The sequence below is a fragment of the Bufo bufo genome, chromosome 1 (assembly GCF_905171765.1).
Source record: "Bufo bufo chromosome 1, aBufBuf1.1, whole genome shotgun sequence".
Lineage (NCBI taxonomy): Eukaryota > Metazoa > Chordata > Amphibia > Anura > Bufonidae > Bufo > Bufo bufo.
The window spans coordinates 756,824,496-756,896,584 of record NC_053389.1 but is presented as its reverse complement, the minus strand read 5'-3'; the positions used below and the strand labels follow the sequence as shown (position 1 = coordinate 756,896,584).

General features: G+C 45.4%; 1 protein-coding gene across 1 annotated transcript; it reads left to right on the top strand.

The window, feature by feature from the left end:
• The first annotated feature begins 33,717 nt into the window (after positions 1 to 33,717).
• Positions 33,718 to 59,645, top strand: LOC120986164 (STAM binding protein). The gene is made up of 10 exons (XM_040414553.1): positions 33,718 to 33,869; positions 37,864 to 38,086; positions 39,106 to 39,181; positions 39,264 to 39,359; positions 39,438 to 39,771; positions 40,490 to 40,614; positions 40,784 to 40,921; positions 45,584 to 45,696; positions 45,977 to 46,076; positions 58,953 to 59,645. Exons 2-10 carry the CDS (start codon positions 37,884 to 37,886, stop codon positions 59,007 to 59,009), a joined length of 1,242 nt encoding a protein of 413 aa, XP_040270487.1. The 5' UTR covers positions 33,718 to 33,869; positions 37,864 to 37,883; the 3' UTR covers positions 59,010 to 59,645.
• Positions 59,646 to 72,089: the final 12,444 nt, after the last annotated feature.

Here is a 72,089-nt window from a genome sequence, read left to right as displayed (position 1 = left end):
CCCAGAGCTAAATTTCAAAGTCTGAATACTTACGGTATGTCCATTCGAAATTTTAGTTTTGACTTTTTAATAAATTAGCAAACATTTCTGAAATTCTGTTTTCATTTGTCAGTATCATCTCGCAGTGTTATTGTTTGGTAATGACCACACCTCTTGTCAGGTGCAGCTTGTGGTCATTACTGAGGCTCTATTTAGTTCTGACTCACACTTCTTACCAAGCGGTTGATATTTCCTGCTGGAGTTGGTTTGAGCTGGTGTGTTGTTCCTTTGGATCTCCTGCTCCTCCATTCTTTTTTAAGCTAAGTGCGTTTTGTTTTGCATTTTGTTGTTCACTTGTGTGTGTTGTTGTCTAGGCCTCAGGGAGAAGCTGGTGCCTTCATCTGGGGAGGAACCAGTGGTCTCATTCCCTGCCACCACTCCTAGGGCCTTCCGGGGTCTCCAGGACTAAGGTTCCGGTGTATGAGTGTTTCCACCTTCAGGGTCTACTCATACTGGTAGGAGTCAGGGAGAGGTCTAGGGATTCCTAGGAGGTCACCATCCCTCTCCCTTAGCTTTGAGGCCTAGACTCCGGTCTATTCCTTCTGTGTGTTATCTGGTGTTATCCCCTCCCCATTACCCATGACAAATGGTAACCTAAAGCAACAGTTACTGTATAGGATACAATTCTCTTTGTAAGAGGTACAATATTGATTTCCAACCCTCTTACCCTTGCCTCCTTCTCAATGCATACTGTCCACGCCATGTGCTGTGGTCATGTCTGCCATGGTGGAACTTGGATTCTCTCTGGAATTCTGTTTGCACAATCAGCTTGGGCCTCTCCTCATGTGCAGGGATTGGGTGTGTTTTAAGCACAGTAGTTAGCAGGGGCGTACATAGAAATCACTGGGCCCCATAGCAAGAATCTGACTTGGGCCCCCTAACCCCGCCCACTGTCCTGGCTCCTCCCCCTGCCACACCCCCATTTGCCAATAAAGAAATGTATACTTGACCTACTGAAACCGTTATGGCACAATCAGGGGTACAGGGTGTAGGCATAGCATAATCAGGGGTACATTGTGCAAGCATGGCACGATCAGGGGTACAGGGTGCAGGAATGGCACGATCAGGGGTACAGGGTGCAGGAATGGCACGATTAGGTGTACAGGGTGCAGAAATAGCACAATCAGGGGTACAGGGTGTAGGCTTGATGTAGATCAGGAGGGTACAGGCATGACAGAACAAGGGGTAGAGAGAAATCCATAGAGAACTATCGATACAAGGGAAGGAGTAAAGCAGCAGGTAGGTGGAATTGTAGAAGACAACATGTAGTAGAGATGGGGGAGATGCTGCTGCTGCTGCTGATGGTCTCCACTGATGGCAGATGCTCCATTGGCTCAGTACTACAGATGTGAAGAGGGTCAAAACAGGGTTAGGGTGAATGGGGGTAATTAGGGCAGATGTCAGGGAGCAGAAGCATCACCTCCTCCCCCTCTGCGGAATAACACAGCTCTGACATGGCACAGATCACAGCAGCTACAACCCAGAGCAGCCCTAGATGCATCCTTCATACATAATCACTCAGCCCCGGGCACAGGGAACAGGGCAGTGGCAGGAGGCAGCTTCGCCCTAGTGGCAGTGGACATGAGCCCGGCTCCTTTGTGTGTCTGAGCCTGTGCAGGCACTGGCAGACAGACGCAGTGACACGGCAGGACAGGACAAACGAACGGTACTTGTTCTGAGTCTGACACTGACTTACTTCAGTTCAGGCCAGCCAGGGACACAGCCGGTGCTTCAGTTCAGAATCTTCTTCTTCGTCTCCACTCCTCAGCTCAGGCACTACTCTGGCGACGGCCGACGGCAAAGTTTGAGCCGATTCTCCCGCCCCCTTGAGCCACTGGCCAATCAGCAGCTGCCTCAACAGAGTTGCCTTGTGCTGATTGGCCAGCGGCTAGAGCGCTACATGCAGGGCTGGTTTAATCCTGATTCCGTGTAAGCAGACTGTCAGGATCAGGTCAGGAGGAGGTCAGGTCAGGATCAGGTCAAGGGGGGGGGGGGGCCACTTCGGCTTGGCTGCGATTGCGGAAGATGAGTTGGGGCTGGAGAAAAGCAGCCGCATAGCCGGCTGCATGTCATGAGTGGGCGGGGCCAAATAGTGTGGGCGGGGCCTTCTCTGCGCTACGGGCCCCCCAGTGCCGCGGGCCCCATAGCGGTGGCGTGGTCTGCCTCTATGGGCGGTACGCCACTGGTAGTTAGGTACAGGCAGCCTGTATCAAGATTTATTCAAATAGGGAAAGAGTAGGAAGCAAGATAGCATATAGCCAGTGAAGGTGCTCAACTAACTGGCTACAGTGTTTCTTATCTAATAAGCTGCTAGTGTGAAACAAATAGCAGCTGTGTTAACCTTCCAGTTATTGGTTGAAATATGGGGCAAAAGTCTCCCAACTGCTGAGATTTTTAAATAGTCTCACTTAGGGTGTTGAGTTAGTTTTAAAAGCAAAATAAAATTTATGTCTTAGTTACTAGGGCACGTGTAATTAGACGCTTTATAGTCAAAAGACTTAGTAAAACTAAACTAACAATGTTATAAACGTCAAACATGGTGCCTATTGGTCCTTTAGTTTGTAACTAAGGGATTGGGTGTAGTTTCTTTGCTTCCTCTAGGGTAGTCTACTGCACTTCGGGAATGTGGTATCGGCTCCTCCAAGACATTTATGCCAATCACTACAAGGACCCCTGACAAAACCCCATCTGGCTCAGCACAGCACACTTTTGGAGGGAACAGTTCGTCCATAGAGCTCAAGGTCCATATCTGAGACCACTGGCACAGGAACATTTTTGTGGCAGCCTTTATTCACCCCAGATCAAGGTCGCCGTGCTGGCCCACTCAGCTGGAACTGACCATCCCAGTACAGTCCCTCAACCATGTTTATTACTAGGAATTAGTGAATCGACTTTGGATGAAACATCCAAAGTCGATTCGCATAAAACTTTAGTCCAATACTGTACGGAGCGAGCGCTCAGTACAGTATTAGAATGTATTGGCTCCGATGAGTCGAAGTTATTACTTTGCGAAGTCTTGCGTGACTTCGCGTAATAACTTCATAGATTAATTTTTACTGTAAAAAAAACATTTCCTGAACTCGGGTTTGGTTCCAAGGTACCACTTGGAACCGAACCGGAGTCCCGGAAATGCATTTTTTACAGTAAAAATGTATTTATGAAGTTATTACGCGAAGTCACGCAAGACTTCGCAAAGTAATAACTTCAACTCATCTGAGCCAATACATTCTCAAACTGTACGGAGCGCTCACTCCGTACAGTATTGGATCGAGGTTTTATGCGTATCAACTTCGGATGTTTAATCTGAAGTTGATTCGCTCATCCCTAATTATTACCTCTGAACCGGTATCAAGGAAACAAGTGACTCAGTGTCCATTCATCAGCACTGATGTTGTCAGACGTTTCCCGATCAACTTGTGGTTGGGTGGAGGAGGTTTTGGCAGGCCTTTAGTTGGTCTCACTTCTGGAGCCTGGCCTATTGCCAGGGCCCTTTTCAGTTTAAAGGCGGCAGTTTTTAATTGTTTGCCCTGGGGCACCAGACATGCTTTCATAAAGTGATTTAGATCTCCACACCTCCAACAGCAATGTGTAAATAGGTTGAAAATCCGCCTTGTACCTCTAACAAATAAGACTGTATCCTTTACAGTAAGGCCTTGTTCATATCTCCATTTGTAAATTCACGTGCAGTCAATGGGGATCCAGCCAATTTTGGGCATAAATGGCAGGTTTCAGCTGACTATGGGTTACTGTTTAACTCTGTTGCAGTGCAATCTGCTTTAACTATTGAACTGTAATGTGACTATTGCTAAAACATGCCAGTACTGCAAATAGGTTATATGTATGTATACTCTATATATATCTCCCAGCACTGATATGCCATTTTATATTGATATGTGATTTACCATGTAATGTACCTTTGGACTGCAGTGAGACGTCAGCGAGGGAATGGTAAGTGTATACTAAGCACCTTGTAAGTGCTCAGACCATGACAGGAATGTACTGTATAGTGATGATGTCATGGGCAGACTGTGGCTTACCTCCCAAGTGTCCCTCTTTTGGAGGGACAGTTCCTATTTTTTGACCCACATCCCTCTGTCCCTCTTTACTCCTTAAATGTCCCTCTTTTTGATCTGAGGTATAGATTCGCACTATTACATTGATAATATTGATCCAGTCCGGTTCCTCTCTGTATATTAGACCTGCCTTCTATATTATTTCATTATTTGATACAATTTGGATCGTAGAAATTTCTATATTCAGATAATTTTTGCGCTATTATGTGCTAAGACTAAAGTATTAAAGTGTATAGATAATCAGGAAAAATGGATCTTTCAAACAATGAACCATAAGTGTCCCTCTTTGACCGTCCAAAAAGTTGGAAGATATGCTGTGGCAGCCTATTGACACTGTAGGAGTCATGGTCCTTGGGCAGGATGTCCTGGTCATTGCACGGATCACACTAGAACTGAAAGCACTGAGGTTTGCTGCCACCTATTGAGCAGTTGTATCATAGTTTGATAATACAAGGGCTGGTGAGATACCTTCTGATCACCTGATAGCAAAGGTCTTTTGTTGTAGTTAGATCTGGATTTGCTTATTCCTGGAAGGTCCTTAACGAGGTTGTCTCACTTCAGCAAATGGCATGTATTATGTAGGGAAACAAGGCACTTACTAATGTATTGTGATTGTCCATATTGCCTCCTTTGCTGGCTTGATTCATTTTTCCGTTTAATGGCACATTCCGGTTGTTTGAAGTTATCCCCGAGCCACATCCTACTGCTGGGACCTCCACCGATCACAAGAACAGGAGCTCCGTATGTGGCAGGCGCAGCACTATGAAGTGCTTTTTGCGCTGTGGCATTAGAAGAATTTTGATATCTCTGACTTTTAGGGTCCATTCACACGTCTGCAATTTCATTCCGCATTTTGCGGAACGGAATTGCGGACCCATTTATTCCTATGGGGCAGCATCATGTGCTGCCCGGACACGGACTTGCGGGTCCGCACTTCCGTTCCGCAAAAAAAATAGAACATGTCCGCAAAATGCGGAACGCACATTGCCGCTTTCCGTGTTTTGCGGATCTGCGGCTCCGTGGATCCGCAAAACACGCGGATGTGTGAATGGAGCCTTAGTCTAACCAGACTGTCTATTACTCTGTAATTCCTCTAGCGCCGTTCTATGGAAACAGTAGGTTTAAAGAGCACACCAAATGCTTGAAATAACTTCTCTATTAACTTCAACTTTTCTTCATATATAACACTGCCGCCTTCACAGCAGATAGTCCATGTACATAACACGTGTTAATTAAAGTATCACAAAATGGCGGTATGCATAAGATGGTGGTTCAACTGTTCACCCTTGTCATTCAACATAAAATGGTGGATATATTTCTCTCTTGGGTATCTGTACTCCCACTTTAAGTTATTTAAGCACTTTATGATCTCTCTGAGAGGTACAGTATATCTGAGGTCTAACTTATAGTTCACTTGCTGAATTTGGTCACAATTTGCAGTATGCAGTTAGCAGTAACTATTTGCAGATTGGTTGAGTATGATCTGGTATGGTTGTATGCAATTTGGATTGCAATATGGAATTTGAATTTGGATTGTTAACTTTGTAGTTTGCAATTGGTGGAACTGTAAGTAAACACACATATAACTGGTTCAGTATACAGTTCTAATCACTATAGTAACAGTAGGAACATTATATAACTGTTTTAAATACCTATTTTGGCCTCTCTGCTTCCATAAAACACAGCTCTTAGTGGAGTGAATGTCTGTTCAGCTTCTCTCCTCTGGTGTAATTATTTTAGCAGCTACTGCTAGGGGAATTTCCCACACAGGCTGTGTGTGAGGATGGCTGTCATTGGTCAAAACTCCTGCTGTGTGTGAGGCTGGCTGTGATTGGTCAAGACTCCTGCCCAGCAACAACAGTTTAACTCTATGCTTTCTGTTGTTTCTGCTGTGTCATTGAGCTTACCTTACAATATATGATGAATCTTAAAGGCACACTATCTTTTCTGCTTCTGTGAACACAATATATCTAACAGTTATATGACATCCAAACATGAAGTCACTGTAAATAACTCTGCTTTTGTCTTTAACACACAAACATAGGAACTGTATTAAAGTTATTGGCAGGTTTAGCTGTATAAACATATAAGCTATATTAGCAACCTAGGACAGGTTTTAGCTGGCCAGCTACACTGTACCTCCTGCAGCTCCATCTCGAGTGGCCGCTCCATTCTTTTCTAAGGGAGTTCTGGAGATAGCCGGCACTGGGCTATCTCCAGATTTACCAAAGAAATGAATGGAGTGGCCGCACGCATGCCCGACCAGCCTTTCTGTTCATTTCAGGGGGCTGCAGGGGGTATGGGGCCCCCATACTCCTACCATGGGGACCCCCACTGATCAAATAGTTATACCCTATTCTGTGGTTAAAGAGGACCTTTCATCAGCATCAAGTATGTAAACTGAATATACATACATGGAGAGCGGCGCCCAGGGATCCCCCTGCACTTACTATTATCCCCGGGCGCCGCTCCGTTCTCCGGTTATAGGCTCCGGTAAAGTCATAGTTAGGCTCCACCCATTTGAGCCTGCCGCGGTCTCCTTCTCCTATGCTGTAGCGCTGGCCAATCGCAGCGCTCAGCTCTTAGCCATGCTATGAGCTGAGCGCTGCGATTGGCCAGCGCTACAACATAGGAGAAAGAGACACCGGCAGGCTCAAATGGGTGGAGCCTAACTATGACTTTACCGGAGCCTATAACCGGAGAACGGAGCGGCGCCCGGGGATAATAGTAAGTGCAGGGGGATCCCTGGGCGCCGCTCTCCATGTATGTATATTCAGTTTACATACTTGATGCTGATGAAAGGTCCTCTTTAACTTCAAACAACCGTAATACCCCTTTAAGGCTACTTTCACACTAGCGTTTTCGTTTTACGGTATTGAGATCCGTCATAGCGCTCAATACCGGGAAAAAAAAACGCTTCAGTTTTGTCCCCATTCATTGTCAATGGGGACAAAACTGAACTGAACAGAACGGAGTGCTCCAAAATGCATTCCGTTCCGTTTAGTTGCGTTCCCATACTGGAGAACAAACATCAACATGTAATTTGCTTTCCGTCCTGGGATGCGGATCAAGACCGATCCGGCATGACCCCCAACGCAAGTCAATGGGGACAGATCCTTTTTCTCTGACACTTCATGACTAGAGTTGAGCGAACACCTGGATGTTCGGGTTCGAGAAGTTCGGCCGAACTTCCCGGAAATGTTCGGGTTCGGGATCCGAACCCGACCCGAACTTCGTCCCGAACCCCATTGAAGTCAATGGGGACCCGAACTTTTCGGCACTAAAAAGGCTGTAAAACAGCCCAGGAAAGGGCTAGAGGGCTGCAAAAGGCAGCAAAATGTAGTTAAATCCCCTGCAAACAAATGTGGATAGGGAAATGAATTAACCAATATCAATTGGAGAGAGGTCCCATAGCAGAGAATCAGGCTTTATGTCAGCAGAGAATCAGTCTTCATGTCATAGCAGAGAATCAGGCTTCACGTCAGGCAAAACTGGAACAGTCCATTGTCATATTTTTAGGCCCCGGCACCCAGACAGAGCAGAGGAGAGAGGTCCCATAGCAGAGAATCTGGCTTCATGTCAGCAGAGAATCAGTCTTCATGTCATAGCAGAGAATCAGGCTTCATGTCACCCACCAATGGAACAGGCCACTGTCAGATATTTTTAGGCCCCGGCACCCAGACAGAGGAGAGGTTCATTCAACTTTGGGTTGAATGAACCTCTCCTCAATATAATGGTAAAATGAAAATAAAAATAGGATTGAATGAGGACGTTCCCTGGAGTACAATAATATATGGTTAAGGGGAGGTAGTTAATGTCTAATCTGCACAAGGGATGGACAGGTCCTGTGGGATCCATGCCTGGTTCATTTTTATGAACGTCAGCTTGTCCACATTGGCTGTAGACAGGCGGCTGCGTTTGTCTGTAATGACGCCCCCTGCCGTGCTGAATACACGTTCAGACAAAACGCTGGCCGCCGGGCAGGCCAGCACCTCCAAGGCATAAAACGCTAGCTCTGGCCACGTGGACAATTTGGAGACCCAGAAGTTGAATGGGGCCGAACCATCAGTCAGTACGTGGAGGGGTGTGCACACGTACTGTTCCACCATTTAGTGAAATGTTGCCTCCTGCTAACACGTTCCATATCAGGTGGTGGTGCAGTTAGCTGTGGCGTGTTGACAAAACTTTTCCACATCTCTGCCATGCTAACCCTGCCCTCAGAGGAGCTGGCCGTGACACCACTGCGTTAGCGACCTCTTGCTCCTCCTCTGCCTTCGCCTTGGGCTTCCACTTGTTCCCCTGTGACATTTGGGAATGCTCTCAGTAGCGCGTCTACCAACGTGCGCTTGTACTCGCGCATCTTCCTATCACGCTCCAGTGCAGGAAGTAAGGTGGGCACATTGTCTTTGTACCGGGGATCCAGCAGGGTGGCAACCCAGTAGTCCGCACACGTTAAAATGTGGGCAACTCTGCTGTCGTTGCGCAGGCACTGCAGCATGTAGTTGCTCATGTGTGCCAGGCTGCCCAGAGGTAAGGACAAGCTGTCCTCTGTGGGAGGCGCATCGTCATCGTCCTGCGTTTCCCCCCAGACATGCACCAGTGATGGGCCCGAGCTGCGTTGGGTGCCACCCCGCTGTGAACATGCTTCATCCTCATCCTCCTCCACCTACTCCTCATCCTCATCCTCGTCCTCCTCGTCCTCCAGTAGTGGGCCCTGTCTGGCCACATTTGTACCTGGCCTCTGCTGTTGCAAAAAACCTCCCTCTGAGTCACTTCGAAGAGACTGGCCTGAAAGTGCTAAAAATGACCCCTCTTCCTCCTCCTGGGCCACCTCCTCTTCCATCATCGCCCTAAGTGTTTTCTCAAGGAGACATAGAAGTGGTATTGTAACGCTGATAACGGCGTCATCGCCACTGGCCATGTTGGTGGAGTACTCGAAACAGCGCAACAGGGCACACAGGTCTCGCATGGAGGCCAGTCATTGGTGGTGAAGTGGTGCTGTTCCGCAGTGCGACTGACCCGTGCGTGCTGCAGCTGAAACTCCACTATGGCCTGCTGCTGCTCGCACAGTCTGTCCAGCATGTGCAAGGTGGAGTTCTACCTGGTGGGCACGTCGCATATGAGGCGGTGAGCGGGAAGGCCGAAGTTACGCTGTAGCGCAGACAGGCGAGCAGGATGAGAACGCAGGAAGCGCGCACAGACGGCCCGCACTTTATGCAGCAGCTCTGACATGTCGGGGTAGTTGTGAATGAACTTCTGCTCCACCAAATTCAGCACATGCGCCAGGCAAGGGATGTGCGTCAAACCGGCTAGTCCCAGAGCTGCAACGAGATTTCGCCCATTATCGCACACCACCAGGCCGGGCTTGAGGCTCACCGGCAGCAAACACTCGTTGGTCTGTTGTTCTTTACCCCGCCACAACTCCTGTGCGGTGTGGGGCCTGTCCCCCAAACATATGAGTTTCAGAATGGCCTGCTGACGTTTACCCCGGGCTGTGCTGAAGTTGGTGGTGAAGGTGTGTGGCTGACTGGATGAGCAGGTGGGAGAAGAGGAGGAGGAAGCCGAGTAGGAGGAGGAGGCAACAGGAGGCAAAGAATGTTGCCCTGCGATCCTTGGCGGCGGAAGGACGTGCGCCAAACAGCTCTTCGCCTGGGGCCCAGCCGCCACTACATTTACCCAGTGTGCAGTTAGGGAGATATAGCGTCCCTGGCCGTGCTTACTGGTCCACGTATCTGTGGTTAGGTGGACCTTGCCACAGATGGCGTTGCGCAGTGCACACTTGATTTTATCGGATACTTGGTTGTGCAGGGAAGGCACGGCTCTCTTGGAGAAGTAGTGGCGGCTGGGAACAACATACTGTGGGACAGCAAGCGACATGAGCTGTTTGAAGCTGTCTGTGTCCACCAGCCTGAATGACAGCATTTCATAGGCCAGTAGTTTAGAAATGCTGGCATTCAGGGCCAGGGATCGAGGGTGGCTAGGTGGGAATTTACGCTTTCTCTCAAATGTTTGTGAGATGGAGAGCTGAACGCTGCTGTGTCACATGGTTGAGATGCTTGGTGACGGAGGTGGTTGTGGTTGTGGCGGTACATCCTCTGTTTGCTGGGCGGCAGGTGCCAACGTTCCTCCAGAGGCGGAGGAAGAGGCTGAGGCGGCAGCAGCAGATGAGGTAGCCGGTGGGAGCCTGATTGAGTTCCTTGTTTTTAAGGTGTTTACTCCACTGCAGTTCATGCTTTGCATGCAGGTGCCTGGTCATGCAGGTTGTGCTAAGGTTCAGAACGTTAATGCCTCGCTTCAGGCTCTGATGGCACAGCGTGCAAACCACTCGGGTCTTGTCATCAGCACATTGTTTGAAGAACTGCCACGCCAGGGAACTCCTTGAAGCTGCCTTTGGGGTGCTGGGTCCCAGATGGCGGTGGCCAATAGCAGACGGACTCTCTTGGCGGCGGGTGTTCTGCTTTTGCCCACTGCTCCCTCTTTTGCTACGCTGTTGGCTCGGTCTCACCACTGCCTCTTCCTCCGAATTCTGAAAGTCAGTGGCACGACCTTTATTCCATGTGGGGTCTAGGACCTCATCGTCCCCTGCATCGTCTTCCACCCAGTCTTCCTCCCTGACCTCCTGTTCAGTCTGCACACTGCAGAAAGACGCAGCAGTTGGCACCTGTGTTTCGTCATCATCAGAGACGTGCTGAGGTGGTATTCCCATGTCCTCATCATTAGGAAACATAAGTGGTTGTGCGTTAGTGCATTCTATCTCTTCCACCCATGGGGAAGGGCTAGGTGGATGCCCTTGGGAAACCCTGCCAGCAGAGTCTTCAAACAGCATAAGAGACTGCTGCATAACTTGAGGCTCAGACAGTTTCCCTGATATGCATGGGGGTGATGTGACAGACTGATGGGCTTGGTTTTCATGCGCCATCTGTGCGCTTTCTGCAGAAGACTGGGTGGGAGATAATGTGAACGTGCTGGATCCACTGTCGGCCACCCAATTGACTAATGCCTGTACCTGCTCAGGCCTTACCATCCTTAGAACGACATTGGGCCCCACCAAATATCGCTGTAAATTCTGCTGGCTACTGGGACCTGAGGTAGTTGGTTCACTAGGACGTGTGGCTGTGGCAGAACGGCCACGTCCTCTCCCAGCACCAGAGGGTCCACTAACACCACCACGACCATGTCCGCGTCCGCGTCCCTTACTAGATGTTTTCCTCATTGTTACCGTTCACCACAATAAGAAAAAAATTATTTGGCCCAATCTATTGAATTCAAATTCAGGCCTTTTTTTACAGGCACCTAACACTATCTGGCTATCTATTTAGGTACCGTATTACACTAATACAGGCACAACAGTAACGACAGATTTAGCTGAATATAAATTGTAGGCCTAGTATTTAGGCGCTGGGTGACAGGTATACGTTTACGGACAGAATTAAACTTGGAAAAGCACGGTAGCGTGTGAAGTTATTGAGGATGACACTATCCGCACCTTCAATCTAATATACCCTTTTATGGATAGATTTAACCTTGGCCTGATAGTAATTCCCTAAATTTGTGGTTTCTGCTCTAAGTTGGGAATTGTATTTCAACCCAGAACAAAAACTGTGCTTTGGCAGACACTAAATAGATTGACCAGCCACAGCAGTATCAACAGATTTAGCTGAATATAAATTGTAGGCCTAGTATTTAGGCGCTGGATGACCGGTATACGTTTACGGACAGAATTAGACTTGGAGATGCACGGTAGCGTGTGAAGTTATTGAGGATGACCCTATCCGCACCTTCAATCTAATATACCCTTTTATGGATAGATTTAAAGTTGGCCTGATACAGCAGAAACCACAGATTTAGTGAATTGCTAAGTTGGGAATTGTATTCAACCCAGAACAAAAACTGTGCTTTGACGGACATTAAATAAATTGACCAGCCTCAGCAATAAACACAGATTTAGCTGAATATAAATTTTAGGCCTATTATTTAGGCGCTGGGTGACAGGTATACGTTTACGGACAGAATTATTTAAACTTGGAAATGCACGGTAGCGTGTGAAGTTATTGAGGATGACACTATCCGCACCTTCAATCTAATAAACCCTTTTATGGATCAATTTAAACTTGGCCTGATACAGCAGAAAAAAAATATTTAGGGGATTGCTAATTTGGGAATTGTATTCAACCCAGAACAAAAACTGTGCTTTGGCAGACAGCAGACAGTATTACAATTGGCTAGCCACAGCTGAAACACCAGATTTAGGGTACTGCTATTCTGGCCAATTGTATTTTACCCCTCAATAAAATAGCAAGCACAGCCAAGCCCCTGATGTAGGATATAGCAAAAAAAATAACCACACTATTGATGGTTAAATGGACTTGGTGGCAGCTTGTGCTGGCGCACCACAAGACACAAAATGGCCGCAGATCACCCAAGAAAAAAGTGACATAAAAACGGTCTGGGCGGCCTAAAAACAGTGAGCAATTAAATAGCAGCAGTTCAATGATCCACAGCTGTAGATCGATCACTGAATTAAGTGTTTTTGCAGAGTTAATCCCTGTCTAATCTCTCCCTAACAGCAGCTGCAACCTCTCCCTACACTGATCATAGCAGAGTGACGTGCGGCGCTACGTGACCCAAGCTTAAATAGAGGCTGGGTCACATGCTGCACTGGCCAATCACAGCCATGCCAATAGTAGGCATGGCTGTGATGGCCTCTTGGGGCAAGTAGTATGACGCTTGTTGATTGGCTGCTTTGCAGCCTTTCAAAAAGCGCCAAGAAAGCGCCGAACACCGAACCAGAACCCGGACTTTTACGAAAATGTTCGGGTTCGCTCATCCCTATTCATGACGGATCTGTCTTGGCTATGTTAAAGATAATACAACCGGATCCATTCATAATAGATGCAGGCAGTTGTATTATCAGTAACGGAAGCATTTTTGCTGAACCCTGCCGGATCCAGCAAAAGTGATAAATACCTGAATGCCATGTGCTCAGAGTAAGGCCTCATGCACACAACAGTGTCTGATTCTCAAGAGAGAATGCACAGTACTTGTAACACCTATACTTTGGCTATAGACTTTGTCGCACCTGGAATCTTCAGTTAGTCCGGCTGAAATCTTGCGCAGGCGCAGAACCGCCTACTGCCTGCGCCTGTGCGATCCGACCGCTCCTGAGGGCAACAGCCTTATAAGTGTCACTGGGCATGCGCCGAGCCCAGTGACGTCTTCTTATCGCTGTTACCCTCAGGAGCAGTTGGATCGCACAGGCGCAGGCAGTAGGCGGTTCTGCGCCTGCGCAAGATTTCAGCCGGACTAACTGAAGATTCCAGGTGCGTGGCTTGAATGAATTAGCTGACATAGCAGAGGGTGCAGCGCCGTTAAACTAGGCTGTGGGACGATACTACATAGCGAGGAGGCGTGCTTGGGCTCTAAATAAAGGTGGTCTAGGCACTGCAGGGGGGCGTTACTGGGCTCAGAGGGTGAAGAATAACGCCCCTCTGGGCACCTTCAGGGTTCATTTGCATAATACAAAGATCGCTTTTTTAGCAAAATGAAAGCATGAAAATTAGAAAGAAAACCACTGCAGGAGAGAAGGTAATTTATTACACATGGCAATGGTGAGAGCTTAATATGGTCAAACTAGGTGACAGATTCCCTTTAAAAGACTGCACCCTGCTGAGGGTATTGTGGAAATATAGCGAGGGTGAGAGAAAAAGGTTGCACCCCTTGGCGGAGTTGGGAAGATTTCACAGGTTATCTGGAGAGAGACTGCTATTTGAACCCCAATACACAGCCTTGGGAAAACTGCCTGCGCGCGTGTATTATAAGAACTGTGCCCACCTCTGCCAGCATGTCTATTTGTGAACTGCTGACATTTCCAGTAAATGAGTCCTCCGAAACTGTCCTCTTTATTGCATGCACCGACATCTGCATTTCGACCATATAGTGTTGTGTGCCCACCATTTGGGACCCCTGCCTTGCACCCAAAACCCACCTATCCCAAGGGAACCCCACCTAACACCTGGCAGGAGCCCCAAAACCAAAGGAAGAATGGATGTTTTCCTCCCATTATTGCACAGCCCAGGGAGCGCAAAAGTGAGGACTGCCACCTTGAGAGCTACCAACCCCATCATTGCTACAACCACTCCCATCCTCCTGCTTTCCCTTCCTGGGCTCTCTTTCTTGTGGAGCTCAGTGCATGCTGTAACAACCAGAAACAGCGCTTCCAGCCTGGCCAGGATTGGCGCCAAGTTTTCACCTCTGATCAGGGAGCAACATCATCTCCTCCTGCAGAGCATCTCCTTCCAGCAAACTCAATGCCTTGTCCACATGGTGCTTATAGGGGAACACGGGACAAGTGGCAGCAGCCGTCAGCTGTTCAGCCCACTTTGACAGCTGGATATCCTTTCCACTGTATTTTGGCACATTCATCATGGCCACCCTCAAGGGGTGAAACAGGGGGAATGGGGGACTGGGGCTGCAGCAGAGGCTTTGTCCTCCATCTCGCTCATCCTAAGGCCTCATGCACACGACCGTTGTTTTATTCCGTGTCGGTTGTTCCGTTTTTTGTGATTTTCTGCGGACCCATTGACTTTCAATGGGTCCGTTGAAAACTCGGCTAATGCACCGTTTGTCATCCGCGTCCGTGATCCGTGGTTCCAGTCCGTCAAAAAAATATAACCTGTCCTATTTTTTTCACGGAAAACGGTTCGCGGACCCATTCAAGTCAATAGGACCGTGAAAAAACGCGGAGGCACACAAGATTGTCATCCACATCCGCGTCCGTTTTTTTCCTATCATTTGCATGGCAAACTTGACTTAGACTTTTTTAAATTTCCTTCATGTCTGGTGATCCTCCAAAAATAAAGGAAGACACACAGAAACAAAAACGGAAACGGATCACAGAACAACAGAACCCCATTTTGCAGAACGGAACACAACAACGGTCGTGTGCATGAGGCCTAAGCCTGATTCTGCCAATTACACCAAGATATAAGGGAGGAGTAGTAGTAAGATAAGATAAGATGCCTTTATTGTCACTGTACAGTACAATGTAATACAATGTACAATACAATGAAATGTTGTTTTGAGCAATCCTAGATGCCATGGACAGAGGAACAAGAACGGACATTTAAACTAAAGCATTACACTAGAAAAAAATAAAACATTGCACTAGAAAGCATTACTATTCACAGTTCATAGCATATACAGTCGTGGCCAAAAGTTTTGAGCATTACATAAATATTGGAAATTGGAAAAGTTGCTGCTTAAGTTTTTATAATAGCAATTTGCATATACTCCAGAATGTTATGAAGAGTGATCAGATGAATTGCATAGTCCTTCTTTGCCATGAAAATTAACTTAATCCCCAAAAAAACTTTCCACTGCATTTCATTGCTGTCATTAAAGGACCTGCTGAGATCCTTTCAGTAATCGTCTTGTTAACTCAGGTGAGAATGTTGACGAGCACAAGGCTGGAGATCATTATGTCAGGCTGATTGGGTTAAAATGGGCAAATCCTTCATGACAAAACAAGACATAATCTCCACATGTGAATCACCCACCCTTAACTGAATACCATGAGCAATATGAGTGAGACTCCTTTGAGAAAGAGGGGAAGAATCAATTGCAAAAAACGAAATCTCTCTTTCTAAAGTGCAAGTACTTAGACCCAGATTTTGAAGAAAAAGAAAGTCAATAAGTTTTACCCCAGCACCACAGTCAATGAATACTTCATCAAAAAATTGTCTTGAGTCTAGCGCCACCATAGCTGGAAGGAGAAAATTAGTATTACAGGGAGCTTGCATACCTGCTTGCTCCACCACTCCATTCACGCTACCAAGAGTCAGGACGTTTTTTTTCCCCTCTTTCTTATCAACATGCGGTTTAACAAAAGGACAATCAAAAATAAAATGACCACCTTTCCCACAGTAGCAACATAGTTTATGCAATTTCGTAAAGTCTCTACTACCAGAACGGAAAGATACCTGACCCAGCTGCATGGGATCCTCCCCTACCCCAGAGTTACCTGTAACATCACCCTGGGAAGCAGTAGAGACAAAACGACTCACAGAAGGGATCCCTTGCGCGGAGGGAGCCTTACACCTCTCTCTGATACGTCTATCTTGACAGGGGTATTGGTTATCTGCCGCTCGACCCCCAACACTCCCTTTCACTTACCAACATCCTGAACCTAACTCCACCCATCACTCGACTCAACCTGACCCCAAAATGACACACAGACACCGATCTTGGAATAAATCGGCCACAGCAGCCGTCTTTTATTAACAAATAAACATAACAATTTATAAATAACAATTCCCCCCCGAGGGGAGGTCCTTGAAGCCCCCAAATAACTGCAAGAAACTCCACTGAATAAGCCATCTTGCTTCCAGCCGTTGCCCTCCAGCTCAGAAGCACCACTGAATGGCCCCTTTAAAATCCGTCACCACTGGGAGTCCAGCCCTCACCATGGAGCCCTCCCAGCATCCTCCTCTGGGAATATGACCAACTTCAAGGACCTCCCCCCGCCACAGCCACCGTGACACTTACACAACCCTGCCTGCCTTCAACACACTAAAACTCATTCCCCTAAACCTATAACAACATAAAAAAGGGGAGGGTGGGCGGGAGTTCGCTTTAGATCTCCACAAAATGGCCCCTGTCTTCCTCACTGCTCCCCTATTTAACCCCTTGACCCCACCCCTACACTCAAACCACCCAATCCCCCTTTACCCAGCTTCATCCACCCATCTCCACTAAACCCCACCCAACCCACTACCAGGGGTCTCCCTAAACCAAACCCCTGTCATGATGCCCTCCCCTAAGGCTACGCCCTTCAGTCCGGCCATAACTATAACCGTACTGCCAAAGACATAGCATTCTCCAAAGAATCTGGGTACTCATGAAAAGCAAGGGCATCTTTCAACCTCTCAGATAACCCCTGACAAAACTTACTACGTAACGCGGGGTCATTCCACTCTGACTCGGTAGCCCATCTCCTAAACTCAACACAGTAAACCTCTGCAGTATGTTCACCCTGTAATAAATTACGCAATTTAGATTCCGCCATCGAGACCCGATCTGGCTCATCGTAAATTAATCCCAGTGCTTTGAAACATTCTTCCACCGACCGGAGGGCCAGAGAACCGGGCGGCAGAGAAAAGGCCCAGGATTGTGCGTCCCCTTTAAGCAGAGAAATGATTATACCAACCCTCTGACTTTCATCACCTGACGAAGATGGACGCAGCCGAAAATACAACTTGCATGACTCTTTAAAGCGGATAAAGTCATCCGCACCCCCTGCAAATCTCTCAGGAATAGCGACTTTAGGCTCCCCACAAATTTGACCTGCACCTGATGCCAGAGCATTCTGACACCGTGTGACCAAACTATGCAGATCCGCAACCTCTAGAGATAATCCCTGCATGCGGTCAACTAGCGCATCAATTGACACCATTACAAAACCGCTGAGCAATGGCAGTCACAGTTTTGGCGGGTTATAATGTCACGGTGGACAGGATCTAAGATACACAGATAACTAAACAAACAAGTTTCTAGGCGAGAAGCTGGGGATAAGATCACCTCCTAGCAAATCCCTAACAGCTCTCCCTATGCTGCTAAGCCCACATTCAGACCCTTATGGTGGGAATAATGTGTCCTCGTGCCTGGGCTGAAAATACCCTAGAATCCCTGAGATGGTGAAAGGGGAAAAGGGGCAGCCTGCTCCCTCAGAACCAGGAGGGGACAGACGTCACTCAAACAGCCTAGACAGCAAACCAAAGAAATAAGAAACCAACTTATTTTATCAGAGCAGGAACAGCCAAACCTTCCTTCCTTGCTTCCACAGCCTGACAGAAGCTATAACCCGCACGGAATCCTGGGAGTGAGAGTAATTTAAACCAACGACCCCACCCAGAGCACCTGAAGGGAGGCGGATCTAGCACGACTCCAAAACAAAACAAATGACTAGACACGTGCTGCTAATCTCGCAGACCTCCGCACATCGTCTGAGCAGGGCATGACAGTCATCCAGTGATGGTAACTGAGTACCAGTGATTCTTCCAGCTATTCTGATGATGCGCTTGAAGGTCTTCTTGTCCTCAGAAGAGCAGCCAGAGTACCACACTGTAATGCAGTATGTGATAACAGATTCTATGGTGCATCTGTAAGAATTGACTAGCAGCTGTTTTGGGAGTTGTGCTTTCTTCAGACTCCTCAGAAAATAAAGCCTCTGAAGCCCTTTTTGGGTAATTTCTGTTGTGTTTTTTATCCATGACAGGTCCTGACTAATATGAACTCCCAAGAATCTGAAACTTTGAACTAGCTCCACGTTTCCACCATTAATGCTAATGGGATGGTGTCCATTTTGTTTCTTCTTCCTAAAATCCAGAATCAGCTCCTTTGTTTTCTTGGTATTGAGTATGAGGATGTTGTTCTTACTCCATCTCTCTAGGTTCTCAACCCCTTTCCTATAGGCTTTTTCATCATTGTTGGAGATTAGGCCTATCACGGTCGTGTCATCTGCAAATTTTATAATGGTATTGGTATTGTGAATAGGTTTGCAGTCATTTGTGAAGAGGGAGTAAAGGAGAGGGCTCAACACTCAGCCTGGCGGTACCCCAGTGTTTAGTGTTAAGGATGAAGAGAAGTGCTTGCCCATGCGTACGATTTGTGGTCTTTTTGTAAGAAAATCCAGTATCCAGTTGCACAGGTGTGAGCTGAGACCCAAGTTGTTCAGTTTTGTTGCCAACTTGTTGGGAGGGATGGTGTTAAAGGCCGAGCTGTAATCAATGAACAGCATCCGCACATAGCTGTCTCTCTGCTCCAGTGTGACAGCGCAGTGTGAAGGGTAAGTGAGACAGCATCCTCAGTTGACCTATGTGCTCTGTAAGTAAACTGCTATTGGTCCATGGAGGTGCAGATCTTGCTCTTCATGTGCCTGAGGACAAGTTGTTCAAAGCACTTCATAGCAATAGGAGTGAGAGCCACCGGCCGATAATCACTTAAGGTCTTCACCGCTGCCTGTTTTGGAATTGGGACAATTGTGGAGGACTTCAGGCAAGTGGGGACAATGAATAAATAACCTATAAAGAAACACTGAGAACTATTAAGCTAAAAGATATAATTTTATTGAGCATATAGTTAAAAACATATACAAAGAGATGACGAACAAATGCAGAAAGTGCAGTACAATCCTGGGAGAGTTTATCCAGTATAACAGAGTAATGAGGCAAGTGACCAAAGATATAAACGCCTGTACAAAGAGAAGCTCCAATACAAAATATACACTAAAGAGAATATCCACTATTAATAAGAGTGCAAAAAATTGCATCAGATATAAAGTGCAGGTGCATGTTATCTTTAATAGATAAAGGGGAAAGGTATCAACCCTCAAATGTGGATCTTTTTATGTGTATAATTGTATCTATACAGCAGAATATAGCTAAATCGTAAAGTGCATGTGCAAGCTGCAGGAGGTAGTAAATAAATAACATGACCAAGGTTGGTACAGGAGGCAGAGAACCGCAACAGAAACCATCAAACATGCGGTCCAAACAAAACAAGGTCACATACCGTGTATGAAAGGTAACAGGTCCACAGGAAGACTGCACACCCCGACGCGCGTTTCGATTTGAAACCTTCCTCTGGGGGTACAATCTTCCCGCTGGAGAGCTGATATTTAAATATATATGCCACCAATCCAAAGTACGTTAGTCGATCATGTGATGCCCGGAAGACTAATTGTTCAAAGGCACAGGTGAACTGCGTAGTGGCCAATTGTGCAGATACAGCTGCGCCTTTTGACCAAAGGACCTTCCATGACGTCAAACGCGTCATGATCTCGCGAGATATTCAGAGGCCGCGTAATGGCCAGTCACGCAGGCGGCGAAGTCAGGGGGATAGGTCATATGATCATGAATCCCAATCACATGATCTCCTATAGTTCAACCCCCAAAATCGGAGGTGAGTATCACAAATCGTGAACAAATAAGTATATTGACATTAATAGTGAGTTTATATATTCAATAAAAGTGCATTGTGCATACTACATGGGCAATAATAAATTAATAAATAGACAAAAAAATAATAATATTGAAGTAAATAACAGTCATGGTCACGGGATCACCCAATGGTACGGCAGCCAAAAAAGGACACCCAGCAGAGGGGGATCGCATGACAAAGAATTATGGGTTATTGGGCAGTGACAAAAAGAGGTGGAGTGAGTCGCAGCCACGGGATCTCCTGAAATATGCGGGGGCCAAAAATGGACTACTAACAGAGGGAGATCATGTAGCAGAGAGTCACAACCACCGGAAAGGGGGAGTGTAGTGAATCGCAGTCACGGTCACGGGATCTCCCAATGGTGCGGCGGCCAATAATGGCCACCCAACAGAGGGAGATCGCCTGACAGAACTGGAAACGATGACGTGACGTTGAGAAAATGAGGTAAAGTGAGTCGCGGCCACAGGGTCTCCCAAATCATGCGGTAGCCAGTAAGCAGGCATCCAACAGAGGGAGGTCGTGTGGCAGAGAGTCACAACCAAGTGATGGAAGGACATGATTAGTGCAATTATAAAGTGATGCATCAATGCATGATGTGTCTAAATGGGTGGCAATTCAAATAATGAGGTAAAGTGAGTCGCAGCCACAGGATCTCCCAAGTGGGCATCCAACAGAGGGAGGTCGTGTGGCAGAGAGTCACAACCAGGTGAAGTGAAAAGACATGATTGATGCAATTAAAAAATAATAATACATCAATTCATGATACATCAAAAATGAATAAATAGTTAAATAATGGGATAAAATGAGTCGCGGCCACAGGATCTCCCAAATCATGCGGTAGCCAACAAGTGGGCATCCAACAAGGGGAGGTCGTGTGGCAGAGAGTCACAACCGGGTGAATGAAGGAACATGATTGATGCAAAAAAATTATGCATCAATTCATGATACATCTGAATGAGTGACAGATTAGTGATTAAATATGAGATCAAAAATACTTGATAAAAAAGGAAGCACCAATTCATATTATTCATAGTTAAGTGAACATAAATATAAACAAACCCAGAAAGGGTTAAAAAGCATGAAGTGATATTTCCATCTTCAAGTTAAATCTTCAATGATGCAAGTGATCTGTGTCCAGAGTTCTTATAAGAAAAAAAGGGAACGAATGTATTAGCCTAAATATGGAAAAGACAGCATTAATATCAAGACTCTCCAATGGGAAGATACATAAAACACTACATAGACATGGAAAATTAAAAGAAAACTATAAAAAATATATATTGCTAAAAATATATAAGTCTACATATTCACTGTAGAAAGGGGGCATAAGACAGGGCATCATTGAGGCCTTTTGGTTGTGTAGTGTCCAGGGTCCAGATCCACTTCGTTTCTAACTGGGCCAGGCGTTTCATCAAGTTACCGCCACGCATGCCCAGATCAATATGGTCTATCCCACAAACCTTCAAAAGGGAGGGATCGCTGTCATGAAAGTTCTTGAAGTGTCTCGCGATAGGTTAAGTGGGGACAATGGCCTGCTCTAGTGAGCTGTTAAACATACTGGTAAACACTGTTTTCAGCTGTTTAGCACAGTTTTTTAGGACTTTTCCAGGAACTTCATCAGGGCCAGCTGCCTTATGGGGATAAATGTGGCTTAAGGCCCATTCTACCTCATGTGCTCTCAGCATCAGGGAACATGATGGAGCCTCTTGCTGGGCTAGTTTGATGTTAGGCAGCTCATTGTCTTTGTCAAATTGTGCAAAAAATTATTTAGGTCATCAAGAGAGAAAGAATTTCCAGTGTTGATAGAACAGGTGTTGCTCTTATAATTCGTAATGGACTTGATACCCTGCCACATGCGTCGGGAATCAGAGCTTGTAAAATGATGATGTATTTTTGTTTTGTAGCAGTGCTTCGCCTCCCTAATGCCCCTCTTCAGATTGGACCTGGCTGTTTTGTACTCCTCTGGGTCTCCCTTTCGGAAAGCAATGTCACGGCACGTGCCTTCAAACGGTTTTGGACATTTCTGTTTATCCATGGTTTCCTATTTGGGAAGGTCCGAATGATTTTGGTATCAGTGACATTGTCCATGCAAAATTTAATATAGGATAGGACAGAGGAGGCATATATGTTTAAGTCTGTGTGATTTTCCTTTGTAGCTGCCTGTTTAAACAAATTCTAATCTGTGTCCTGAAAACAATCCTGTAGTCTCATTGTGGCTTCTTCAGGCCAAACTCTGATTGTATGCAAAGTAGGCTTAATCCTGGTGATAAGAGGTTTGTATGCTGGAGCTAAAAACAAAGAAATGTGATCCGACCTGCCGAGATGGGGGGGCAGGTGATGCTGTATAAGCATTTGCTATGTTGCAATAAACACGGTCCAATGTATTTCTCCCCCTAGTTGGGAATTTAACAAACTGGTAAAATTTGGGGAGCACAGTTTTGAGATTGGCTTGGTTAAAATCACCCGCTAAGATGAACACTCCATCTGGATGGATATTTTGCAGACTGTTCGTAATATCATGCAATTTGGACAGTGCCAGCTTAACATTAGCTTGTGGAGGAATATAAACTACGGTGAGATACACGACTGTGAATTCCCTCGGTAAGTAGAACGGTCTGCATTTAAGTGTCATAAGTTCTAAATCAGCAGAGCAATATTGTCCAGCAATGACTGTGGAGGTGCACCAAGCCTTATGGACATAAACACACACTCCACCTCCCTTATTCTTACCGGACTCAGCGGTTCGATCCATTCGGTAGACAGTCCGATCCGCAAGTTCAATAGCCTCGTCCGGGATGTTAGTATTTAGCCAGGTTTCGGTGAAAAATGAGGCGCAAGTGTTCATCCTATCAGATGAGATCCTCAGTCTCAGCTCATCGATCTTGTTCACTATAGACTGGCGACGAACAGGCTGGGTAGTGCTTGCTTGTTTGGGGGGTTCTTTAATCGAGTATTGATGCCGCCGCTCTTGCCCCGCTTCTGCTTCCTTTCCCGTCTCCTCCTGTGCCGTCGCTTAGACGGTATAATCATCCAGTCGGGCACCGATGTCCTTAGAATCTCATCCGGGATATTAGGGGGTGGTGGTGGAACAGGACCTTTCATTCTGATGTCCAGTAGCTCTTGCATACTATACGCTGTGTGTGCTGTAGCAAACTGAATACAGTTGCTCGCTGTGCTTAAAATTAAGATAATAACTATGTAAAAAATAAGAAATTGGCATCTAAATGGAGAGTTCCAGGCTGCTGCGTCCATGCTCGCTGCCATCTCTAGTGCTATGTCCATCTCTAGGGCTAGTCATGGGGCCCTTACAGAAAATAGAGGATCTGTTTGGCCCTGAGTGGTATGTGCGGCCCTCCACTCTAGGATGGCAGAAGGAATTGGACGGACACAGGTATAGCTTAAAGCTGTGTTAACCTGACACGAGGTTACAATTTTACAGTTACAGTACGTGAGTGTCAAATATTCAACTGTAGACACTCACGTACTAAGAATTGAGGACTCCTCTTTTCAAGCAAATGTCAGCTCTTGCCATCTATATATATAAAGGACGTATATATGTTTGGATGTTCCGCGATCACTCAAAAACGCAACCATCGATTTCAACGAAACTTGGTATACACATCCCTTGCTACCTGGAAAGAAATCTTGTGTGGGTCACAGCTCTCTAGGATGTACCGTTCCTGAGATATTCCCCAAAAATGCACTGCATTAGCCAATACAAGCCTGCAAGTCTTTCTCTTCATATCCCAACTGCCATACACACGGTCACTTGTCCCTTATCAGCCAATAGAAGCTCGCAGGCCCTTAGTCTCCACATACACACAGTTTTACTCCAGGTTTCGATAACAACCCAGCCATTTTTCTTCACTGCTGTAGGTCAGCTTTAGGCTAGGGCTACACGACGACATGTGTTGAGCGACAATAAGTCGCACGACACATAGGGTACAACTACACTGCTACATGTGTTGCGCGACATTGATGTCGCACCAATGTCGCGCAACAATTTTTAGAATGATAGGCTATGGTGTCGCACTGCGACATGTGACATGCTGCGACTGCGACACGATAGTCGCACAAAAATCCATCTTAGATGGATTTTTTGCAACTGTCGTGTCACAGTCGCAGCATGTCACATGTGGCAGTGCGACACCATAGCCTATCATTCTAAAAATTGTTGAGACAAAATGTTGTATGACACGTCGTCGTGTATCCCTAGCATTAAAGGGGAGGGCACTGTGGAGGTCACTGTTAAAGAAGCGTTCACTGTGGATGTTACTGTTAAGGGGGCAGGCCGCTGTGGAGGTCACTGTTAAAGGGGCAGACACTGTGGAGGTCACTTTTAAGGGGGCAGTGGCCACTATTAAAGGGGCAACTGCTGTGGAGGTCACTGTTAAGGCAGCAGGGTACTGTGGAGGTCACTGTTAAGGGGGCGGGCCCCTGAGGAGGTCACTCTCAAGGGAGTGGGGTACTGTGAAACTCACTGTTAAAGGGGCGGGCTGCTGTGAAGGTCAAAGTTAAGGGGATGGGCTGCTGTGAAGGTCCAATTTTAAAGGGGCGGGGCACTGTGGGGGGGTCAGTGTTAAGGGGTGGCGGACTGCGGAGTTCACTGTTAAATGGGTGGGGTGCTGTAGAGGTCACTGTTATGGAGGATACTGTTGATATCTTTTAACGACACACACAAACATTAAATTAAATTATCATTCAAAAGAGCGTTTCTTCAGGGAGGAACAAAAATACCAAACTTCAAAAAAGCTAAATTTAGCCAACTAAGAGAGGGCATAGGCCTAACTAACTGGGACAAGGTCCTCCAAAAATAAAAATACAGCCAAAAAATTTGATATTTTTAAAAGCATCCTAAATTCTAATTGTGAGAGGTACATACCTTATGGGAATAAAAGGTTAAGGATCAAGAAAAAAACAATGTGGATAAATAGATCTGTAAAGAAAGCAATAAATGACAAAAAGAAAGCAAAACTAACCCTAAAATGTTTTTCAATTATATAAATGGTAAAAGTATAAATCTGAAGGTGTCGGCCCTCTACAGAGTAATGAGGGGGGAGTTGCAGAGAGCGATGAGGAGAAAGCAAAGCTAGTAAAAAAAAAATTCTCCACAGTATTCACTGAAGAAAATAAACTAAAATGCAGAATGTAAAAGTTAATTCCCCATTAAAAGTGCCCTGTCTGACCCAGGAAGAAGTACAGCGGCGTCTTAAAAATATTAAAATAGACAAATCGCCAGGACCAGATGGCATACACCCCCGTATCATAAGAGAATTAAGCAATGTCATAGCCAGACCATTATTTCTGATATTTAAGGACTCTATACTGACAGGGAGTGTTCCACAAGATTGGCGCATAGCAAATGTGGTGCCAATATTCAAAAAGGGTCCAGAAACAGAGCCTGGAAACTATAGGCCGGTAAGTTTAACATCTGTCGTGGGTAAACAATTTGAATGTTTTCTAAGAGATGCTATCTTGGAGCACCTCAATGAAAAAAATGCCATATCAGCATGGCTTTATGAGGGATCGGTCATGTAAAACTAATTTAATCCGTTTCTATGAGGAGAAAAGTTCTAGACTTGACAGCGGGAATCAATGGATGTCGTATATCTGGACTTCTCCAAAGTATTTGACACTGTACCACATAAAAGGTTAGTATATAAAATGAGAATGCTTGGACTGGGAGAAAACGTCTGTATGTGGGTAAGTAACTGGCTCAATGATAGAAAACAGAGGGTGGTTATTAACGGTACACACTCAGATTGGGTCCCTGTCACTAGTGGAGTACCTCAGGGGTCAGTTTTGGACCCTATTCTCTTTAATATATTTATTAAAGGGGTATTCCCATCTCAGACAAGGTGGGCATATCACTAGGATATGCCCCCACTTTCTGATAGGTGCGGGTCCCACTGCTGGGACCTGCACCTATAACGAGAACAGAGCGGGGAGAGCTGTGGCTGGAGGACCCCAGATTTCCCGGGGTCCGTCCACCAACAAGCGCCGCTCCCATAGAAGTGAATGGGAGCGTACCACGCATGCGCGGCCCAGGCTCCCATTCATCTCTATGGGGCCGACGGAAATAGCTGAGCCAGCGGCTATTTTCGGCAGCCCCATAGAAATTAATGGAGGGCATGCGCTGTGCACCTTCCTTCACTTGCGGGGCCCCGTTCTCGATATAGGTGTGGGTCTCAGCGGTGGGACCCGCACCTATCAGACAATGGGGGCATATCCTAGTGATATGCCCACATTGTCTGAGATGGGACAACCCCTTTAATGATCTTGTAGAAGGCTTGCACAGTAAAATATCAAATTTCGCAGATGACACTAAACTGAATAAAGTAATTGACAGGGAAGAGGATAGTATACTACTACAGAGGCATCTGGATAGATTGGAGGCTTGGGCAGAGAAGTGGCAGATGAGGTTTACCACTGACAAATGTAAGGTTATGCACATGGGAAGGAATAATGCAAGTCACCCGTACATACTAAATGGTAAAACACTCAGTAACACTGACATGGAAAAGGACCTAGGAATTTTTGTGAACAGCAAACTGAGCTGTAGAAACCAGTGTCAGGCAGCTGCTGCCAAGGCCAATAAGATAATGGGTTGCATCAAAAGGGGCATAGATGCCTATGATGAGAACATATTCCTACCACTTTACAAATCAGTAGTCAGACCACACAAGGAGTACTGTGTACAGTTCTGGGCTCCTGTGAACAAGGCAGACATAGCAGAGCTGGAGAGGGTTCAGAGGAGGGCAACTATAGTAATAATTAGAAAAGGTGGACTACAGGTCCCTCAAAGATTATCAAAATTAGGGTTATTCACTTTAGAAAAAAGACGACTGAGGGAAGATCTAATTACTATGTATAAATATATCAGGGGTCAGTACAGAGATCTATCCCATCATCTATTTATCCCCAGGACTGTGACTGTGACCAGGGGACATCCTCTGCGTCTGGAGGAAAGAAGGTTTGTACACAAACATAGAAAAGGGTTCTTTACGGTAAGAGCAGTGAGACTATGGAACTCTCTGCCTGAGGAGGTGGTGATGGTGAGTACAATAAAGGAATTCAAGAGGGGCCTGGATGTATTTCTGGAGTGTAATAATATTACAGGATATAGCTACTAGAGAGGGGTTGTTGATCCAGGGAGTTATTCTGATTGCCTGATTGGAGTCGGGAAGGAATTGTTTTCCCCTTAAAGGGAACCTGTCACCTCCAAAAACCATCCCAAGCCCCCAGCAGTACCCGAGAGTAGCCCGCAGTGTGTTTCTAATGATCATTTTCGTTCAGCAGTCAGATGTGGCAAAAGCTCTGAAAACGTTCTTTTATCCCCTGCCCGGCGCGCTTCTCTAGTCATGCTTGAAGTCAAGGGGGCAGCGGCCTCCATGCTTCAAGTCAAGGTAACCACGCCCCCTTCCCTGCCCCTTCGCTGTGACTATAAAAAAGAAAATGGCTGCACACCATTATACATACAAACAATAGAGCTAAGAAATGGGGATCATTCTAGATAAAAGTGGTACACGGATCCTATTCAGGGTATAGATTGAATGCGTCAAAGTGCGAGCTGTTGGCCCTATCCCAGAAAGATACAGGGAAATATCAGTTGCCTAAGCATTTGAGCATAGCAAAGGCACAAGGGAGCATCAAGTACTTGGGCATAAAAATTGGCAACGACCCTCACTCATTGTATACCCTGAACTTTCCCCCTCTCATTGCCAAGATTGTGCAAGAGTTAGATAGATGGCAGGGGCTACCGTTAAACCTGGTAGGTAGATGCCATCTTATTAGAATGATGAGTATGTCCAAACTTCTCTATCCACTCCAGACTATCCCACTTCTCCTTCGCCATGCAGATGTCCAACTGCTGGAAAGCAGGTTCATCCGTTTCATCTGGCAAGGAAAAAGACCCAGAATCTCACTTGACAAACTAAAACTTAGAAAGGAGGAGGGAGGCCTGAACTTTCCAGACATTAGAGGCTACAACCTGACGTGCATAAGTAGACACATCTTGGACTGGGTCAACGGGACGACTCATTACTCAAACCTAGCCTTAGAACGGGAGTTAGCACGGCCCTGGGACCTGGTGGCTTTGCTCCATGCTAAAAGACCCACTTTACCTGTGTGCATCAAATCTTCTCTAGTATTGAGGGACACGACGGTAGTCTGGAAAACTCTTAGAACTCACTTTCATCTCCCATACCAGATATCCAAACACCTCCCCTTAAGGGGGAACCCCTCTTTTGTACCAGGCAGGGACAACGCATTTTTTAAAGAATGGGCCCTCAAGGGGATAAATAAAGTAGGAGACCTGTTTCATGAGACTGAAGGGAGGTGGGCGACTTTGCAAGAATTAAAAATTGGCACTGGGAAGCTCCTCATTCATGCAATATACCCAAGTTAGAAACTATTGTAGGAGGTTAGCTAGTGACTTGTCAAAGGAGTGGAAACCCAATGATTTTGACTCGTTCCTAAGCGTCAAGACAAAGAGATCACTGTCTATGTTACACCAGGCGCTGAGAGATAGGTGGAGAGGTAAAGACCCTAAGGGGATATTTAAAAAATGGGGCCAAAAGCTGGAGGTGGCGGAGATTCACAAAATTGTTTGGTCGGGAATCACAGCTATGCGTAAGGCCATAATAAATGAAACATGGAGGGAAACTCACTTGAAAATTTTGCACCATGCTATATACGGATTTGACCTACCTAGTTCCCCAGCTAGTCTAGGGAGAATAACAGCATGCCCCAAATGTGATACCCCCAAGTCAGATCTGTATCACGGTCTATGGCTATGCTCGAAACTGAGCAGGTACTGGGAAGAGATCGGCCAGATGTTAAGTAAGATTAGCAGGATACGCACTGCAGTCACACCATCGTTGGTAATACTACATTGTGATGCTGCAAATCATACAGCTAAGGCCTCTTTCACACTTGCGTTGTTGGGATCCGGCGTGCACTTCCGTTGCCGGAGGTGCCCGCCGGATCCGGAAAAACGCAAGTGTACTGAAAGCATTTGAAGACGGAACCGTCTTCCAAATGCTTTCAGTGTTACTATGGCACCCAGGACGCTATTAAAGTCCTGGTTGCCATAGTAGTAGTGGGGAGCGGGGGAGCGGTATACTTACAGTCCGTGCGGCTCCCGGGGCGCTCCAGAGTGACGTCAGAGCGCCCCATGCGCATGGATGACGTGATCCATGCGATCACATGATCCATGCGCTTGGGGCGCCCTGACGTCACTCTGGAGCGCCCGGGGAGCCGCACGGACGGTAAGTATACTGCTCCCCCGCTCCCCACTACACTTTACCATGGCTGCCAGGACTTTAGCGTCCCGGCAGCCATGGTAACCACTCTGAAAAAGCTAAATGTCGGCTCCGGCAATGCGCCGAAACGACGTTTAGCTTAAGGCCCGATCCGGATCAATGCCTTTCAATGGGCATTAATTCCGGATCCGGCATTGCGGCAAGTGTTCCGGATTTTTGGCCGGAGCAAAAAGCGCAGCATGCTGCGGTATTTTCTCCGGCCAACAAACGTTCCGTTCCGGAACTGAAGACATCCTGAACGGATTTCTCTCCATTCAGAATGCATTAGGATAATCCTGATCAGGATTCTTCCGGCATAGAGCCCCGACGACGGAACTCTATGCCGGAAGACAATAACGCAGGTGTGAAAGAGCCCTAAACAAGGTTCAGAGGAGAAGGAGGGTGATCTTTCTAAAATACCATTAGTGGGCCATAAACTGATTATGGCTACTAAAAGATGTCTGGTTCGGCTATGGCTATCAACTGAGGTCCCTACTCTGGAAATGGTGGTAACACAAATGCGCAACTTATTTCATTTGGAATGGTTAGAAGCACTAAAATGTAAAGAGGTGCTAGGACAGCGACTTTTTCAAACATGGAAACTATTTGTCCTGACGTATATTCCATGCATAGAGTACATGAAAATAATGAGCCCATTCAGGCTAACAGCATGGTATCTAAAAGAGGACCTGAAGGGGGATCTGGGACCATTAAAAGTATCCAGATTATATTCAGCCGTTACTCTCAGATTCACTCGGGGATTGGTACACTAATCAGATGCTAATACTTTCAGAAGAGGGGAGGACAATTTAGTTTTTCTGGAAATCCCTAAAGGCGAAGGTTACATTTTCTTTTCTTCCTATTCTCTCACCACTTGTATATGCTGAGGCGCCTTTATTGTGTGTATGACTCTATTGGAATCTATTCAGGGCAACAAATTGCATCAATTGGAGGTGGGGGGGGGGGAACCGGGAGGTATGTCAGTTTATGGGAAAGGGTGATTTAAGGGGGGGGGGAGGGGGGGAGAAAAATGAAAATGAGACTCCAAATGTATTATTTGAACTGTTCTTTATTTTGCTCTGATTGATGTACTGCAATGCTAAATGGAAGAGAATGTAATGCTTCCAAATTGTTTGACATTGTATGGAGTCTCACAAAACTTAATAAAGAGATATTTTTAAAAAAAAAAGTGGTACAATACCGACTATAAATGAGTCAATGGAAGCTCTTAGCGCACATATTTGATCAAACGTGTGTCGGGCCCATGTACCAGGCGTCAAGGTGGCTTCCGCAGATGGGTCCCTATCACTAAAGATACTGCCTCTCTTTGGACTTACCTAAGCCTACAATATTCAGGGCAGTGTAGGAACCAGCTACAAACGTACTCTGCTCAGAACTCCCAGGCAGATGGGCGTTGCTCAGTCTAAAAGAGGCGCTACCCTCAATTAATACTACAAGAAAATTTAGACTAGAAGCTTCAGAATCACAGGTGCATATCCATGAAGCAAACATGATTATAAAAAGGAAAATGGCTGCACACCATTATATATACAAACAATAGAGCTAAGAAATGGGGCTCATTCTAAATAAAAGTGGTACAATACCGACTATAGTAGTCATAGTAGGTATTGTAGGTTATAGTCGGTATTGTACCACTTTTATTTAGAATGACCCCCATTTCTTAGCTCTATTGTTTGTATGTATAATGGTGTGCAGCCATTTTCTTTTTTATAATCATGTTTGCTTCATGGATATGCACCTGTGCTTATTTAGAATCTCTTACATGTGCATTCACTCTATATGAAGGACCTACCAGGGGGTACCAACATAAGAAATTAGCAATTCTAGTACCAATATGGATATATGAGAAACATAATGGTACAGAATAAAAGAAAAAAAATAGTGAGTCTTTGTAGCCTCAAACCCAAGCTACAAAACCATAAAAAAGTAAAAAAAAAAAAATTGGAAAATATATTAAAAAAATTTTAATCACCCCCCTTTCCGTAGAATAAAAAAATAAATACATAAATAACAAAAAATATAAACATAGATAGCATAGACAATAGACCAGCCATATACTGTACGGTATTGTAGCTAGTTAGTTAGTGGAGGTGGATTGCACTCGCAAATTGGGGCACTACTGCGGGGCCTAGATAGGGTTGAAGCAGCAGTAACTCCTGCAGCAGTGAAGAGTAGCCTAGAGCAGGGGTAGCCGACTCACACTTCTTAGCCTCTGCACTTCTGAGCATCAGTGGACATGTGAACAGCTACGGTAGGTTTGGGGCCTCTGTTGCCAATTTTGTCAAAAAGACCTGACAAAAAAGTCCCACGGGCAGGAATTTTTTGTCCGGTAAAACAAAAGAGGTTCCTGAATGGAAAGTGAAAGGACTCCATGGTAGTCAATGGAGTCTGTTCGTGTTCAGTTATGTGCCGAATTCAGCATTTCTGTTGACAAGAATAGGACATGCTTTATATTTTTTGCGGGGTCGTGGAACGGAACTACGAATGCAGACAGTCGTCTGAATGAGCCCTAAATCTGTTGCAACCATTACACTTGTTGCCCCACGTGATACTGTAACCACTAAGCCAGTTGCTTTTTCTGATAACTCTGTGACCAACGCGTGAGTAACGTTCAAGTTAAAACTGGGTCCACCTGTTTCCTTTTACCGTCCTTGAGTGGGGAACCACTTATACAACTACCGGGCCAAGATCTGACCCTCTTACATATATGCTTCCATTTTATTGAGGACCCACACTGCAGTCCTTAAAGGGATTTTCCTCCAAACTTCACGTATCCCCTATCCACAAAAAAGAGGATGTGTCTGATGAGCAGGTGTTTGCTGTACCTCAGACTTGGGGGTATCTGCAATGTTTTTTGGATTTGTTTTTATTGTTATGTTACGTACTGTACACCAGCATGTCATGGTATGGTTGGCAAGGACAGGGTTAACCACCACTCTTGGTAGGAGTGGGTTGCTTCTGCTTCCTGCCAGGAGGAAACGGAAATACATTACTGGATGGGGAATGGGACATACAGTGGGTGGTACAGTAGGTGGTTATCAGGTGGTGTACACCCATCACCACGATGTCATCCATTGTCACACCTTTTATTCCACCTGAAGACCAACCTCTTGACCAAGCATCTGTCCGCCATCTTTACATATAATAACAACGAATGATTTAAAAGCAAACGAGGCACGAGGCAGGTACAAACGTTTATCGATGTGTATAATAAACCGAAAGTTTTGCAGCTAATAAGTTCTTACATCTTCGATCGCCTATTGTGATCTGTAGGACATCTGCTAGTGTAACAGTACCTTTAGAGACCAGCACTATTATACCCGAGAAAGAAAGACAATCAAGAATTCCCAAGTGATTAATTTCTTTAAAAGCTACAGTCTTTGCAATCAGTAGAGTGACCAGCAAAGCACAGCAAATACAAACCCTGTTGCAAGTGAGGGACAACAGTTCAGACACCCATCACCTAGATAACATTCAGGCCAGACCAACTCAAAGCCTGCATTACAGAGTGGACACCTATAACCACAAGTGCCAGCTCATAGCTGTTAGCGAGAAGTACAAGAGAGAGCTAGCAGTAAGGTAGTACATCAGAGGTGCATTTACACTTTGTCAACCACCATACCTCATCATCTGGAGACAGAAATTGCACTACTGCTGGATGTAACACAATTTATAGTTTGCTCTAAATAAATATAGACAGTTATTCTTTTATGTCTGATCTAAGTCTTTAAACCACCTTTCCACTGCACCGATCCCCAGGGAGCTACAGCCTGAGGGAGTACACCGTAAAACATCTCATCAGGACCACTACCACTCCCATCTTCTCCAGGTCCCAGTGTAACGACAACTGCTCACTCCCATTGAAATGAATGGGACGGCGGAGCTGTAATTAAACTGCTCACCATACAATGATAAAAGATTGACGGCAGCAAAAGACTACATGGTCTGTCTAGTGAAAAGGGGCGTGAAAATGTATGAAAGGGCCTTAAATTATGGCAACAGGGTCGTGGCCTGACAAAATGGGGATGTCAATGTCCACTTCCTTGGAAAACATGGTATTCTAGAGTGGTACTTATAAAATATATAAGCATATGTGGAGCAAAATAAAATAAAAGCGGTGCTGTTAGCCATAGCAACACAGTATATTGCAGCTTTAATAAGCTAATGTACAGTGTTCAGTACACAGTGTACACCACAAGGTGGCAGTCACGTCTAAATAACTGACGTTACACATCATAATGTCACACTCACGTGACCAGCGTGTGACCAGGTAACCACGGGAAGAAGTCTCCCTTCTGCCCTTTTCCAACATGGAGGCCGCCTTCTGTCTGTCGCCGCTGGCCATGTGACAAGAAAAGGCAGTGAGGCGTATGCAGGTCATGTGACCCGGAAGAATGCAGGCAGTGGCTGAGCGGCACTGATAGCGAGTGACAGCCAGGTGAGAGGGGCAAGAAAGTCAGGGCGGCCTGGGGCAGTGGCGACATGGCGGACTTGTATTAGTTCGGCGTACTCACATGCTCAGGGTAATGAGCAGCCATGATGAAATCTGGATAGAAGGGGAGTGTATGCAGGAAAGGCCTCGGTACCTACAACATGGGGATGGACCGACCAATCAGACTAGGTTTTTCATTTCCTAAGCCGCCCTGTACAAATGAGAGCAGAGATCTGATTGGTTTTCGCTGCACAAGGCCCCTTTCCATGCCACTCTTGGCAGAACATCTCCATATTTCCCCTGTTTTTGCTCTTTACTGTCCATTTAGTTTAGTGCAGCTTTATATGTTTCTACCATATTGTATGCACCGGCTGCCACACTGTGGAGAGGGTTTATACTGATTAAAAGTGTTTTTCCACCATACGCATGAGCTGATTACATATGCCATCCATGTGTGATGGGGGGGGGGGGTCTTACTGCTGGGACCACCAGCTATGCCCTGGAGAAATCCACAGCCACATTCAAGTTAATGGTCTGTATTGCAATGCCACTGGGGTAGTACCCTTTCATTTTGGGCATCTGTTGGACCTCAACCAATCAGACCAATCCCTTTTTTTGAATGGAGCGGTGGTCGTGCGTGCACGCTGACTGCCCATTCGGCACTAGCACGCCGCCATCTTCAATAGTCCCATAGAGTTCTATGGAGTGGCAACATGCACGTGTAACTGTTACTCCATTTAGATGGCTTGTTCTTGTGATCGGCAGGGGCCCCAGCAATCAGACCTCGCCAATAAGACGCTTATCCGCTATCCTGTGAAAAGGGACAACCTCTTGAAAGGTTATGGATCCCACCAGGACCACCCCTGTCCATACGCTCCCATTTCTACACCGGGTCCCTGCTGGTCTTTTCATCTTGGTCCCATCTCAATACACAGAAAATCCCTTGAGGAGCCTGCTCAGCCCTTCACTGCAGACTGACATGGAAAATGACTTAAAGGGCATCTGTCAACAGATCTGTACCTATGAAACTGGTGCGCTTGGCAGCTGAAGGCATCTGTGTTGGTCCCGCATTGCTGAGACAATGATGTTTTAATGAGCCTCTAGGAGCAACGGGGGCGTTGCCATTACACCTAGAGGCTCTGCTCTCTCTACAACTGCCACGCCCCCTGCACTTTGATTGACAGCGCCAGGTGTGATGACATGTTCATTGCCTGGCCCTGTCAATCAAAGTGCAGAGGGCACAGCAGTTGTAGAGCCTCGAAGTGTAATGGCAACGCCCCCGTTGCTCCTAGAGGCTCATTTGTATATAAGAAAACATAATTTTTCTCTGCAGTGCGGGCACATATGAAAATGAGATTCCATTAGCTGCCAAGCGCACATGTAACGGGTCAGCCGGTGTCATAGGTAAAAATCTGCTGACAGATGCCTTTTAAGGGTCCATTCACACATCCGCAACTGTTTTGCGGTCCGCAAATTGCATATCCGCAAAACAAGGACACCAGCCATGTGTGTCCGGTATTTTGCGGACCGCACATGGCCGGCACTATGATAGAAATGCCTTTTCTTGTCCGTGTCTGCGGACAAGAATAGGACATGTTCTATTTTTTTGCGGGGCTGTGGAATGGAAGTGCGGATGTGGACAGAACACTGTGTGCTGTCCGCATTTTTTCCGGCCCCATTGAAAATGAATGGGAATGGGAACGGATGCGGACCCATTTCGCGGACGTGTGAATAGACGTATTTACACCACATGAGTTGTCTCTGATCTCATTGCTGGCTTTATTTCCTGGCGCCTTAGGCTGAGAGATCCCCCTTATCCCCTATATTAGGTGTCCGCTCATATCTCTCTTCCAGGCTCATCACTGCACACATTCCCCATGACACACACTTGCTCTTTGTCCTGGACTGATCAGCAGCTTGTACGGGGTTACATTGTGGATCATGTGAAGTTCCTAACACGAGATATGACTGAGGACGAGCTTCCCCGTTGTAACGAGCGGTGGTGCTCTAGACGAGACGTTTTACCTAATTCTATCAATTCTAAAAGGATTATCTCTATAAAGGATGTAATAGACCGAAGGGGGACATGAGCCCAAGTGTCCAGGAGTCAGTGGGACAGTTGTGGAAAGATGTCTCTGATAGGAGACATCAATCACAGATCCCTCCTGCCCGGCAGATTTCTGGCCGCAGAGATTGGCACAAGACCAGATAACTACATGCAAATGGCTGCCCCATAGCAGAGTAGGGAGCAGCGCGTTGTATTATGGGGCACTGCGGCTGGCACATTTAGATGGGTAGTTCTGTAGCAGTGAATAATGATATACGTTACCTCATAATTGATATTATCTGCAGTTTATTTGAGAGGCGGACCCCCTATTCTGGAGATCTAGATCCATCTATCAACCATTTATGGGACAATCTATGAATATGAATGTACCTTACATGTCTAGGATGAGAATATCCCTGTCACCCCTCCTGACTCGCCTGTTTTAATAAATACTTGCATTCCCCCATGTAATAACAATTCTGGAGCATCTATTCTTATGGCTCTATGTTGTGCCATTCCTTTATTATTCCTGCTAGAAGTTATGTATGAATTACTAGCAGTCTGCAGTAAGGGTACAGAGTGGAGGTAACCAGTTGGGGGTGTGGACCTGCACAGTCTCACTCTATCCAATCAGTGCTGCCATTTTCAGACTGTGCTGGAACACACCCCCAACTGGTTACCTCCCCTCTGTACCCTTACTGCAGACTGCTAGCAATTCATTCATAACTTCTAGTAGGAATAATAAAGGAACGGCACAACATAGAGCCATAAGAATAGATGCTCCAGAATTGTTATTACATGGGGAATGCATGAAGCTATTGACACAGGCGTGTCAGGAGAGGTGACAGGTCCTCTGTAATACTGACGTGGCACTACTACTTATACATTACTGAATGAGCACTGCAGTGTGAACTACGTGCACGGTGGCACCACTTTTTAGGATCTATGTGAGCACTGCCATTTGTGTTACTTGGTCTTGGCACCCGGAGAAGATGGCATTGTCTTGAGATGACAACCAGGAATATTTGGCGGAGCAGCAGGCGTTATATGGGGTGAGGCTTGGAAGGGGTTTACATGTATGACAATGTTGCATGTACCTCGGTGCAGTCCCAGGAGGGCTTCTAAAGCTTACTGGCAATCACCTGATTGCCATACGTACGGCAGAGAACCCCCCAGTATTATTACTGGGGGGCGCTGTCTTGTGTCAGGCTACATAATACTTGTGAGAGGTCTGACGCTGTATACAGAGCAGCAATCTCCTCCTTCCTTGGTAGCAGTGAGAGTCCCAACTACAAAACCATCATTAATATTATTTTGATAACGTTAAAAAAATAAAGAAAAAACAGCTTTAGGCCTCATTCACACGTCAGTGTTCGGTCAGTGATTTCCATCAGTGATTGTGAGCCGCAACTGTAAACACAGAACAGGTGCTGATCTTTCCTTATACCTTATGTCTGTGGAGGCTCCAGTCCTGGTTTTGGCTCACAATCACTGACCAAAACACTGACGTGTTTTGTGGGACCCCACCCACGATCTGGGGCCACGAGCACTGTATATTTTGTAGTTGCTGTGCTCATTAGTGCTTAGCCCAATTCAAGTCAATCAGATTATGCATGATGGGGTACCAGAAGTCAGACCCCCACCGATCTGATATTGATTAAAGGCCCACAAAAAATAATTCTGTATTTCTGGTAGTTTCCTATTAAAGGGGTTGTCTCACCCGGAACATTGGTGGCATATCCCCAGGGAGCTCCATTCTAAAGATAGGTGCGCGTCCCACCTCTGGGACCTGCACCTGTCTAACATTGGTGGTGTTCCAAGTGGGATGACCCCCTTTAACTAAAGTCAGCTCCTCTCAGCAGGAATTTACTTAATTGAAATGGCACATTACCCCCCCATCCCCCTCGTTTGCCTGGTATAAGGTTGTGTAATCGGCATTGTTCTTTCTTCTAGGTTGTCTACTGCCTAGCACCATGCCGGAGCACAGTGACCCCAGCCTCCCTCCAGAGGAGAGGATACGAGCTCTGGTATTGAAGGGGACGTCTTTAGAAGTGAAAGACGATATACCTCCTAAGCGTTATTACCGATCCGGCGTGGAGATAATTCGTATGGCCAATGTATATGCCGGGGAGGGAAACACAGAGAGTGCTTTCATCTTGTACAACAAGTATATCACGTAAGTAGAAAGGCGCTAGCCACTTGCCTGCAATAAAAGATCAGGGGGGACATTTATTAAGACCGGCACTTTCCTCGTCAGTCTTAAGACCCTCTTCCCTGCCAGCGGAAGCACCAAAGTTATGTCTCTTGGCACCCTGGACGATTAGCTGTTTGAAGGGGTAATGGTGCCTGTTCAAGCGATGCACCCTCTTCAGTGTATACCTGCACACCATCTATATAGCAGCAGTGGTACAGAGTAAGGGCTCATGCCCACAAATGTGTGCTTCCCGTTCCGTGCATTGGGGACCACAAATTGCGGTCCACAGTGCACGGGCACCATCTGTATGGCTTCCGCAGACAGATGCAGACCCATTCAACTTAAATTGGTCCGTGATCCGTCCGCACTACAAAAAAAAAAAGAGCATGTTCTATTTTTTTGCGGTGCGGAGGAGAAAACCACGGAAGCACTCCGGTAACACCTTTCAGATTGCAGACCCATTCAAGTGAATGGGTCCGCATCCGTGAGGCGGTGCACAAATGGCATAATGAAAGTGACCATTTATCTTTCTAGTTGCTAATCACTTTTTATTATTATGACCCATCAATAGTACAGACATTGTAGCAGAGCTGCAGGGTAATTAACTTGAATGCAATGAAGTTCTAATGAGCTCATGCACACGACGGTTGTCGGCTGGTGCCCGTATTGAGGCCGGCAAACAGCGGGTCAGCAGTACACGGGCCCCAGCCGACAACTGTCTGCGGCAGCCGCATGGATTTTGCCATGCATTGGGGACCGCAAATTGCGGTCCCCAATGCATGGAACGGCCAGCACACGGTCGTGTGCATGAGCCCTAACTCAGGTTTATTTATCCATCCATGGTGTCCTATAATATATCTGTCTGTTCAAATGAGCGGACTATAGTGCAGCCCAACACATGTCACCGAGCTCCTGATTGGTGGTCATGGTCGTTTTCCAATGAGTATTCTTTTCGTATGATTGGGTTGTTTTAACTAATTCTTTCATGTGTATTTCCATAGGCTTTTTGTTGAAAAGCTTCCTAAACATCGAGATTATAAAACTGCTAATGCTCTTGAGAAGAGGGAAACTTTGAAGGTAAGACGGGTCTATTGCAGGCACAGATCTTGTATCAGGTCTTGTATGAAGGAGCTCATTTTTGTGACGTGTATGTTTGTAGAAACTGAAAGAAGTGGCCTTCCCAAAAGCCGAAGAGTTAAAGAAAGAACTGCAGAAGAGGTACAGTAAAGAGTTTGATGAGTACCTGGACAAAAGGGTAAGTCAGTGGTGAGGAAGTCCTGTATGAGGCCCAGGGTTATATGATTGGCAGTGACATAATTTACTGTTCACGTAGCGATGTGAGGAAGAAGAGTGTGCTCGCCGCCTGGCTGTTCTGCAGCAGCTTGAAGAAGAGAAGCAGCGCGTGGCACGCATGAAGCAGCAGCAAGAGCAGCAGGAGCAGTTCCAGGCCTTTGAAGATATGATTCGTAAGAAAGAACTGGAGAGCGACCGACTACGGATCCTCCACCAGTTCTCTACTGACAACCAGATACCTGAGGGACCTCTTATCCCAGGTGTCAAGGAGCCCCCTGTTGTTCCACAGCTACCCGCCAATGACGCCGTCCTTCCACGACCACCTGCGGTTGATAGGACTCTGAAGCCAGCATCCATCAGCCTTCATGAAGTCTGTAAGTAGACACTGAGGTTTTCAAGTGCTTTTAGTTATGTAAAATACTGTGATATAATAACAATAATGAAACTCCTAATAATCACGTTTGGAGCCATTTAAATATAAAGACTATTTTTGATTTAATTGTAGTTTGGGCTAAATATTTTTTAATTGTTTTTATTAACAATTTTGCACAATTTAGCTTCTGTGTTTCACAGTACATAGCAGCTGCAGAAAGCCGTTCTGTGATAAGTCCGTCAGATTGGCTCATCCTCACTGCTGAGCAAACTTGTAGGCAGATTTATGCCCAAATCAAACCTTATGAGAATGCTGGGCCAGCAGTAGGGCCTCTAATTCATCACAGGGTGTCTCGTCTCAGATTGTGTCACGTTTGACAGGATGATTAGTGCTGCATTCAGTGCTGATCTTCCTGTCAGAATGACAAGTCAAAGCGATCCATCAGGGACTTTTGGTATCTGTCTTCCAATACACTGCATCGCCGTCTCCATTATAAAGAACAACACAGATGTCATCCCATAAGCGGCTTGAGGCTGAATGCAAAATAGGAACGCGATTTACGTTGGAGGCTTTTCCTTGCTACGTGGGTCACCCTATAACTGGAAACTGACAACCACTGCACACGAGATGAAAAGTGGTCAGAGCTGCAGGTGGCACTGATGGATGTGGAATGCACTCAATGTTTTTGCTCATCTGTGTTACCTCTTGGTTGCTTCCAGCTGTGTCCACGGATGGACTTCGCCATGTAAGGATTCCTCAGGAAGTGGTTGTGAAGTTTCTAAAACTTGCCGAGGTGAATACACAGAGAGCAGTGGAGACCTGCGGGATCTTGTGTGGGAAGCTGGTAAGAGTGACGGTGGTGATGTGCCACAACTGAATCCCATTTCTTGCTGTACAGTATATATTGACCTAAGCTTTTACATAACATATTCTCATTCTTTGTCCTCCATTTTTTTTTTTTCAACACAATGTCCACCATGTCTTTATCTGATTCTCTTATTATCATTTTATAGATGCAGAATGAGTTTACTATCACGCACGTCATTGTGCCCAAACAGTGTGGTGGGCCAGATTACTGTAACACTGAGAACGAGGAGGACCTGTTCTTGATCCAGGACCAGCATGGGCTTATCACACTGGGCTGGATACATGTATGTATGAACAGTAGCTTTTTATTAGTGCTGTACTCTTTCTATTGCACATTAACTTAAAGGTGTGTTCCAGTTATAACAAGTTATCCCCTGTCCACAGGATACCAATCACGACAAATATACAAGGTGATCAACATTCACATGGATGATATGGCCATGAGCTTGGATTTAAAAAATGTTTAAAAAAAATAAAATATATAATAAATGAAGACACCGCGGCACATCCGTTGGTGAAAAAGTGTGGACCTTTATTTACCAACGGATGTGCCGCGGTGTCTTCATTTATTTAGCATTATACACCTTGGTAAGGTGATATTACCGCTGGCACCCAATTATCCATCACAAGGTGTGCTGCCCTGAACTTGTGTGACGTCACGTGTGCTGAGCTGGCTCGGTGGGTAATAGGCTGTCTGCACACATATCCCTCGTTGCTGTCATGGGTAAAAGGAGCGATTTATCAGAGTTACAAAAAGGATTAATATTGGCTTTCGGGCACAGGGTGGCAGTATTTCTGAAACTGCGCTGTGTGAACTGTTCTCGGGCTGCTGTGGTGAAAGTGTATGGTGAGCGGATAAATGGCTCCATTGTGAATAAGTGGCGTGGAGACTGCAGAGCACCCTGTACCGTTGATGTGCGAGGTGAACATCGGCTACAAAGGTGCTTAAAGGTGGACTGACACTCTTCAGGGGAGCAGCTCACAGCCAAAATGAACCAGGAGGCTACCAGACATGTGTCTAAGGCCTCATGCACATGACCGTATGGCTTTTTCAGTATTTTGCGGTTCGAAAAAAAAAACGGATCTGCAAAAATACGGATGACGTCTGTGTGCATTGCGTTTTTTGCGGAACGGAACAGCTTGCCCCTGATAGAACAGTCCTATCCTTGTCCGTTATGCGGAAAATAATAGGACATGTTCTATCTTTGAGCGGAAACGGAAGGCATATTGAGTACCTTCCGTTTTTTTTTTGTTTTTTGTTTTTTTTTGTGGACCCATTGAAATTAATGGTTCCGTATATAGAACGCAAAAAATGTTAAGTAAACGGAAAAAAAAAACGTTTGTGTGCAAGAGGCCTAACAAAACAGTTCAGCGAACCCTACTGCGTATGGGATTCCGAAGCAGACGGATGATCACTGTTCCTAGGCTAATGAAGTTGCATTGACAGAAAAGTCTTCAGTTTTATCGGCAGTATGATTGGTAAAGGGTCGCCTTCTCTGATGAGTCACATTTTCTGCTTCATTGAACGGATGGACGTTGGCATGTTATTCGAGAAACATCAGAGAACAAACACTCAGCAGCTATTGCTGGAAGAACACAAGCTGGTGGTGGCCGCTTTATGGTGGCCAAAAGTACACCCATACATGCTTATTGTCTTTCCTGGGAAGAATGGGATCTTCCAGCAAGACAATGCGACATGTCACATTGCTAGAAATGTCTGACATTGGTTGGAAGACCATGACCAAGACTTCCAGGTACTACCCTGGCCCATAATTCCCCAGACTTAATCCCAATTCCTCTTCTGTAGGACCACCTTGATCGTCGCGTTCGCCGTATGGATCCTCCCCCACACACCCTCCAGCAGCTGTGGGATGCTCTGCAGTCAGCACGGCTCCAGATACCTGGAACAACCCACCACAACCTTAAAGCGAACCTTTCACCTGCATTTCACTTAATAAACTATCAAAAGTACCTTATAGATCATCCTCATTGTGTTATCATACAGTCTTGTCCCGCTTTTCTGTCATGTATATGCATGAAAAAATCGCCTTATAAAGTACTCTTCTCCAGCTCCACAAGTCACGGTAGAAGTCAAGGGGGTAGCCCTTCCCTCACTCCAGGCTGTACCTCCCCTGCCCTAACCCCGCCTCTATGCAGTCTAATTGACACCCGGCTCAGTCGCCGGGGCCGCGCTTGTACAGGCGGCGCATGCGCCGTCTGACTCAAGCGCGATCCTGTAACTGAATCGCACATGTGCCGTCCCCGATGCCTGCCTGTCTTCTCTGGAGCGTGAAGATCGGGGCGCGCGCGTGAGGAAGAGAAGACAGGCAGGCATCGGGGACGGCGCATGCGCGATTCAGTTACAGGATCGTGCTTGAGTTCGACGGCGCATGCGCCGCCTGTACAAGCGCGGTCCCGGCGACTGAGCCGGGTGTCAATTAGACTGCATAGAGGCGGGGTTAGGGCAGGGGAGTTACAGTCTGGAGTGAGGGAAGGGCTACCCCCTTGACTTCTAGCGTGACTTGTGGAGCTGGAGAAGAGTACTTTATAAGGCGATTTTTTTCATGCATATACATCACAGAAAAGCGGGACAAGACTGTATGATAACACAATGAGAATGATCTATAAGGTACTTTTGATAGTTTATTAAGTGAAATGCAGGTGAAAGGTTCGCTTTAATGAGTCCTTCCCAGCCAGTCTAGCTGCTGTCCGGGCTGCACACGGCGGTTGCTCTAGATAGTAGATGGTGGTCAGAATAATGCGGCTTGACTGTGTAGTATGCCTAGTTTAAAAATAGTTAAAGGGGTTCTCCACTTTGGACAGTCAATACTTGTTAGAAGGGTCTAATGACAAGAAACTGATCACAAAATGTATCCCTGAGGGTCCATTCACACAGACACTGGCAATGTGCGTTCCGCATTTTGCGGACCGCACATCGCCGCCACTATAATAGAAAATTTGCCTTTTCTTGTCTGCATTTGCGGACAAGAATAGGACATGTTCTATTATTTTTTTTTTTCGGGAACGGATTTGCGGATCTACAAATGCGGACAGCACATAGCATCCGTTCCGGTCCCATTGAAAATGAATGGGTCTGCAAAATCCAGAACGGATCCGGAAAAAAAATTGCGGACGTGTGAATGGACCCTGAGGATCAGTTGTAATTTGTGATGGAAATCTGGTAATACAAATTCTGTTAACTATTACACCGTGACCATTCAAGTGAATAGGTCTGTGTAATACAGGACAAGGCAGGTCCTCCACAGTGGGAGGTGTACTTTGTAACTGTTCTCAACTGAAGATCCTGACTTCTTGGCCAGAGGATCCTTCTCTGTTAAAGGGATTGTCCGGTTTTATAATATTGATGACTTATCCTAGTGTCAGTGCAGTGTAATTAAAGGGGTTGTCTCACTTTAGCAAATAGCATTTATCATGTAGAGAAAATTAATACCAGGCACTTACTAATGTATTGTGATTGTCCATATTGCCTCTTTTGCTGCCTGGATTCATTTTTTTATCACATTATACACTGCTCATATCCACGGGGTAACAACCACCGCTGCAGAGCAGATTTGCATGTGTGCCCATGTGTGCTCCTACAGTCCTGGCCACCAGAGAGGCCTGCGCTTTTTTCTATAGTGTGCAAGCACGAACACCGGTGCTGGGTTCGTAACCCTTGGAAATGAGCCATGTATAATAGGACTGAAAAATGAATCCATGAGAATCAAAATACATTAGTAAGTGCCTTGTATTAACTTTCTCTACGTGATGAATGCCATTTGCTCAAGTGAGACAAACCCTTTAAGGTAAGTCCACACTTGCGGCAAGTATTCTGTCCTGGCAGAGGAACAGAATACCGGAATTGCCTTATCTGATATAGCCGGACACCGCTGGGATCTGCTGGATCCTATTCACTATCCATACATGCTGGATACCTGCCGGACCCCATTATAGTCAATATTCCGATATTCACTATAATGGGGTGTGGAACAGAATACAGTAATACAGTACCTGCCGCAGATGTGGACTTACCCTAAGGGTCTGTTCACACGTCCGTAGTGTATTGCGGATCCGAAAATTGCACCCCCATAGCAATTGCGGACAAGAATAGGACATGTATTTTTTTTCCAGAGCCACGGACCGTAAGTTCGGTGCCGCGCTCCGGAAATGCGGATGCGGACAGCACACTGTGTGCTGTCCGCATCCATTTCTGCCCCATAGAGAATTAATGGGTCCGCACCCATTCCGGATAATTGCGGAACGGGTGCGGACACATTCTACGGACGTGTGAATGGACCCTTTAAAGCTAATTTCCCATTCAAGTGAACAGAACAAAATACTAATTACAGTGCACCGCCGCTACAAAGTAGATGGAGTACAGCTAAAGAATGGAGAGGACACAGCGCTCACACGAGTACGCCACCCCCTCAAATGGATCATCAGTGGGGGTGCCAGGAGTTGTCTCCTGCCGATCTGATATTGACAAACTATCCTGATAATAGGTCATCAGTATTATGAAACCAGACAACCCCTTTAATAAAGAATTCCATAATAGTAGGGTAGGGGAAATATTCATGACCCATCATTAGGACAGGTCATTAATATCTGATCTTTAGGGGGTCCTCTGCTGATCATCTTGTGGCAGTTTCTCTGCAGCAGCTCCGAGCTGTTTAAGCTCACAGACCGCCGGAGAGGCGCTTTAATTTATGACGAGGCCTGCACTTCTTTCGGCAGTGCAGGGGACATCAATGACCAGTGTAAAACTCTGACCTTTGATAAATCTCCCCCAGAGTGCTTGTCCCAGTGCCACAGCCTCCTCAGACAGCTGCAGTGGAGTCGGACCCCCTCCGATCTGATATTGATGGCAGATCATTAATATTTAGGGGAACTCTAAGCCCTTTTTAAAGTGTGAAGAGTAGGATATAGCTTTATTTTTTATTTTACAGACGCATCCCACTCAGACGGCCTTCCTTTCCAGCGTTGACTTACACACTCACTGCTCATACCAGATGATGCTCCCAGAATCCATCGCCATTGTCTGCTCCCCGAAATTCCAGGAGTAAGTATCTCTTTATTTCCATATATTCCCTCTCCGAGTTGAAAGGTGCTTGCTTGTGGGTAACCTGGGATAATATATTGGGGAATGACATTTATATATGAACCCTGCTGTATTGTCCCTGTTCCTTATAATCGTAAGGCGGCCATACGGCATAGAAGAACATGTGGTGCATCTACGTTATATGTACAAACTACTCATATTACTAAGTCCATGAGAAGGTAAATATGGATATGATTCTGTTACCATGATCTGTCGGGTCCTTTTTTTTTTTTTTTCCCAGAACAGGAATTTTTAGATTGACCGACTATGGCATGAAAGAAATTGGTGACTGTCGAGAGAAGGGTTTTCACCCACACTGCAGAGACCCTCCCCTGTTCTGTGTAAGTGTAATGCTACAGAAACTGAAATACTAAAGTGATGTGGGGTTTTCTAAAAGGGGGTTGTGCCATGATTGATGTAAAAAATGAAAATCTTACATCATATAGTACATGACAACCTCATTCTAACAAAGCTAGTACCGGCCCTGTACCTCACATGGGTCCAGAGATCTCCACATTCACTGCTCCAATCACTCTGCTAGATTTATTTTAGGCTGGCAGCTCAGGGGCGGGTGTCCTTATAGCGGCAGCTCGGGGGCGTGTATTTCTGCTGCAGCCCTCTCCCTGTAACTGTCACAGTTTCTAACAGAACATATGGCTGGTGGCGGTTGACAATTTAAACTGAGCACGTGCGACCACCTCAGTGAGGTGGATTAAGAAATAAGGAAACATTTTACAGATTTACTCGGTAGCTATACAAAATTTTTAATTACCTGCAATCACAAAAGTATTCAGATCCAGTTGATGGTTTGAAGAATTAAGAATAATTTTTGTGGCACAATCCCTTTTATTGTGAAAAAAAAAAAGGCATTGCATTGTCAGAGCCCTGCCTGTTTTAACCCCTTTGTGACCGGAGTATTTTAATCCTAAATGACCAGACACATTTCAGCAGTTTTGTGCAAGCGATGGTTAAATGGTCCTAACTTTTTTGCTAATAGAATTGTTTTCAGCTGTTTTTTTCACAACACATAGGGCTGTTTTTAATAAATTTATGGTAGTCCTAAAGTGGACTCCTAAAATGCCCATTTTAATGTAAGGTAGTTCATGGATTTTTAGAGTAAGTAAATTAGCCTTTGGTAATGCATCCTAGTTAACCCCTTCCTGACAGCCCACTGTAAACTTGTGTTAAAAGTCGGGTATTTAAATGTGGTGCCCAATCGTAGGCACCATAGATGTCTGGTGCCTACTTTTGGGGCTAATGTATGCCATCGTCAGTAGCGTAGCTCACACACATTTAACCCCTCAGATGCTGTGGTTGAATGTGAACACCGCATCTGAGAGACAACTGCTCCCACTGGCAGGGATCGAGGGAGATAGATAGTGTGTGCAGCAGCCTTGGTCCTCCTGAATGATCCAGGGCTGCTGCAGATAGGTTCCTAAGGAGACCCTGTGGCAGGGCTCTATAAGAACATAGTGAAATTCTCAGACTCCAATGCTAATGCATTGGAGTCTAAGGCCTCTTTCACACAGGCGTTGCGGGAACACCCGCGATTTTTCCACGCGAGTGCAAAACATTGTAATGCGTTTTGCACTCGCGTGAGAAAAATCACGCATGTTTGGTACCCAAACCCGAACTTCTTCACAGAAGTTCGGGCTTGGGTTAGGTGTTGTGTAGATGTTATTATTTTCCCTTATAACATGGTTATAAGGGAAAATAATAGCATTCTGAATACAGAATGCTTAGTAGGTGATCAATTGAGGGTTAAAAAAAATAAAAATAAAATTAACTTACCTTCTCCTCTTGTTCGCGTAGTTCCCGGTCTCTTCTTTACTTCTTTAATGATGAGCTTTGGGCTAAAGGACCTTTGGTGACGTCAGATCACATGCTCCAATCACATGGTCCATCACCGTGGTGATGGACCATGTGATTGGAGCATGTGATCTGACGTCACCACAGGTCCTAGCCGATAGTTCATCTTTTAAGAAGTAAAGAAGAGACCGGGAACTACGCGAACAAGAGGAGAAGGTGAGTTAATTTAAAAAAAAAAAATTTTTAACCCTCAATTGATCACCTACTAAGCATTCTGTATTCAGAATGCTATTATTTTCCCTTATAACCATGTTATAAGGGAAAATAATACAGTGAATAGACTGTCACCTAGCAACCATGCGTGAAAATCGCACCGCATCCGCACTTGCTTGCGGATGCTTGCGATTTTCACGCAACCCCATTCACTTCTATGGGGCCTGCGTTGCGTGAAAAACGCAGAATATAGAGCATGCTGCGATTTTCACACAACGCACAAGTGATGCGTGAAAATCACCGCTCATGTAAACAGCCCCATAGAAATGAATGGGTCGGTATTCAGTGCGGGTGCAATGCGTTCACCTCACGCATCGCATCTGCGCAGAATACTCGCCCGTGTGAAAGGGGCCTAAGAGAGTAGCGGTCTAATGACTGCTTGTCTATAGTTGCCTTTTAAAAAGTGAAAAAAAAAAAAATGTTTTAAAAATAAATAAAAGTTAAAATCGCTCCCCTTCCCCAAAAATAAACATTAGGGCTCATGCACATGACCGTATGTATTTTGCGGTCCGCAAAAAAATACGGATGACATCCGTGTGCATTCTGTATTTTGAAGAACAGAACAGCTGGTCCCTAATAGAACAGTACTATCCTTGTCCGTAATGTGGACAATAATAGGACATGTTCAGTTTTTTGCGGAACAGACATACGGAAACGGAATGCACACGGAGTAACTTCATTTTTTTTGATTTTACGGACTCATTGAAATGAATGGTTCCGTATACAGTCCGCAAAAAAGAAAAAACTGAGCCTACACGGAAAGAAAACGTTCATGTACATGAGCCCTTACAGGGATCGCCGCAGGAGAAAACACCCTTACTGGTAAAATCTAAAAATATTTATCATACTCCGAATGGCATAATGGGAAAAAAAGATCAAAACTGCTGGTTTGCCATTTTTTGTCACTTCACCTCCCTCGAAAATTTTAACAAAAAGTGATCAAAAAGTTGTACACACTCCAAAATGGTATCAAATGTTGTAAAAACAAAACCCATAAAAGTGTGTTGTTCTCCCAGTCCTGAAGGGGTTAAGTATATAAATGATGATGTGTTTTTAACCCCTTTAAAGATGGTGCTTGCTCCGGAGCGGAGTGAGCGTCCTAGCAACTGGGTGCCTGCTGTTTCACACAGCAGACACCCGGGGCTAATGTCAGTGATCAGCGGTAATGCTGATCGTGGACATTTAACATGGCCAAAACTTGGAAGCGTGTGCTTGCCAGGCAGGAACAACTCCCCCGGGCGGAGATCAGGGAAGGTGTTTCAAGTAATAAGCCAGAACCTGTATTAGGCTTCTAGCTTGGCTTATTACTTATACATTACAATTCAGACCAGCAGGTGGCAGCACTGTAATATTCCGATCTTTGTATATGGCAATGGTTAAAATTCCATCACTTTATAGAAATTGCAAACTAATAATTGCATGTTGGCGTCCCATTGGGGGCCTAAAAAAGTTTTACAAAAGTCAAAAAATTTAAATCGCCTCCTTTTCCCCTAAAATTAAAATAAACAATCACAAAAATAAACCTCATACACCGTGTCCAAAAACGTATCCCATACAATAAAACATTTAATATGCCAATTTGCAGTTTTTTTTTCATCTCTTCACCTTCCCCCAAAAAATGGAATAAAAAGTGATCAAAAAGTCATACACACTTTTTTTAAAATGGTATATAAAAAATATAGATTGTCCTACTAAAAAGGAGCCCTCACACAACTCTGTAGTATTAACTCTAAAAAAGTTATGGGGGACAGAATAAATGGAAAATTTTTTTGGGGTTTTTCGAAAGTGTTTTATTTTTTTCAGTGATGAAACACAACAAAAACTATACAAATGTGGTATAACTGTAGTCAAGTGTTCAACTTGTCCCGCAAAAAACAAGCCCTCATACAGCTGTGTGAGCAGAAAAATAATAAGAAAAAAAAAGCTATGGCTCTGGGAAGACTGGGAGAAAAAAAAAATGAAAATGCAAATCCGAAAAATCGCTCCGTGATTCCCATCTCGGACATTGGGGGCATATAGTTAGCGATATGCCCCTAATATCGAATAGGTGCAGGTCCCACCTCTGCTAGCCCCATAGGAATGAATAGAGGGTGGTCGCGCATGCACAGTGCAGGCTCCGTTCCAAGTATAGGTGCTGGTCCCAGAGGTGGGGCCCACACCTATCAGACATTGGGGTCATATCCTAGCAATATACCCCCATTGTCTGAGATATGGGACAACCCCTTTAATGTTGTAGCTGTTTATTTGAAAAACCTTCCATTGGGGCCATATTTGCATGCTTTATGGTAGCTGAGATGCATGTGAGTATTTTCACATGCTGCAGGAGGTGATGGACTACAGACCCCTCCCCCAGACAACAAGGAAGCTGCGTACACCGCCTTATCTGTGTATATGGTGTTAAAAGGGTAGTCCGGCCTTGGATCAGACAACCCCTGGGATCCTAACTTGTATCCCTTAACGTCAAAAACACCACTCACCTGCCCACAGTCCCGCTGCTGCTCCATTCTTGATGTATTGTTCAAGCGGATGTGACCGCTGATGCCTGCGATTGGCCATAGTGGTCACAGGACCAAGCCACTTACTGGAAGAGAAGCAGCAGCGGGACCACGGACAGGTGCACAGCTGCCTCTCAGCTTGGACAGCCGTGTCGTCTTGGAAGGTTGGATTGTAGTTACCTGTTGGTTGGACAGGTTCGGAGACAGGCACCCATACAAGCATTTTATTTGATTGCTATTGCTCCGTGGAGGACCCAAGAAATATCCGCTCCTTGTGACTGCTCTAGTGGCTGGTGTGAAAACTGCAATGTGGATGTTCAATGTAAATATTCACATAAAATATAAATGTGTGTAAAATAATAATAACCTGATTTTAAATAATGTTATTGCCTGGTGCTACCTTCCAAGCTCCTAGAAGACAGTACTAATGAACAGTCCTGAGGGCCTTTGTACACATTAGATGAATGTTGGCCAAACCTGCTGATTTCTCGGGAACGACCGACCATCTGATGTGTGTACCCCCTCAGATGTCAGGGCGGAAAAAGGATTGGGCATGTTGGGTTTGTTCTGAAGGTAGATAAACCATCTTCAAAGCGGTCTGGCAGGTGCTTATACTCCCAGTTGCTATGCATGGGCGGGTTGATAAGAATACCTGTTGGCCAGTATAAAGCCACCTTTATTTTCCCCTCACCCACGACAGCACCACGAGAGAGAGGCTCCGCCCCCATAGACAGGAAATTTGAAGTACAAAAAGGTGGAGGCTCTCCTCCCACTTCAGCATGGTTTCCTGTCTCTGGAGAGAAGCCTGGAGTACTGTGCAGCTTCTCCCTTGGGTGCCTCCTCCTTTACCTGCGGTCCCAATACTTTGAATTGGCGGCATGTTGTTATGCGCTAATGGACTGGCAGAGGCGCAGTAGCCGTGTAGAGGGCTCTGGAGCGCTGTGGGGGCATGTTGCTTGATGGCGTGGATGCGCACCTTAGGCTTCCGGAAGCAACTGCTCCTCCTCTGGACCGCGTCACAGATTGCCTAAGTGGCGTAACAGGAAGCGGAGACGTCTGGAACGCAAGCGCCGGATGTGACAGGACTCGTGGCGCAATGACGTCATGGGAGGCGCATAGAAGAGCGCGTAACCCGAATGTAGCTGCCGGCGGGTTGAATGGGAATTAAAAGCCACTGCATGTGAAGAGTCTCCTGGCGGGTTTACAGTTAGTACGACCCGGATTAGGAGATTGGGCCCTCTGGCAAACTACGATGGAAGAAGACAAGAAGGATATGCCGGATGATCCTCCTTCCACTCCAGCTCTGGTACCTGGAAAAGGGTGGGGTGAGCGGCCTTTGCCATTCTTTCTTTCATAAAGCCTGTATTGATGATTTTTTATATACAGTACAGACCAAAAGTTTGGACACACCTCCTCATTCAAAGAGTTTTCTTTATTTTCATGACTATGAAGCCATCAAAACTATGAATTAACACATGTGGAATTATATACATAACAAACAAGTGTGAAACAACTGAAAATATGTCATATTCTAGGTTCTTCAAAGTAGCCACCTTTTGCTTGGATTACTGCTTTGCACACTCTTGACATTCTCTTGATGAGCTTCAAGAGGTAGTCCCCTGAAATGGTCTTCCAACAGTCTTGAAGGAGTTCCCAGAGATGCTTAGCACTTGTTGGCCCTTTTGCCTTCACTCTGCGGTCCAGCTCACCCCAAACCATCTCGATTGGGTTCAGGTTCGGTGACTGTGGAGGCCAGGTCATCTGGCGCAGCACCCCATCACTCTCCTTCATGTTCAAATAGCCCTTACTTTCAAAGTTTTCCCAATTTTTCGGCTGACTGACCTTCATTTCTTAAAGTAATGATGGCCACTCGTTTTTCTTTACTTAGCTGCTTTTTTCTTGCCATAATACAAATTCTAACAGTCTATTCAGTAGGACTATAAGCTGTGTATCCACCTGACTTCTCAACACCACTGATGGTCCCAACCCCATTTATAAGGCAAGAAATCCCACTTATTAAACCTGACAGGGCACACCTGTGAAGTGAAAACCATTTCAGGGGACTACCTCCTTGAAGCTCATCAAGAGAATGCCAAGAGTGTGCAAAGCAGTAATCAAAGCAAAAGGTGGCTACTTTGAAGAACCTAGAATATGACATATTTTCAGTTGTTTCACACTTGTTTATGTATATAATTCCACATGTGTTAATTCATAGTTTTGATGCCTTCAGTGTGAATCTACAATTTTCATAGTCATGAAAATAAAGAAAACTCTTTGAATGAGAAGGTGTGTCCAAACTTTTGGTCTGTACTATGTGTGTGTGTGTGTATGTATGTGTGTGTGTGTGTGTGTGTGTGTGTGTGTATATATATATATATATATATATATATATATAATATAAAATTATATAATAATGTTGCAGGGAAAACCTAAGAAAGCATTAACTAAAAGGAGGAAAAAGGGATGTGCGCTATGTAGATGACCTTTATCTTCTGAATATACAAACAAGCTGTGTCAGCCCTGCATTGACAAGACGGTAGCAGGGGAATCGCCGTCTTTTTATAAAAATCTTCAGTCTGGGAGAAAAAAAAACTCAGGCTGTGAGCTGAGCGCTGCGATTGGCCAGCGCTACAGCCTGGGAGAAGGAGACGCCCAGGAAAACAAGAGCAGGCTCCTCCCGGTTGAGCTGAAAATCTGAAGATATCGGGAGAATGGAGCGGCGCCCAGGGATAATAGTAAGTGCAGGGAGATCCCTCCATGTCTGTATACTTAGTGTAGATTTTTTATCGTAATGAAAGGTCTTCTTTAAGTCTGAGGTCAGCTCTTTCATGGCCACGAGAAAGGCGGGGGTACAGAGGGAACAGAAGTCCAGACAGGTTCAGCAATTGGATATTGCGTACTCCTCAGACTCAGAACAGGAGCAGGATTTACTTTCCTTTGAAAACCCATGTTCTGACATCTCGTCTTATTCTTCTGGAGAAGAGGAAAAACTAATAGGGAGGCCCTTTTTTCCGGTAGAAGATATTAACCGTTGATTAAAAGCATTTAAATCAACCATGGGTATTGAGGGATCTAAGGAGCCTAAATCTGTGCAGGATGTGATGTTTGGTGGGCTTGAAATTAGGCATCAGAAATTTTTTCCTATATTTCCAAGAATTTGAAGAGAAAATACCTATTTTCGGAAGCAGATTGTGCCCCATGGAACAAAGCACCTAAAATAGATGTAGCTATTTCAAAAGTGACAAAGTGGTCATGTCTTCCCTTTGAAGACATGGGGTCTCTTAGGGACCCCTTAGATAAAAAAAAGGAGATGGTTTTTTTTAAAAGGTGCCTGGGAAGCTTAGACCCTCTATTGCCTCCACTTGTACAGCCCGTTCCTTAGTTGTTTGGCTTTCTGAGCTAGAAAATCTGATAAAAAAAAAACAAATGCCCTAGGGAGGAAATCCTGGCAGGGCTTCCCACCATTAGGCCCCTTTCACACGGGCGAGTATTCCGCGCGGATGCGATGCGTGAGTTGAACGCATTGCACCCGCACTGAATCCCGACCCATTCATTTCTATGGGGCTGTTCACATGAGCGGTGATTTTCACGCATCACTTGTGCGTTGCGTGAAAATCGCAGCATGCTCTATTTTGTGCATTTTTCACGTAACGCAGGCCCCATAGAAATGAATGGGGTTGCGTAAAAAATCGCAAGCAAGTGTGGATGCGGTGCGATTTTCACGCACGGTTGCTAGGAGACGATCGGGATGGAGACCCGATCATTATTATTTTTCCTTATAACATGGTTATAAGGGAAAATAATAGCATTCTGAATACAGAATGCATAGTACAATAGCGCTGGAGCGGTTAAAAAAATAAATAAAAAATAATTTAACTCACCTTAATCCACTTGATCGCAGAGCAGGCATCTCTTCTGTCTTCTTTCTTTGCTGTGTGCAGCAACAGGACCTGTGGTGACGTCACTCCGGTCATCACATGATCTTTTACCATGTGATGGATCATGTGATGACCGGAGTGACGTCACCACAGGTCCTGTTGTTGCACACAGCAAAGAAAGAAGACGGAAGCGATGCCAGCTTTGCGATCAAGTGGATTAAGTGAATTATTATTATTTTTTTAACCCCTCCAGCGCTATTTTACTATGCATTCTGTATTCCGAATGCTATTATTTTCCCTTATAACCATGTTATAAGGGGAAATAATACAATCTACAGAACACCGATCCCAAACCCGAACTTCTGTGAAAAAGTTCGAGTTTGGGTACCAAACATGCGTGATTTTTCTCACGCAAGTGCAAAACGCATTACAATGTTTTGCACTCGCGCGGAAAAATCGCGGGTGTTCCCGCAACGCACTCGCACCTTTTCCCGCAACGCCCGTCTGAAAGAGGCCTAAAGAAGGCTTTTTTAGCAGACGCTTTGGCAGATTCTATTAGGCTGGTGGCTAGATCTTCTGCTCTTGCTAACTCTGCTCGTAGAGCTTTATGGCTAAAGGGCTGGAGTGGGGATTTGCTTTCTAAGAAAAGGTTGTGTGCCATTCCATGCGAGAGAGAGTATCTTTTCGGTTCAACATTAGAATAGCTTCTTTTAAAAAAAAGCAGCTGATAAAAAGAAAACATTTCCAGTCTAAAATGTTTCTGCTAGGGGGGAGATCTGACCGTTGCATTCGTTCCTTTCAAGGAAGAGAAGGAGATAAAAAAGACAGAGAATTTAAGTTTAGGTCACAAAGGAGGGTAGGAAGAGGTTTTTTCTTCAGTCAATCCTTGGGTGATAAGAAAAAGTCTAGCGAACAAAAATGACGCCAGATTGCCTGTAGGAGGAAGACTAGCCAATTTTCTTCCTGCATGGCAACGGGTTTCCAGCAGTTCTTGGATATTAGACACCATAGGTCAGGGTTTGAAGCTAGAGTTTCGTTCTCTTCCTCCGGTAAGGTTTGTGGTCACAAAGACTACGGGAGAAGGAAGCGACGCCATACTGCAGGAGGTCTTCGAATTGTTAAAAAGAAATTTCTGATTCCAGTTCCAGGGGGACAAGAGGGTGAAGGTTTTTACTTTCCTCTCTTTCTGGTGAAAAAAACAAAGTTCCTACAGAACGATTATAAATTTAAAAAAGCTAAATCTATTTTTGCTCTTGAGAAAATTCAAAATGGAGACCATAAAATCAGCTATAAATCTACTCTTTCCAGATTGCTTCATGGCAGTACTGGACTTAAAAAATGCCTATTTTCATGTCCCTATTTAGCGAGATTATCAAAAGTTTCTCAGAGTGGCAGTAGAACTAGGGGGAGTTGTCAGACATCTGCAGTTACAGGCCCTTCCCTTTGGGCTTTCAATGGCACCAAGAGTATTCACGAAGGTGGTTGCAGAAATGGGGGCTCATATCAGAGAGAAAGACATTCTTTTTATCCCTTATCTGGACGACTTTTTGATTAGTAGGAGAAACACGGGAGTCCTGCAGGAAAGCAGTACAGGAGGTGTTGCAGATCCTGGAGAAGATGGGATGGATCCTGAACAAAGAAAAACTGAGACCAGTACCCTCAGAGTCAGCATTTTTTTGGGGTTACTCCTGGATTCGAAGGTACAGAAGTGTTTTCTGATGGAAGAGAAGATTTGGAAAGTAAGCAGAAAAATACAGGGCTTGACCGAAGATCCAAGAGTATCTTTAAGGAAAGGTATGTCAATTCTAGGAAACCTAACGTGTATTGTATTCCAGCTGTTATATGGGCCCAATTCCATTCCAGGCTTCTACAGTGGGACTTGTTGACAGCTTAGGAAGGGAGGAAAAAAAAACTTAGAGACGAGCTTGGTAATATCAGATCGGACCCTAGAGGACCTAGGGTGGTGGTTAATAAGAGACAACCTGACCCAGGGGGCGCCTTGGAAGAAGGACCTTTTTATGCTTGACCACAGACGCAATCCCTTGGGGTTGAGGGGCTCATATTCTGGACCAATCCATTCAGGGAGTATGAAGGGGCAGTCTGAAGTTAGCCTCCTCAAATATGAAGGAACTTATGGCGGTGAAATTTGCTATGTCAGAAATCCTCCCGTTACTATCAAACAGACATAAAACCTAAAAGTAATCGAAGCCACACATAGATAAATACAAAAATAACATCTTTATTAGTCAATACAACAATGAGTAAAAAAAATGCATGGAGTGTTGAATAGTAGAGAAAAAAGGCAAACCCCAAAGCAGAGGTAATGTCGTAATAAATATTTCATAGGTATATAACCATAACTTGAGACATATTGTATCACCAGTTAATCCAACACAGAAAGTACTGGTCAATGAGGTAAAATATAGTAGCAGTAGCGTGGGGATACCAGGTATTGAAAGGTTCCTGCTAACCAAGAGGGGTTTTTCTTCAGACTTAGTTAATACCCTCTTAAAATGAAGGAAGAACGTTCTCTAGTTATACCAGGGTCTGGAAGAAATTCCTGAGTTTTGCTGATTTTGGATTTTAAGAGCATCCCCTCTCCGGCTCTGGTCTGCCAGATTCTGGAATTTCTTCAGAAGGGTTTACAATTAGGATTGTCACCTAGCATGTTGAAAGTTCAGATTTCGTCGCTCTCAGCACTGTTTAACAAAAATCTGTCTTCAGATCCATGGGTTTCTACATTTTATTTTTTTTTAGATCGATTTCTAGATCCTCCCTGAATTTTCCTCCCAGGGTAGCTCCTTGGGATTTAAATTTGGTGCTGAACGCTTTAACAAAACCTCCTTTTGAGCCTATTGAAGAGGTTTCGATCGGATGTTTATCTTTTAAGCTATGCTTATTGGTAGCCTTAACTTCGGCCCGTAGGATTAGTGAACTATACTGTATTTCTATCAATCCCCCTTATACTGCCATATTAGAGGATAAGGTGATCATCCAACATGACCAAGCTTTCCTTCCAAGTTTCACAGGTCTCAAATGATTGTGCTTCCAACCTTTTGATGAGTCACCATCTACGGAGGAGGAAGAGTCTTATCATTGCCTTGATGTTAGGAGGTGTTTGATACAATACTTGTCCAGAACTAAAGACTGGCGGAAATCTTCCTCGGTTTGTTGTCTTTCAGGGGAAAAGAAGGGGTCATGCAGCATCAAAGAATACTTTGGCCAGATGGATTATGTCAGCAGTGTCGTTGGCTTATTCATCTTCAGGGAAGTCTCCTCCAGAAGGCCTTAAGGCCCACTCTACTAGGGCTATTTCCACTTCTTGGGCTGAGAGGGCTTCTGTCTCTATTGAGGATATCTGAAAGGCGGCAGTCTGATCTTCTCCGACTACCTTTTTCAAACATCACTGTTTACAGTTAGACTTGTCTTCCGATTTAAACATTGCAACTAAGGTGCTATCGGCTGTCAACCCATCCTAAGGCCCCTTTCACACGAGTGAGTTTTACGCGCGGGTGCAATGTGTGATGCGATCGCACGGAATCCGGGCCCATTCATTTCAATGGGTCTGTGTACATGAGCGTTGTTTTTCACGCAGCATGTTCTATAGTCAGCGTTCAGTGAATGGGGCGCGTGAAAAACGCATTGCACCCGGAAGCAAGTGCGGATGAGATGCGTTTTTCACTGACGGTTGCTAAGAGATGTTGTTTGTAAACATTCCGTTTTTTTATCACACGCGTGAAAAACGCATTAATGCGCATTTCGCCCGCGCGATAAAAACTGAACGCAATCGCAGACAAAACTGACTGCAATTGCTTGCAAAATGGTGTGAGTTTTCCTGAACGCATCCAGACCTAATCCGCTCATGCTCGTCTGCAAGGGGCCTAAGTGTCTCCTTGGTTATTCACTCTCGTGGTGCTGTCGTGGGTGACGGAAAAAATGAAGATTGGATTTTCCTAAACCCACGACAGCACCCTTATTTCCCATCCCTGTTATGTTGGTGGTTGGAGCACATTTCACGGGTGTTTACAATAAAAAATAAAAAAAAAGGAAAGATATATTCTGGATTTGAAGATTTGCTTCTAATAACTGTGGGTAGAGTACCTCTCATCCTTGGAAAGATATACTGAAGTGGGAGGAGAGCCTCCGCGTTTTTGTACTTTAGGTTTCCTGTCTATGGGTGTGGAGCCTCTCTCTCGTGGTGCTGTCGTGGGTTTAGGAAAATCCAATTACCGGTAAGGCGTCTTGCACACGAACGTTGTGTGGCCGTATTGCGGTCCGCAATACACGGGCACTGGCCCGTGTGCACTCCGCATCTGATGCGGAATCATTCACTTGAATGGGTCTGCAATCACGGAGATGCAGAATTAAAGCACGGATCGGTACCCCACGGAAGCACTGAAGGGTGCTTCCGTAGTGTGTCTGTCTGTGCCTCCACACCGCAAATAAATAGAACTTGTTCTATTTATTTTTTTTGCGGTGCGGACGGATCACAGTTTCGGCCGCCGCAAGGACGTTGCTCGTGCATTGGAAACTGCAAATTGCGGTCCGCAATACACGGAATGGATACACAACGTTCGTGTCCAAAAGACCTAAGAGTAATCTTCATTTTTCTTGCCTGCTCTTTGTGTTTATAGTCTTCTTTGCTAGTTTTATCTTTTTGTATCTGTCCTTCCCTATGTTTACTTTTCCCATAGGCTTGTCATTCTGTATTTATCTCAGTTTGCCATCCATATGACACCCGTCTCCTTTTCTCCTCCCAAAGGCCAGCAACCACACCACCATATGTCAGCAGGGTGTCACTGTCATGGATCTGCGATAATTTCTACAAAGTGTCTATCATCTTCCAGACTCTGCGTTTGCAGCCCTCTGACTTGCCATTAAAGTCCCTGCAAAGACATGGACTATACAGTGACGGAGTATGGAGACTCTCCAAGTTCTCAAGGTTGTGGCTCCTCTTGCCGGCCAGTATTGCCTGGTATTAACTAGAGAACCCCTCACAACTCGTGTCCCTGGTCCTACAGGACGGTTTGATGCCATTAAGCATTTAATTGGTTAATGCGTTTCTCTCTGCCAAATTAACAGTTTGTAACCCTTTTGGTGCTAAAATTTCCTTCTGTGAAAGGTTTATGGGTCTTTAAATCTGAGCTCCATATATATTCCCTTTTTTTTTTAGTAATATATCAGAGTATTAGTTAATCCTTTATCAACATTTTTGCCATTAAGTAAGCTTTCTTCGTTCAGATGTTATTTTTAGTAATAGAAAATTTGTATATAATTTAATTTATTTGATCATTTTTCCTAAAAAAAAAACTGATGCCAGAAAAAATATCACTGTTTGATAAAAGAGGATAATACTGTATAATGTTTATTTTCTAGCAGCATTAAATATTTTCAATGCTTCCTGAAGGTGACCGGTGCTGTGCTGTTATTATTAATGTATATTATTTTACTTTAAGGGGTCATTCGATTTTAAGAGGAAACTGGACAAACCAGGGGATTGACTTGTAATAAAGAATAGATGATTACCGTATTTTTTGCCCTATAAGACACATCGGGCCATAAGACACACTAAGATTTTAGAGGAGGACAATAAGATTTATTTTTATTTTTATTAGACCTCAGGTCACACCATCAATCAGACCTCAGCAGGCAGCCCCAATCAGACCTCAACTCAGACGCCAATGTGAATGACCCCCAATCAGACCTCAGATAAGAGCCCCAAAATAAATAAGACACCTCAGATCAGCCCACATGCCTCCTATTATCAGCCTCCAGCAGCCTCATATCACATAAAATAAAATAAAACACTTACCTCTCCTGCTCCGGATGCCGCCGCTCCTCCTCACCGCCAGCTCTCTTCTTTCTCCTACTGTCGGCTGTGCTGTGACCTGTCGCGCACAGCGTGAGGTCACAGAGCGCCCTCACGCTGTGCGCAGCCACAGCACAGCCAAGGACCAGGAAGCGGTGAGTACAGAGCTTTCATGGCTTCCTGGTCCTAATGAGCGCTAAACTAGAGGTCCCAGAGTCCTTTATGTGAAATAAGTGGTGGTGGTGCGTACGCATGACCATCACTTTACTCACTTATATGGTACTGTTGCAAATATAGCTTAGTGGACAGGTGGAGGGGGTCACGTGCTGCTTTTGGGAAATGTCACAGCTGCAGCCAGTTGTTTACTGCAGCGGCGCACATGACCCCCATCCATGCTGGAAGTTTTTATATGCGGCAACTGGAGCACAGTGAACTGATCGGTAAACAGAAGGAGCTGGAATCGAGCGGCACGGAGCAGGTACAATGCGTTCGGAAAGTCTTCAGATCCTTTTAGTTTTTTGTTTTTTTCAAATTTAGTTATGTTGTATGTCGAATGGACGTACAGTCAGGTCCATAAATATTGGGACATCGACACAATTCTAACATTTTTGGCTCTATACACCACCACAATGGATTTGAAAGCTAGTCAGTCCCCAAGACAGCAGAAGATAGTAAGCGCAGAAGATATAAATTCCTGCCACATTACAGAGCCACAAGCAGACGACTTATCCTGCAAAGAGCTTCAGGCACATGATAGAGCAGAAGATAGATTCCTGCCACACATTGCCAATACCTGCTGGGACCCAAGTCTACTGCTGTATCTCACTTGGATGAAAGCTGCATATAGTAAAGACAAGTTTGAACTTTATTCCAAGTCTGGATCTCAATTATTGCTGCAAATCCCTCAATTACTCCTACTAGCAACACACTCATTTTATTGCAAGTGAGCCAGGATCCAGGAGTCCAGCCCTACCCAGGTAGGAGACACTGTTGACACCATTACTGTTACCATACAGAGACATTACACCACTCTGGCATTCCTAACCTGGTACGTGAGTTTCAACACCTTAAAGGGCCCTGCGTTAGTACCCTGTGCATGCTGCAATTGGCGTCACGAACAAACCATAGACTATTATACCCATATCCTGACCCACTGCATAATTGGCGTCCGTGTAACCGTACCACAGTCCGGCTCATTACATATGCACAGCTCCTCCACCCACAGTATACAGTGTATATGCACAGCTCCTGCACCCACAGTCTATATGCACAGCTCCTGCACCCACAGTCTATATGCACAGCTCCTGCACCCACAGTCTATATGCACAGCTCCTGCACCCACAGTCTATATGCACAGCTCCTGCACCCACAGTCTATATGCACAGCTCCTGCACCCACAGTATACAGTCTATATGCACAGCTCCTGCACCCACAGTCTATATGCACAGCTCCTGCACTCACAGTATATGCACAGCTCCTCCACCCACAGTATACAGTGTATATGCACAGCTCCTGCACCCACAGTCTATATGCACAGCGCTTCCACCCACAGTATACATGCAATGCTCATTCACCCACAGTATATATGCACAGCTCCTCCACCCACAGTATACAGTCTATATGCACAGCTCTTCCACCCACAGTATATATGCACAGCTCCTCCACCCACAGTATATATGCAGTGCTCCTCCACCCACAGTATACAGTATATGCACAGCTCCCTCACCCACAGTATACAGTCTATATGCATAGCTCCTAGAAGCAGCTTATAGTGTAACACACTGATGGGCCCAACAGACATGGATGAAAGTGGACTTACATTTAGCTTTCCTGCATTGCTTGCATTTCTCTGTGCTGCTTCAGTTTGGCACTGGTTTCTGCTGGCTGGAAGACGCAATTCACACATCTTTTACTGGTACCAGCACTGGTGAGGACAGGACACAGAAGCTCTGTAATCTGCTTGTCCTGTCTGGGATGTGGTGCTAGGCCTGCTTAAAGTGGTTGTCCCGGTTCAGAGCTGAACCCGAACATATCCTCATTTTTATCCAGGCAGCCCCCCCTGACTTGAGCATCGGAGCAGTTCATGCATTTTTAGGAGTTCCGGTGACCTACCGGGGCTCTCCATGGGGCTGCCAGGAAGCCCGGTGACGTCACCGGCACTGATGGGCGGACTTTAGTGCTGCCCTAGCCAGTAAAACGGCTAGGGCAGCGCTAAAGCCCGCCCATCAGAGGCGGTGACGTCACCGAACACACGGCCGGGCGGAAGCTTCCGCCCGGCAGTGTGTTATGATAAACAAAAGAGCCCGTGCCCTGCGCGATCTAGCGCAGGGCAAGGGAGCACATCGGAGCAAGAGATGCTCCGATGCTAGCCTCGGGGGGCTGCCTGGGTGAAAATAAGGGTATGTCCGGGTTCAATTCTGAACCCGGACAACCCCTTTAAGGGCCCGTGATAACTACAGGATGTTCTTAATAAATTCATACTGAGCCACCAGTGCGGGGCTGCTGGCTCTTTTCCCTACACTTTAGACTGGCATCAAATGGAGCTGCTAATTATATTTTAAGTGTGCCTCTTGCTAAACTTATACGGAGCTGCCCAGCATCTCCACACTGGTGGCTCAATACAGAGCAATGGAGAAAGTACTGGGCAGCGGTTCGGGACCAAATGCTTCTGCAGCACGCCAGACCTGCAGGGTATAGCGAAGCGAGGTCACAGTTATGGGCAATCGAGAGTTGCTCACTGTATTGGAGAACCCTGGGCAGGCATGCGGCAGTGAAGGAGAGGTAGACACAGTTCCTCTGGGGCACACTCTCTATGTAGGGACCAGGCCTGATGGTGGATGAGGTGCCCTGGATGTTACAGGTATTTTGAGTGCCTGGGGCAAGGTCCCTTTTGGATTCGTGACGCCAGTGCCTGTAACGGTGGCACACAGATTTATAGTTGGAATAAGTGAGGTACACAGGTGGTATAGTGAACCAAACGTTGCTTTACTTAATAGTCCAACTTTGTACAGCAAGATAGTTCTACAGTCCTTTATATCACAAGCAGGCTTATTTCACAGAATGGCAGGTATGGATCATGCAAGATACTCAGAGGGTAAATCCACAACACACTCAGAATCAGGTTGTACCTTTCCTCAGAAATAGCGTACACTGTTCTTGTAGAACTCCTGTCTGGCTTCAATCCCAAGGCCTGGATGCCTAAATGCTGGCTTAAATCCTTGGTAAAATATATATCTTCCTCCCGTATAAATCCTTGCTTTTCTTTATAGTACCTCTGCTTATTAATGTACTTATCTTTGCTGGAAATATCCTTACTTGTCTGGTGAAGGACTGTGGGTTTCTCCCAGGAGGTTCTGTCCTGCTACTGGGGTGACTTCGGAGCTAACTGAGGCTCCCTTGGACTACAGGCAGGCTAGGATTCCGCATTAGCCTCCTGGTCATAGCTAGCAGCCAGGGCTATCAAGCTGCATGTCAGGAGGAGGCCCTCAGCATATCTCTGGGTGGTGCCTTCTGACTTCTGTCTCCACAGACTCCTGACTATGAACCTCTCTCTCCCTGTCTGTCTAGTGTCTGGGATGTCTAACTACACCCAACTAGGCCTGCTTACACATTACACAGGGGAACATTGCATATAAAAAACACATTAGAAAATACATTAAATGCATAATAAAATATAACATTTCTGTCCCTCGTGAATAGAATTAACACGCACACCAATTGACCCTTGTGTAGTGCCCACGCCTATCTAGTGGGACACTACACTTGTAATCCGGGGCCTAGTCTAGGTGCCTAGCGATGCCCCTGGGCTGATGAATGGCAGGAAAGGTCTAAGGCATATTGGTACACCATAGACTTTTTCCAGGGTGCGGGTGCCCACAGAGAGGGCTCTGAGTGCCGCCTCTGGCACCCATGCCATAGGTTCTCCACCACTGCCCTAAGCGCACAGCCAAGACATCACAGGTGTAGTTTAGGGACAACTCTGTGAATGTCCTTGAGTGGCCCAGAACCCTGACCTTAAACCAATGAAACATCTCTGTAGAGTCCTGGAAATGGCTGCCCCATCTAACCTGACTGAGACTTATTTAAGCCACATTCTTATCAGTAAGATAAGAACTGAGCTATAATGAGTGTTTATAGTGTCAGAGAGCAGAGATAATGAGCCCGTCAGCCTCCCAAACAAAGGAAAACACAGAAAATCCATAGGCCGCTACTAGAGCATCTCAGCTATTTACACAAAAAATGATTCCATATTGAAAAAATTATTTTTAGCTCAAAATAAGTACAATGCAATAATTAAAAAAAAAAATTGTACGCAAAGGTGTACATAGCCTTTAAAGCGGTTTAACACAGCAGGCACCCAGCGGCTATGGCTAGGTCATCATTTAAAGAAATCCCAGAAAACCCTTTTAACCCCTTAAGGACTCGGTCCTATTTCACCTTAAGGACTTGGCCATTTTTTGCAAATCTGACCAGTGTCACTTTAAAGAGGACCTTTTACTTGTGTACAAACTAAAAACTAACTATATCTGTGGGCAGAGCGGCACCCAGGGGCCCCCCTGCACTTACTAATATGTCCGGGCGCCGCTCCGTTCGCCCGGTATAGGCTCCGGTGTCTGCAGCTCCGTCTGTAGTACTGGACTGATTTTTTGTATGAGGCGTGTCCCTTGCTGCAGCGCTGGCCAATCGCAGCGCACAGCTTATAGCCAGGCTATAAGCTGTGCGCTGCGATTGGCCAGCGCTGCAGCAAGGGACACGCCTCATACAAAAAATCAGTCCAGGACAACAGACGGAGCTGCAGACACCGGAGCCTATACCGGGCGAACGGAGCGGCGCCCGGACATATTAGTAAGTGCAGGGGGGCCCCTGGGTGCCGCTCTGCCCACAGATATAGTTAGTTTTTAGTTTGTACACTAGTGAAAGGTCCTCTTTAAGTGCTGATAACTTTAAAACGCTTTGACTTATCCAGGCCATTCTGAGTGTGTTTTTTCTTCTTCACATATTGTACTTCATGACACTGGTAAAATGAAGTAAAAAAAAATCATTTTTATTTATAAAAAAATACCAAATTTACCAAAAATTTGTAAAAAAATAGCAAATTTCCAAGTTTCAATTTCTCTACTTCTATAATACATAGTAATACCTATAAAAATAGTTATTACTTTACATTCCCCATATGTCTATTTCATGTTTGGATCATTTTAGGAATATATTTTATTTTTTGGGGATGTTACAAGGCTTAGAAGTTTAGAAGCAAATCTTGAAATTTTTCAGAAATTTTCAAAAACCCAATTTTTAGGGACCAGTTCAGGTCTGAAGTCACTTTGCGAGGCTTACATAATAGAAACCACCCAAAAATGACCCCATTCTATAAACTACACCTCTCAAGGTATTCAAAACTGATTTTACAAACGTTGTTAACCCTTTAGGTGTTCCATAAGAATTAATGGGAAATAGAGATACAATTTCAAAATTTCCCTTTTTTGGCAGATTTTCCATTTTAATAATTTTTTTCTAGTTACAAAGCAAGGGTTAACAGCCAAACCAAACTCAATATTTATGGCCCTGATTCTGTAGTTTACAGAAACACCCCATATGTGGACTGGTTTTTTTGACACCATGTCCCATTTGAAGCCCCCCTGATGCAACCCTAGAGTAGAAACTCCATAAAAGTGACCCCATCTAAGAGACTACACCCCTCAAGGTATTCAAAACAGATTTTACAAACGTTGTTAACCCTTTAGGTGTTCCACAAGAGTTATTGGCAAATGGAGATAAAATTTCAGAATTTAAATTTTTGGGCAAATTTTCCATTTTAATCCATTTTTTCCAGTAACAAAGCAAGGGTTAACAGCCAAACAACACTCAATATTTATGGCCCTGATTCTGTAGTTTACAGAAACACCCCATATGTGGTCGTAAACTACTGTACGGGAACACGGCAGGGCGCAGAAGGAAAGGAATGCCATACGGTTTTTGAAAGGCAGATTTTGCTGGACTGGTTTTTTTGACACCATGTCCCATTTGAAGCCCCCCTGATGCAACCCTAGAGTAGAAACTCCATAAAAGTGTCCCCATTTAAGAGACTACACCCCTCAAGGTATTCAAAACAGATTTTACAAACGTTGTTAACCCTTTAGGTGTTCCACAAGAGTTATTGGCAAATGGAGATAAAATTTCAGAATTTAAATTTTTGGGCAAATTTTCCATTTTAATCCATTTTTCCCAGTAACAAAGCAAGGGTTAACAGCCAAACAACACTCAATATTTATGGCCCTGATTCTGTAGTTTACAGAAACACCCCACATGTGGTCGTAAACAGCTGTACGGTCACACGGCAGGGCGCAGAAGGAAAGGAGGGCCCCTAAGGATGTAATATGTGACTGATATTCCATATTTCGACGACTGGTGAGTAAAGGCGTCCTCCAAACAGCTTCTGATGGACCTGCACACAACCATGCAGCTGTTATAAGACCATGGCTTCCGGATCACAATAAATTTGTTGTCAGAGAGAAGAGATGTAATTATGAAGTGGGCAAGTCACCTCTTCCCTCACCCCAAAGGGCCTTTTGGCTAAGACATGAAAGTGTTGGATGTCCTATCTTCATCATACGTGTAATACTATGAGCCATATCTTACAGACAATATACACACTCCCCAGATCAGATGTCACAAGAGCCAAAAGATGTGTTTTTTTTTTTTTAGATTTATTCATCAACTTGAGCTAAAGTGGTGGCTAAAACCTCAGCGTCCAGTCTCTGGTACATGGCAAATTCCCCAGCCTCAGAAAAGTCCTCAATATTGATGACTCTGCCTGGGACTCGGGTGCACATGTGGACAGATTGTGAGCCAGGAAATTTGGTCTAAGAGGAAGAGGTTGCCTTCCAACCTGAAGGATTTCAGGGCTGTCAGACTGGCTTTAGCTCACTTGCAACCTTTACCCTCATGACCACCAAATGCTTGTTCAGTCTGTCTAATTTATCAAACAGTTGTTATCAATAAACAGACTGCAAGGAGCTTCGTCTAGAGCAGTGGAGCCTCAACTCTACAATCTTCTCTTGGACTGTGATGAAGTGGGGAAAACCAACTCTGGAACCTATGGTGACAGAGAGGAAATACTAAGGCTACTTTCACACTAGCGTTTTGGCTTTCCGTTTCTAAGATCCGTCATGGGATCTCACAAGCGGTCCAAAACGGATCAGTTTTGCCCTAATGCATTCTGAATGGAAAATGATCCACTCAGAATGCATCAGTTTGCCTCCGTTCAGTCACCATTCCGCTCTGGAGGCGGACACCAAAACGCTGCCTGCAGCGTTTTTCTGTCCACCATGTGGTACGGAGCAAGATGGATCCATCCTGGCACACAATGTAAGTCAATGGGGACGGATCCGTTTTCTCTGACACAATAGACTTTCAATGGTGTTCATGACGCATCTGTCATGGCTATAGAAGACATAATACAACCGGATCCATTCATGATGGATGCATGCTGTTGTATTATGGTAATGGAAGCGTTTTTGCAGATCCATGATGGATCCGCAAAAAACGCTAATGTGAAAGTAGCCTAAGATATCCAACTTTGCACTCTGCATTGCTCTCACCATGTTCTAGCATCAGTCAGTCTATCCATCAGCTGAGAGGAGAAGTTGGTGTATTATATAGTGTATTTTATAGCCTCCATTAGTGCCAAGAGTGGAGTGGAGAAGAGTCTGGAGGAGCAGACAAAAGTCATAGCTATTCTTTCATCATGGCCTGGTTCCCGTCTCTGTGGTCACTCTGAAAACACAGTTACTGGCATTTCAGACCTTTTCTTCGAGAAGGGCTGTTTCCTTCTTCATCTCGTGGTGTGAAAACTGGCAAGGACAAACTGTTATACCTAGGATAAACACTGAGGCTGTTAACGCCAGGCTAGCTGCCTGAACGCCATAATATTTTTGTTGAATGTTGCAATTCACCACCATTAAGGCACAGTTGCAAAACAAGGTTTCTAACCACCATCTTGTCGGAGTTTTCTGTCAGAGCCTTAAAGAATCTCAGTCTAGCATTTCATTCCCCGTGGTTGTCTATAGTGTTAGCTGCACTGACTAAACATCAGTTAAAAACATTGGACTGTGGATTCTTCTCTTAGGTTAATCATTTTCCAGATTGTCTTGATAGCTGTCATCACTTCTGCAAGGCGTATTAGTGAACTAAGGGACCTTAGGGACCTTATCTCAGAGACTTTAGGGACCTTATCTCAGAGATCTACTATCCACAAGGCCAGGAACAGGGGGACTGGCATTCCCTTGACGTCAGAAGGACTGTCTTAACATATGTCCAAGGATAAGATACCTTCACAAACTCTGAGGCCCTGTTTCTTGGGCATTAAGGACCCAATAAGGGCCAGAGAACAAGCAATGCCACTAGTGTAGTGGATCAGTGGATTTATTAAGAAGTGCTTCCAGTGCTATCAGTCACTCTGCCTGCTGAACTGCCATATCCTGGGCTGATCTGAGCCTCGTGCCACTTGAACAAGTTTGCCATGCTGCAGCATGGTCAACGTCACACTTGATAAAGGTTTACAGACTGGACATTCTCACTGCATTAGGCCTCTATTTACCACAGAATATTTGAATGTAGTCTTCTATTTTCTCTTATCTTGGATGACATTTTGGGGCTTTGGAACCGATTGCTCAACTTACAATGGTTTCAACATACAACGGTCGTCCTGGAACCAATTAATATTGTAACTTGAGCGACAACTGTATAAGATTTTTTATAACCATATGCAGGCTAGGGACATTGATTGTGCTGGAATACCACTTTAAGGTAGTTATAGCTGTAAATGTTTCACATGCTGTTCAGATGAAGGGAATCAAGGGAATATTATTGCATAATTATTTTCCTAAGGCAAATCGCTAGTAGCAAAAATTGTACTGAAATGGGCGCCTCCCGCCAGGGCCCTCTATATATCGCGTCCCAGGTTTCTTAGGAATGCCGAGTGGTTTAGTGCGGCCTAAATGTCTCTTTATGAATATGTGTAGAGACCTATTGTCTGACAAGGAAACCTATGAAATTTTAGATAGGGACCCCATTGATGGCTACAAACGTGAATTGAAAGCCATTCTGGACGATGCGAAAGCTGCTCAAATTATTACAGCAGATGAGTATGCCTTCCTCTACCCTGCACATCCCTGTCGATCTACCTTTTATTGTCTCCCCAAAATTCACAAAGGGGTTACCCCCCTAAAAGGGAGACCTATCGTTTCTGGTGTGGACAATCTTAATCAGAATTTAGGGGTGTATATTGACCGGGTATTAGCACCCTTTGTGGCTGCTCTGCCATCCCATGTCAGAGACACCACTGACCTCCTTAAGCGTTTAGAGGGCCGTACATTGGAAGAGACTTGCCTTCTATCCAGTGTTGATGTGGAGGCTTTGTATTCCTCCATACCACACCGGCTTGGCTTGACAGCTGTTGAACACTTCCTCCGGTCTCGTGGTTGTCAATATTGCGCCCACAGCCAATTTGTCCTCCGCATTCTTCAATTCACCCTAACCAGAAATTTCTTCTCCTTTGACAATAGGACCTACCACCAGCTCATGGGTACCGCGATGGGGAGTGCTTGTGCCCCGTCGTATGCAAATCTATTCCTGGGCTGGTGGGAGAAGATTCTGGTTTTTAGGGAGGATGAAGCGATGGACAACTCCCAAATTGGTCTGTGGGCGCGATATATTGATGATATTTTCATCCGTTGGAATGGTGACCAGATGGGTTTTGAGTCCTTTGTGCGGCATCTCAACCAAAATGAGATTGGGATGCACTTTACTTGTGAATCGCACCCCACTAGTCTACCCTTCCTGGATATTAGGATCACAAAGAATAACAGGGGTGAATTAGATACTTCTATCTATAGGAAGGCGAACTCCACAAATTCCCTCCTGAGATGGGAGAGTAATCACCCACTCCCACTCAGGAGGGGGATCCCTAGGGGTCAATATCTTCGATTGAGACGCAATTGTTCAGACAATCATGAGTTCATCACGCAGGCGGCTGACTTGAGGAGGTTCTTGTCAAGGGGATACCCTGACTACATCCTCAGGTCCGCATATCAGGCAGCCTTGTCTCGTCCAAGATCCTCCCTGTTAACCCCTAATCAACCCTCTACCCCTGAGGCCAAAGTGTTAAGAATTGTCACAAATTTTGACAGGGGGTCTAAACAGGTCAAACAAATCATACAACGCCACTGGGAGGTCCTTAAAATGGACCCTGACTTCGATAATGTATTAGGAGAACACCCCCAGATTACTTACAGAAGGGCGGCGCAATCTGCGTGACAAACTCGTGCACAGCCACTTTTCCTCCAACGTGACTCAATCCACCTGGCTGCGGTCAAAGATCGTGGGCTGTCGCAAGTGTGGCAACTGTGTAGCGTGTAAATATATACACACTACAAAATCATTTGTGAGTTCAGTCACAGGCAAACAGTACTCCATCCCACATTTCATCAATTGCAGGTCCAGAGGAGTTGTATATCGCATCCAGTGCGAATGTGGGATGGAGTACATAGGTAAAACCATACGTGAATTCAGGAGGAGGATAGGGGAACACCTGGGGGACATCTCACACAAACGGGATACCCCGGTGTCCAAGCATGTACATACTGTACAGCCCATAATGGCAGTGCCCAATTGAGATTTATGGGTATTGACCTTGTCAAGCCTCCATTCAGGGGAGGCGATTGGGATAAGAATCTCTTCCAGTGTGAATCACGCTGGATCTTTTGTCTGAAGACCTCCGCCCACCTGGGTCTTAATGAGAGGCTTGATTTTGCTGTTTCATCTAAATACCCTCCGAGGTTTCCTGGGGGGGATTAGAGTACTAACTCCTTAATTGATATAATATTCATTTGGTATATGGCCTAAAGTCTTAGGGCGGTCCATCTAGGGGAGGCGCGCATGGGTCCTATTTAAATCCCACAGAGGTATGTATCAGTGTGGCTGGTAGTTGATTAGTATATTCCCCAAAACTAGAGGGACACTACCTTTAGTGAGGACCACCATATCCTCATACCAGCAGAGGAACATCTATCCCTCTACAGTACTGCATCCCAATACCGGGGGTGACAGTCCACAGGCTCTTCCTAAAATTGTAGGAGCTTTTTTGCTGCGGGGTCTTTTTACCTGCGGTTTCACATCTTGTTCTTCCTATGTGTACCATCTTCCCCTGAGGAGTCGACATGACAAAAACGTGCCACGTCGGGAGGTCTGAAGGAACGTATATATTTTTAGTGTTAGTGATCAGGTCCCAACTAGGAACAGGTATCTGGACGGGGTCGCCCCTTTCGGGGCGGGTGCTCTGTGTAGATAGGCAGTATGGGAGCAGTCCCCTTCCCCTTTCCTTAGGGTAAGATAGGGCACAGTTCCATCACTGCCTCCTTTGACACCACGCCACCACGGGACGTCCTCCGGTCCAGGCAATACCCAATTCAAGCTGATCCTAGCCGTATGGTTGGTCTGGTAAGACTGCGTGCACCCTCACAGGTGTAGCAGATCTATTTTCTTACTACCAGTATTGGGGTACAATGGTTGGACCCCTTCATTATGTTGATGCATCCTTGTGGTGTATTTTATTGCATATCTTATTAAAAGTTATACACTGCTCAAAAAAAATAAAGGGAACACAAAAATAACACATCCTAGATCTGAATTAATTAAATATTCTTCAGAAATACTTTGTTCTTTACATAGTTGAATGTGCTGACAACAAAATCACACAAAAATAGAAAAATGGAAATCAAATTTTTCAACCCATGGAGGTCTGGATTTGGAGTCACCCTCAAAATTAAAGTGGAAAAACACACTACAGGCTGATCCAACTTTGATGTAATGTCCTTAAAACAAGTCAAAATGAGGCTCAGTAGTGTGTGTGGCCTCCACGTGCCTGTATGACCTCCCTACAACGCCTGTGCATGCTCCTGATGAGGTGGCGGACGGTCTCCTGAGGGATCTCCTCCCAGACCTGGACTAAAGCATCTGCCAACTCCTGGACAGTCTGTGGTGCAACGTGACGTTGGTGGATAGAGCGAGACATGATGTCCCAGATGTACTCAA

What these genes read in the sequence shown, in the direction of transcription:
- LOC120986164 (XM_040414553.1), top strand. Translation starts at nt 37,884, where the DNA reads ATGCCGGAGCACAGTGACCCCAGCCTCCCTCCAGAGGAGAGGATACGA. An exon ending in AGAAGAGGGAAACTTTGAAG is followed by an intron (nt 39,182 to 39,263) that starts GTAAGACGGGTC and finishes GTATGTTTGTAG; the next exon opens with AAACTGAAAGAAGTGGCCTT. An exon ending in TGCTCCCCGAAATTCCAGGA is followed by an intron (nt 45,697 to 45,976) that starts GTAAGTATCTCT and finishes TTTTTTTCCCAG; the next exon opens with AACAGGAATTTTTAGATTGA.